A 72,089-nucleotide genomic window follows, 5' to 3' on the forward strand; every position below is an offset into this window, starting at 1 on the left:
GATTCAAATTGAAGGGATAGGTACGATTCTGATCTCCTGTAAAGATGGTAGTCATAAGCTAATTCAAGATGTTTATTATGTGCCAAAATTAAAAAGTAATATTTTGAGTTTGGGCCAACTTCTTGAAAAGGAATATGATATCCACATGAAAAATATGCATCTTTGGCTTAGAGATTCAGGTGGAATTCTAATTGCTAAAGTGCATATGGCAAAGAATAGATTATTTTCTCTAAATCTTAAAACAAATGATGCAAAGTGTTTGAAGGCTAATGTGCAAGATGAATCATGGTGTTGGCACATGCGATTTGGGCACTTAAATTTTTAAGCACTCAAATCAATGAGAGAAAAGAACATGGTGCATGGGATATCATCAATCAACCATCCCAATCAATTGTGCGAAGCTTGTCTTCTTAGAAAATATGCAAGGAGGAGTTTTCCAAAGGAGGCCATGTCAAGATCAACCAAACCGCTCCAGCTTGTTCGCACTGATGTGTGTGGGCCAATCAATCCACCTTCCTTTGATAAAAGTAAATACTTTCTACTCTTCATTGATGATTTTAGCAGAAAGACTTGGGTTTATTTCTTGAACCAAAAATCTGAAGCTTTTGCTGCTTTTAAAAATTTCAAAATACTTGTAGAAAAAGAAAGTGGCAATGAAATAAAAGCTTTAAGGTCCGATAGAGGAGGCGAATTTACTTCAAAAGAATTTAATGACTTTTGTCAATCTTATGAAATTTGTCGCCCTCTAATGGTACCTTATTCACCACAACAAAATAGAGTTGTAGAGAGAAAGAATCAAACGATTCTTAATATGGCTAGATGTATGTTAAAAGCTAAAAATATGCCCAAGGAATTTTGGACAGAAGCTGTATCTTGTGCAGTTTATTTGAACAACAGGTCTCCAACAAAGAATGTTAGAGATTAAACCCCTCAAGAAGCATGGGGTGGAAGAAAGCCAAGTGTCAAGCACTTGAGAATCTTTGGGAGCATAGCCTATGCTCATGTGCCACATCAAGGGAGAGCGAAGTTTGACAATCGAAGTGTCAAGTATGTGTTTGTTGGCTATGATACAAGTTCAAAAGGCTACAAGTTATACAACCCAAGCAGCGGTAAGGTGGTGGTAAGTCGCGATGTTGAATTTGATAAAGAATTGGCATGGAACTGGGAAACTCAAGAAGAAAATTCATATGATTTTCTTCCATACATTGGTGATGAAGAAGAACCAGAGACCGTGGAACCTGTGTAAGATACAACTCCACCTCCTTCTCGAACCAATGTTGCATCTCCCTCTTCTCAAGAAAGTTCAAATGAACAGCTGCAAAGGACAAGGAGTATTCAAGAGCTCTATGAGGACACAAAAGAAGTTACTAATTTTGATTCTTTATATTGTCTCTTTGCTGACAGTGAACCAATGAACTTTGATGAAGCTGTTACAGATAAAAGGTGGAGACAAGCCATGGAGGAGGAGATCAAGTCAATAGAGAAGAACAACACTTGGGAGTTAACAACTCTTCCCAAGGGTCATCGAGCAATTGGAGTTAAATGGGTATACAAGACAAAGAAGAATGCTGATGGAGATGCGGAGAAATACAAAGCACGACTTGTGGCTAAGGGCTACAAGCAAAGGCAAGGCATTGACTATGAAGAAGTCTATGCACCTATTTCCTGCATGGAGACGATTTGTTTGCTCATCGCTTTGGCGGCGCAAATGAAGTGGAAGATCCATCAACTAAATGTCAAGTCAGCGTTTTTGAATGGCTATCTTGAAGAACAAGTCTATGCTGAACAACCATTGGGCTTTGTGGTCAGAAACCATGAAGATAAAGTGTTGCGGTTGAAGAAAGCTTTATATGGATTAAAGCAAGCCCCACGAGCATGGAATAGTTGCATCGACAAGTATTTTCAAGACAATGGGTTTACTCGTTGTCTCCACGAATATACTCTTTACCTTAAAGTTCATACTAATGGAAATATCTTATTTGTTTGTCTTTATGTTGATGATCTTATTTTCATGGGTAATAACCCAAGTTTGTTTGATGCTTTAAGAAAGATATGTCCCGTGAGTTCGAGATGACAGACGTAGGGCTCATGTCATACTACCTGGGCCTAGAAGTGAAGCAGGTAGAGGATGGAATTTTCATCTCTCAAGAAACCTATACAAAAGAGATATTGAAGAAGTTTAATATGTTCGATTGCAACCCCGTGAACACACCGATGGAGAGTGGGACAAAATTATCCAAGTTTGATGAAGGAGAAAATATGGATCCCACATTTTTCAAAAGTCTTGTGGGAAGTTTGAGGTACCTGACTTGTACGAGGCCAGATATACTCTTTGCAGTTGGAGTAGTAAGCCGTATCATGGAATCTCCTACCTCCACCCATTTGAAAGTCACTAGAAGAATTCTTCGTTACCTAAAAGGTACGATTAACTTTGGGCTATTTTATTCTTATTCTAGTGATTTCAACCTTATGGGATTTTGTGATAGTGATTATGCGGGAGATATTGATGATAGAAAAAGCACAATTGGTTTTGTGTTTTTCTTTGGTGATTATGTTATTTCTTGGAGTTCAAAGAAACAATCCATAGTTACTCTCTCGACTTGTGAAGCCGAATATATAGTAGCAACATCATGTACCTGTCATGTTATTTGGCTAAGAAGATTAATGAAGGAGCTCAATTTGCCACAAATTGAAGCTACAGAGATTTGTATTGATAACAAATCTACACAGGCACTCGCCAAGAATCCGGTATATCATGATCGAAGCAAGCATATAGATACAAGATATCACTTCATCAGAGTATACATTGCCAAAAAGGAAGTCAAGCTCAAATATGTGAAGTCTCATGATCATGCTGTAGATATCTTTACAAAGCCTCTTAAGTTTGAGGATTTTCAGAGATTGAGATCAAGTCTTGGAATGAAAAAGAAAAATCAAAATTAAGGGAGAGAATTTGTGGGGCTCATATTGAAGAAAACAAAAAGAAAAGAAGAAAACTGGGATTGGAGGTGCCTAACTTTGTTGATAACTTTGTTGAAGAAAAATGGGATGGGAGGTGCCTAACTTTGTTAAACAATTATAGGACTAAATCAACAACCCATCTTCTTTGTAGTAGTTGGACGACATCTCTTACTATAAATAGAGGCCTCCATTCTTCATTTCAATCACACCAAAAATAAGAGAGAAGCAATAGAAGTTAGAGAGAGTAATCCACACATTGTAGTCTGTGAGATAAATAGTGAGTGTGAGTAATATTGTAGTGAAGTATTTTTAAATAAAGAGTGTTATTTCTTTCAAACTTGTAGTAGTCTCTTGACACTACTAAGTTGTAATATTAAAGTGATTATATTGCTCCGCTCGGGTATTGTATTTTACATCATTAAAAGAGTTGGTGTCATTGTTACTCTCTTGTATTATTATTATTTCCCGTTGATATTATTCCTGGGCGAGATTATTATTTTTTTCCAACATTATCGGCTTGTTACGCCTGGCTGATTTGTAAACTGCTCAGAAGTTAATGTCGAATCCCAAATATTTTAAAATATGTTTAATTTAGGATTAGCTTCTCCGGATACTGAAGACTCTCCAAATGATTTTCTACGAACTGACGTTGTCTGGTCCTAATTGAATCGTTGCAGGAGGTGTTTTCAGATTGACCTTATGAATTTTTAACTAAAGTTGTGCTGTCTGACTCGCTGTTGACTCGGAAACACTTACCATGTGTCGACTATCATGTTTTCTACGTGATATGACTGTATGTTTTCCAAAACAAGTATAAAGAATATATTATTAGTAAACTTTAACAAACTATAACACATGGGAGTGGTTTCCCAGATGGAAGACTTGGGATCGATTCTCCTCACCAGCAACCTCCTCAATTAGAGCTTGTCGCATCGAGCTTGCCTAGTGCAGTTTACATCTCCTGTGTAATTTGCGAGCTATTGCACAATGAGCAGGTTATCCAGCGTGCATCCGAAGGATAGCGACTGCGGGTTTTTCTCGAAATTTTCCAAAAATAAAAGAAAAATAACAAACTATAATACATTGTTAGATCCAAGTTTTGATGATGAATAATAACATCACTCTAATTGAAGGTACACTCAAGAAGCAAAAGAAGGAAAGACAATAATCAAGGAAGATCAAGATCTCTAAGAATCTGCCAAACTAAGCAAAAGAAGGTGCCACAATTCATGTGCGTCAAGGACGGAAAGACCAAAATCAGGGAAGATCAAGATCGCTAAAAATCTGCTTGAACTATCAATCAAGCAACTGAAGATCCGCTTGAAGATTCGCTCGTTGAAGTGAAGATCCACTTGAAGATTCGCTCGTTGAAGTGAAATGCGTCAATAAAGGAAAGTTGTAAATTCCCTTTATTGAAGGATCAATTTACGGAAGCTCCACACTTATTCTTGGAATGAATCATCATTAAAGATTCATTCCGAGGATCAATTCCTTTGGGTTCGCAATATCTCAAGATCTGCCTCAATCATGAATCAAAGAAGATACCTCCAGTTATTTTTATAGTCAGAAAACCAAGAGAAGAGATATACTTTGATCGAACCAACCTCAAGCTCTTTGTTCTACTCTAAACAAGCATTGTAGTCCAGGTTAGATTTACTATGTAACTAGTGGAGAAAAGAAAGAGAGAACAATATTGGTGAAGCATTGTGTCAAAAACATAGAGAGTTTACTTAAGTTCTGAGAAATAGTTGGTGTGTGCTTGATAACATCAACTCACTTGTACGGAAAATTTCAAGGAGCTTTGAAAAGAGAACCCTACCCAAGAGGACTGGATTAGGATTCACATTGAATCCGAACCAATATAAAAATATTCGGTGTCATTTACTTTCTGCATTTTACATTCTGTCTTTACTATTTATTATGCATCAACTTCTAGTCGACTAATTGGTATACTAGTCAACTGCTTAGTCATAAAAAAAATGATAATTCACCCTCCTTTTGTACTTTTTATTAGTATCACATCAGGTCTCACACTTTCATTTTGCTTAACAGCTAGTGAGAAAAGATCATGTCAAATCAAGTAATTATCGAAGCACTATTTCAAGAAGGGACATCACAGGCGAAACCTCCATATTTCAATGGACAACATTTCTCTCATTGGAAGGTTCGCATGGAAATCTATGCAAAAACCTATGACGTTAAAGTGTGGCATATAATAAAAGAGATAGACTATCCAATTCCAGCAGCAAAGTCTTACAAGAAAATAGATGGATGAACTACTGATCCAGTGGATATAGATGACTACTCTGATGAGCAAATGACAGTAATACAAGTTAATGCCAAAGCACGCAATCTTCTATACAATACTATGAGCGTAGAAGAATATGAATAGATATCAAGCTGTGATACAACTCAAGAAATGTGGGTTAAGCTGGAACTTACTTATGAAAGGATAAGCAAAGTCAAGGAAACAAGGATAAATCTGCTGATCCATGACTATGAACTCCTTCAGATGAAAGAAGGTGAATCCATTGAGGAAATTTTACCCGATTCAGTAAAATCATTGGAGATTTGAAAAGCTTTTGGAAGACCATACTCAAGTGTCGAAAAGTTCGAAAAATCCTAAGAAGTCTGCCTATTGCTTGGCAAACAAAAGTATTGTACTTGAGTCTCAAGATCTAGACAAGTTGTCCTATGATGAACTACATGGAGATCTCATTTCTTTTGAGAAAATGATCCACGTCCAATCCGCACTCAATAGTGTGTGAAAATGGTCATTGCAATTATAATACCCAACTAGTGTCGGGGTCGAATTCCTCAAGAAGTTTATGAAGGGTGTTAAGGTAGATACTTGAAGAGAGTATGTGAAACAACTAAATTACGCTTCCAAACAAAGAGTGATTGTTTTCCATAGTAACACTAAGAAATTTAAACTAATTGAAAGTAACTAGAAAGAGAATAATTATTTTTGGTGTTTTTAATCTATTGGGGAAAATCCTAGGGATGTAACCTTCATCTAGGTGCAAACCTAATGGGTAAACTAAGTTAATGCTTATTTTGCGGATCGAGGTATATTATAACTCTCAATTCTCAAATACCCACTCAATACCTCTCGGTTATAGAGTGGTTATGCCCAAATTGGCTTTCTCAAGTCCAATTGGCTAGCAATCCAAACATTTGATATGAGTCCATGTCGGGTTTTCCCTATCTCTACTTCAAACCCTTTAATCAAACTAGTCAAAACCTACTAGCTCAATTCCTTGTTAGCCAAATTTTCCTAGACAAAGTTCATTTTTCTCAAGCAAGAACTAAGTCAAATATGCATAAATCAGTGTTTGCAACCAATAATTCTAGAAATAATACATAAATAAGGCTAAATAATAAATACCCAATCATAAATAAGAATTAAAATTAATAACCCATAAGATTTACACACTAGGGTTGGATTACAACCCTAGATAAAATCTAGCTACTCATGCTAGAAAGCAAAGAAAACAAAGTAGAAAAAGTAATTAAAGTCATAAACTACAATTAATTGATAAAACTAATGAGTTTACTCCAATAATTATCACTACTTTCCAAAAGGGTAAAATATAACTGCTACAGCTGCTAAGAATAAAACATTTGCCCTAAAAAAGTATTTTTCGTCTATTTATAATGCCCAGAAATTTGTTGACAAAAATTCCCTTCGGGAGGTTCTGCGGCTTACAATTCCATGTGCGGTCCGCACTATTCTTCTTCTCATGAGGTTGGAGGAATTCTGCAGCCGCACAATTCCATCTGCAGTTGCACTTTAGCTTCTGCGACCGCATTTTTTGACTGCGGACCGCAATTTGACTAGGCTTCACACTTGGTCTTTTGCACTTTTTCTGAACTTTTCAAATCTTGTCAGTGCGACCAGCTTTTGCAGGCGCACAATTTGGTGTGCGGACTGTGTTTCTTCAAACTTATCTAAGGCTTCAGGTTTCCTTCTGCGGCCGCAGATGTATTTCTACGGTCCGCACTTTCTTATGCGGTCCGCACTTTCTTCTGCGGCCGCAGAATTACTTCTGTGAATTGGACTTTTGCCTTCTTGCCTTTTTGAGATGGAATACTCCTTTTTGAGTTAGATTTTTTCGTTAAGCTCCAATCCTCCAACATGCTGCAATTTAATCAATTTCATTAGTTTTGGAAATAAAAATCAATACTTTCGGACTAAAACTAAAGCAATAAGGTACTAATAAGTGGTTAAAATACACACTTATCAACTCTCCCAAACTTAAGTCATTGCTTGTCCTCAAGCAAAAAGATTAGTTCCCACCTCCTCAAAGTGAAAGGTCATTTTAAAGAGTCAATTGTAAGCCATTCATACTCAGTTGGGACCAACAATTACCCACAATACTCATGTATTTTCAACAAGGTGACAAAACATATGTTACATGCATATAAATCTAGTGTGACATTTGAGCTTCAACAATTTACTTGACTCATCAAGGACTCTTGCTCTATCATGTAAATCATGGTGTACTCCAAACTTTTCCTCCTCTACCTTCCATTTGCCATGCTGACTTCAAGAATTAACACTTAATTTCTAGAGCGATAAAAGATTCACTCTTCTCTCACAAAGTAATGTCACAAGTAAGGCTTCAAGTACCATAGGCTTCCCCCTAATGTAGATCTTCATTAATGTAAGTTCACTCGGTTCAAAATCAAGTAGGACTTCTTTCGGGTTGTAATGAAGGCTTTTGAATTGGGGTAGGATACCATATGGGATAAGTGATTTCACCCTTCCTTAAGCACTCTATATTTTTCATTTCTTGGCTCATATTTACCAACCTTTACCAACCTTTAGAGGCATTTCTTTTTCTTGGGGGCTAGAGAGACTTGCCATCACTCTTTATTGTTCATTTCATTCATTTTCTCCCTTGATGCTCATACTAGAGATAGTTGCCTCTTTTTGGTTTCATCAATCACCCTTTTTATTCTTTTTTTGGCATTTTATTTTTGTTCTTTTCTTTTATTGCCTTCTCTTTTCATAGAGATCATTTCTTTTTTTTTTTTGTGCCTTGATACCTCTTTTAGATTCCTCAACTTTTCTCCCAAACTTATGCCTTAAGACACTTATTTCATAAGAGTGTTAAGGAATAAAACATATAAAGGCTTGTAGCATGGTTACCAACATAGAAAGGCTAAAGGCTCAAAGGGGTTGACTAGGGATAACAAACATAAAGTGGCAATAGAAAGCTCAAACGGACCAAAGAAAGCCTACAATCATCTTTCAAACCAAGCAAACCTAGAATTTCACCTTGAAACACATTCGGGGCAAATTCTAGACTCTCCATTTAAGTACTTGGACTAGCAACAAAAATCAGCTCACCTCTCATGTAGCTAGACCGTAAAAGAGGATAGATTCTAAATCCTACAATGATCACAATCAAGTTAAATATCACTATGGTCCAATCAACCACTCAATGATTATCAAAGTCAACTCAAGAACCTCAAAGTCACTAACTAGAGCTATTTTGTTCCAAAACCTTATTTCAAACCATAAGCTTGCGGTTAAGTGTGTTGGTGCCAAATGAAGCATGAATAACTCTTTTTAGAGAATGACTTGATTAGGGCATTTATTCATTACTACTTACTACTATTATTATCTAAACACAAAACAGACTCATTCTCTTAAGAAAGTTGTCACACCATCTATCCTCGGGAAGAGTCACTTGGTTCACATAAAAGACCATCTTTAGAAAGAATCGTGGCATTAAAAAAACCAAAGGTTTATTATCTACATTACTAAGAGAAACATAAAACTAGTATAATAAAAAGAAACTACTAATAAACCAAATCAAAGCAAACAAATAAAGAAGCTAATGAAAGTAACTACTACTAAAAATAGATAAAATAAAAATAAAATAGAATCATCCAATTATTACATTCCAAAGTATCCAAATGTATCAAATATGTCAAATAAGCTCCACCCCTCCCCCGAATAAAAATAAGCATTGTCCCCAATGCTTAACAAAAATAAGAGCAAAAGTTGAGAAGGCGAAGAAACTCCCTAAGTGTCCTCTGTCATCATCGTGTCTCCAGCAGCATCAGCCCATGTTGGCTCAGCCAACTGAATATCATCATCAAGTCTGGGAGTGGATGGAGAAGTGAACATTGCACACACTATGTCAGTAGTGTCCGCGGCAAGGCATGGCTCCGCAGACTGGCTACCGGGAGCATCCTGGGTAGATGGATCTGGGTCGGGCTGGGATGTGTCAACCAGCATGTCAAATGGCAAATATCCGGTTGTAGCTAGCCGGGTCACCTCAATCCGAAGCTTATAAACTGACTTCTTACTGCCCTAAGACTTCCTCATCTTCTTCACCTACTTGGTCAACCCCTCGATCACATCACCATGTTATACTAATGTATCCATAATCACCTTATGGTTTTCCATGATTTTGCTCAGCTTCAAATCAATGTCAGAGGGATCCCGGGGTGCATATGTAGATGATTGCCCTGCAATGGCACTGGAGATCTCAGACAACTTTGAAATAACTACATGTATCTAGTGATTCGCCAATGTCTGGGAGACTCGTAGAGCAGATAGTGGACTTGTAGGCATGGGCACCGGCCTCGGAGCTTGAGTAGGAATTTCCATAGGAGCTATGGAAGGAGCTGTAGATGGCAGTGAAGATGGTGGCTCGGGCATAACAGCTGTTGCATTGGTAGAAGGCTCTGCTGATATGGATGGAATATCAAATGGACCAGAAACTACCACTACCAAATAGACTGGCCAGTAGTAGTAGAAGGCTGAGCACCCCTCTTCGGGTTCCTCGGATCCTGCAGCTTGTACCACTCAAACGGCCCTATCGGCTTGACCTTAATGTCAAATGGCCTGGGCTCTACCTTAGCATCTGTCAGATACTCAGTAATGGTGCTAGGGTAAGGGTAAGGAGTGTTACTCTACTGTGCCACCAGGGAAATGTTGGCTGACATCAGGTCACCCACATTGATCGGGTACTCGGCCATGATAGATGCCACCAAAACAGCTCGAGGAATAGGTAGATTGTTCTCATTCTAGCACGGGTCAAGCCTGCTGTAAACAAATGTTTGCCACCCCTTGGCCTCGAAACTCAGTGTGCTCCGAAAAATAGGTACCCCAGCAGCAATCCAAGAAGAAGTGCATCCCGGTGCTAAAATCTCTGCAAGACACGACCTGGCCTCTTCTTTCAGAGCCAACTTCTCTAAGTACTCTCTCGGCTCCACATCCTCAAATCCCAAGTACGCGTTCAGAGTGTGTTGATCAAATTTCACCTTAAAGTTGCACACTTTGGTGACCTTTGTCCCTTTGAGAATATGCACAATATTTGCAAACAACTCTCGGACAAGGTGCTCCTTGACATCCATCAGCTTCTCCGTAAATAGATTCTTCTCATACCTCTTTGTAAACTGCTTTAGAACTGCGGAATTGTACTTGTCAAGATCTTTCAATAAAAACGGCCGCTCATGAGTCAAAGATCTCAACGGCCACCACATCCAGAAATCAGAGAATGCTTGGCGACTCACAGATCTATCTTCCCAAGCCTCCTTTTTTCTTTTTTCTTGCTGCACCTGCCTGTGTACCTATTCCCACTCTCCCATCATGAAGGGCATCATCAAAATCAGACCCTATAGCAGCTGCCTCACACTACTAGCTAGCACTTTCCGAACCATAGGAAGTGCTGTGGTGTAACGACCTGACTGGTCATTTTGAGAATTAACATTCTTTTAGGTGGCTTAGAATCTCAAGTAGCTTCGTATTGTGTATCATGACTTGTGTGTGTGGCCGAGTTCGATTTTATTATGATTCGGGATCGATTTGGTAGAATGATTCTTATTTTAGAAGCTTAAGTGGCAAGAGTTAACCAGAGTTTGACTTTTATATAGACGACTACGGAATGATATTTTGATGATTCCAATAGCTTCGTATGATATTTTTGGACTTAGGCGTATGTCCGGATTTGGATTTGGAGGTCCGTAGGTTAATTTGATATATTTTGGCGAAAGTTGGAAAGTCGAAGGTTTGGAAGGTTGAGAGATTTGACCGGGAGTTGACTTTATTGATACCGGGTACACATTTTGATTTTGGAAGTTGGTATAGCTCCGCTTTTTCATTTGGAACTTGCATGCAAAATTTGACGTCATTCCGAGTTGATTTGATATGATTCGGCGCGAGTTGCAGAAGTTAAAAGTTCATAAGCTCATTAAGTTCGATTTGAGGTGCGATTCATAGTTTTGATATTGTTTGATATTATTTGAGGCCTCGAGCACGTTCATGTTATGTTTTGGGACTTATTGGTATATTCAGACGGGGTCCCGAGGGGCTTGGGTGAGTTTCAGATAGGTTTGGGTTGTATTGCGCTCGTTTTTGATGTTTCGACATCGTTTCTTCAAGAATAAATGGTACCACATTAAGAAAATGAGATCCAATTTCTATTTTGATTGAAGAATTAGATCTGTATCATAATTATGGAGCCATAGCAAAAAGAATCGTCGAATTTGGACATCGTATGAGGAAGTTATGCTCATTTTAGTGTCTGAGAAGAGAGCTGGTGCTGGTGCTTCGCAGATGCGAAGTTGGGTCCACATCTATGACCCGCAGGTGCGAAAAATGGTCCGCAAACGCGAAAGTAATAGATGGAAATGCGCAGGTGCGGCTTGTTGGGCGCAAAAACGGAAATGCCTGTGTATAAAAAAATCAGACCGTGTTCTTTTGGTATTTTGAGCATATCTTGAGTTCTAGAGCTCCGATTGAGGTGATTTTCGCGTCCTTCTCGTATTTCCATGGGGTCAGTATCTAGTATTAATATTTGTAGTTTAACATAATGCTAGTAGTGCATTTGTGAATTAATCCACATTTCAATTGGAGAATTGGGGGTTTTTATCAAAAACTTTTCTAAAGAGAATAATTGGGGTTTGAACATCGATTCAGAGTCAGAATTGGATGAAATTAGTATGGTTGGACTCGTAATTGAATGCGTGTTCGAATTTTGTAAATTCTTTCTGGTTCCGAGGTGCGAGCCCAGGGTTGACTTTTAGTTTTCATTAAAGATCGAAGTTTCATTATCCAGAATTGTTTCCTATAGTTTTTATTTATGATATTAAATTATTTTGGCTAGATTTGAGCCGTTCGGAGATTGTTTCACACGAGAAGGCCATTTTAGAGTATCGATTTAGCTTCTTTGAGGTAAGTATCTTTCCTAACTTTGTATGGGGGAACTACCCCTTAGGATTCGAGTCTTTTGTGCTATTTGTGTCATGTGAAAGCCGTGTACGCGAGGTGACGAGTATGTACTCGAGCTTATATGTGGAAATTGACCGGTTTAGACTCTTAGGATTCTTTTATGTATTCATTTGTAATTGTTAGCACATGTTGTATCCTATATTCGTTATGTCTATTATCATATGCTTTATTTGAAGTTGTCGTTACATGTCACATTCTTTACTTATCGAGTTTGCTCTTATATGCTTTATATGAAGTTGTCATCACTTTTATCATTATGTGATTTCTTTTATTGTGGAGTTATTCTTAGTTGAAGTTGTTGTACATGATATCCCTTTTGTTGCCGGGTTATTCTCATGCATTTAGACGTAGTACTAGTTTGTGCCATCTCTTTCATTGTTAGCCTAATTCATACACTAGGAGCCAAAGTTTGCCATTTCATGGAAATACTTTCACTATTGAGTTTATCCTTGAACAATTAATTGGAATTGAGGTTATCGAAAGTCATTAATCGATTTTAATTGAAGTTGTGTAAAAACGGGGTGTCGTTCCCTATTAAGTTACTTTTTCATTCCTATTGTTGTTATTGAGATTTTATACACATTGTGTTTGAGTCGTGGGCTATTTGTTGTGGAAATATTGATATTATTGGATCTTTGGAAAGGTTGTGGCCTATGGGCACTTGTGTTACGAGTTGATACGTCGTGTTGTTGTGATGTTAGCATTTGTGAACTGTTGTGTGGTTTTGGTTGTTGGTATGCGGAGTATAAAGGTGGCATTTCACCATTGTTGTTACGCGGAGTATAAGGGTGGAATTTCACCATTGTTTATATGCAGAGTATAAGGGTGGCATTTCACCGTTATTGTTATGCGAAGCATAAGGGTGGCAATTCACCGTTGTTGAATGTACGGAGTGATAAGGGTGGCTATTGTGTTATTGTCCAGGCAGAGTGATAAGGGTGGCTATTACACAGAGTGATATGGGTGGCTATCAGAGTGATAATGGTGGCAAATGTTATTGTTAGGGCAGAGTGATAAGGGTGACTATTACACGGAGTGATAGGAGTGGCTATAGGAGAGATAAGGGTGGCAATGTCAGGGATGAAGTGTAATGGTTTAGAGACATTGTGTTGGTAATTTTCATGTGATGGTGTGCTTTTCCTTGTGTTTGTCATACACCATACGTGACTTGCTTTGTTGTTTCAATAGGCTACTTGATGTCTTTGATATTACTTGTTGATGTCACGACCCAAATTGGAGGGCCGCGACATGCACCCAGTGTCTTACTAAACTGAGTACCAACTTAACGTATCTTTCTTATTACACCATCATGGTTAAATGGGCCAGGAGGGTCGTCATTAGATAGCAGAATAAAATATAAGAGAATACTAGACATAAGATAACCCAACATGATGTAGAAACTTATACATGTGACATACGGGCCTATAAGGCCGATATAATCTTTTGTATACTCAAAACATAGGCCGAAAAGGACATACAAGTATCCATATACATGACAAATGTTTACATGTCTCAAAGAGTACATAAACATCATAAAGGTTAGGACAGGGCCCTACCAGACTAATCAATACATGTCCAAAGTATACTGACCAAATAGGCAACTCCGGAGCAAATAGAGTGCACCAACACCTTCCGCTGAGCTGATAGCCTACTAGGCGGACGGTCAACCTGTCTATCTGGACCTATGGGCATGAAACATAGCATCCCCGGGCAGAAGGGATTTCAATACGAATATAGTATCGAGTATGAAAGGCAGTATATAAAATACATGAAAGAAACATGGAGTAATGAACTCAACCTGTAAGTTTGAATAGTTCCGTGAATCATGAAACATTTATAGTGTCATGCATATTCATATCAATGTCATATCATGCACAGGTATATGCGTACATAACATCGTCATGCCTCTGAGGGCATCCCATCATATCATCTCAGCCTCTGTGGGCGGAATCATCAACGTATACCAACTGATCAGGTGGTGGTGCGTATATAACGCCTTAACCTTTTCCTATACCCACATACATATAATATACGCGTTTATAACATCATCTAGTCATGGGTCAATGTATATGTATAAATAAATGCAATGCATAATGAAGCAAGTCAATAAGATCTCTCAGAATGTCATAAGCTCAATATGCCTTCAGATAAACTTTTTCAACTTACGTATTTTTCTGAGATCCATGAACAGATGATAGAATAATAGGACACATGGGGAATAAAGAACATAGGCGCCCCGTGTACTTCTATGATTAGAGGTATTTATGAAAGTTGTGGGTTTGCAAGTTTCATTTGTATCATATGGACCATTCCAAAAGGAAAGAAGGGATAGCCTTAACATACCTTATCACAATCTGTCCAATAACCACGTTGAACTCTCCACATTGCACCTTAATCTACAACAATGATAATAATACTATCATTACGTTACAGAAGATTCAACTATCGCATAACGAACGCAAAGCTTATTTTGTAATAAAACGGACAACATCTCCCCTATAATCTTTACTTTCCCCCAATTCGACATAACACCACCAACAACAACAAGAACACAATAATAAGGGTGGCATTTCACCGTTGTTATTATGTGGAGTATAAGGGTGGCATTTCACCGTTGTTGTTATGCGGAGCATAAGGGTGGCAATTCACCGTTGTTGAATGTACTGAGTGATAAGGGTGAATATTGTGTTATTGTCCGGGCGGAGTGATAATGGTGGCTATTACACGGAGTGATACGGGTGGCTATCATAGTGATAATGGTGGCAAATGTTATTGTTAGGGCAGAGTGATAAGGGTGGCTATTACACGGAGTGATACGAGTGGCTATAGGAGAGATAAGGGTGGCAATGTCTGGGATAAAGTGTGACGGTTTGGAGACATTGTGTTGGTAATTTTCGTGTGATGGTATGCTTTTCCTTGTGTTTGTCATACACCTTACGTGACTTGCTTTGTTGTTTCGATGAGCAACTCGATGTCTTTGATATTACTTGTTGATGTCATGACCCAAATTGGAGGGTCGCGACATGCACCCAGTGTCTTACTCAACTGAGTACCAACTTAACATATCTTTCTTATTACACCATCATGGGTAAATGGGCCAGGAGGGTCGTCATGAGATAACCAGAATAAAACATAAGAGAATACTAGACATAGGATGACTGAACATGATATAGAAACTTATACATGTGACATACGGGCCTATAAGGCCGACATGAACTTTTGTATGCTCAAAACATAGGCCGACAAGGACATACAAGTATCCATATACATGACATCTGTCTACAAGTTTCAAAGAGTACATAAATATCATAAAGGTCAGGACAGGGCCCCACCATACTAATCAATACATGTCCAAAGTATACTGACCAAATAGGCAACTCTGGAGCAAATGGAGTGCACCAATACCTTCCGCTGAGTTGATAGCCTACTAGGTGGACAATCAACCTGTCTATCGGGACCTATGGGCATGAAACGCAGCATCCCCGGGAAGAAGGGATTTCAATACGAATAAAGTACCGAGTATGAAAGGCAGTATATAAAATACATGAAAGAGACATGGAGTAAAGGACTCAACCTATAAGTCTGAATAGTTCTGTGAATAATGAAACATTTATAGTATCATGCATATTCATATGAATGTAATATCATGCACAAGTATATGCGTACATAACATCGTCATGCATTTGAGGGAATCCCATAATATCATCTCAGCCTCTGTGGGCGGAATCATCAACGTATACCAACAGATCAGGTGGTGGTGTGTATATCACGCCGTAACCTTTCCCTATACCCCACATACATATAGTATACGTATTTATAACATCATCTAGTTATGGGTCAATGTATATGTATAAATGAATGCAATGCATAATGAAGCAAGTCAATAAGATCTCTCAGAATGTCATAAGATCAATATGCCTTCAGATAAACTTCTTTAACTTATGTATTTTTCTGAGATCGAGGAACAGATGATAGAATAATAGGACACATGGGAAATAAAGAACATAGGCGCCCCGTGTACTTCTATGATTAGAGGTATTTATGAAAGTTGTGCATTTGCAAGTTTCGTTTGTATCATATGGACCATTCCAAAAGGAAAGAAGGGATAGCCTTAACATACCTTATCACAATCTGTCCAATAACCACGTTGAACTCTCCACGTTGCACCTTAATCTACAACAATGATAATAAAACTATCATTACGTTACAGAAGATTCAACTATCGCATAACGAATGCCAAGCGTATTTTGTAATAAAACGGATAACATCTCCCCTATAATCTTTACTTTCCCCCAATTCGACATAACACCACCAACAACAACAAGAACACAATAATAAGGGTGGCATTTCACCGTTGTTGTTATGCGGAGTATAAGGGTGGCATTTCACTGTTGTTGTTATGCAGAGCATAAGGGTGGCAATTCACCGTTGTTGAATGTACGGAGTGATAAGGGTGGATATTGTGTTATTGTCCGTGCGGAGTGATAATGATGGCTATTACACGGAGTGATACGGGTGGCTATCATAGTGATAATGGTGGAAAATGTTATTGTTAGGGCAGAGTGATAAGGGTGGCTATTTCACGGAGTGATACGAGTGGCTATAGGAGAGATAAGGGTGGCAATGTCAGGGATGAAGTGTGACGGTTTGGAGACATTGTGTTGGTAATTTTCGTGTGATGGTGTGCTTTTCCTTGTGTTTGTCATACACCTTACGTGACTTGCCTTGTTGTTTCGATGAGCTACTCGATGTCTTTGATATTACTTGTTGATGTCATGACCCGAATTGGAGGGTCGTGACATACACCCAGTGTCTTACTCAACTGAGTACCAACTTAACGTATCTTTCTTATTACACCATCATGGGTAAATGGTCCAGGAGGGTCGTCATGAGATAACCAGAATAAAACATAAGAGAATACAAGACAATGGATGACCCAACATGATATAGAAACTTATACATGTGACATACGGGCCTATAAGGCCGACATGATCTTTTGTATACTCAAAACATAGGCCGACAAGGACATACAAGTATCCATATACATGACATATGTCTACAAATCTCAAAGAGTACATAAACATCATAAAGGTCAGGACAGGGCCCCACCATACTAATCAATATATGTCCAAAGTATACTGACCAAATAGGCAACTCCGGAGCAAATGGAGTGCACCAACACCTTCCACTGAGCTGATAGCCTACTAGGCGGACGGTCAACCTGTCTATCTGGACCTATGGGCATGAAACGTAGCATCCCCAGGCAGAAGGGATTTCAATACGAATATAGTATCGAGTATGAAAGGCAGTATATAAAATACATGAAAGAAACATGGAGTAATGAACTCAACCTGTAAGTCTGAATAGTTCCGTGAATCATGAAACATTTATAGTGTCATGCATATTCATATAAATGTAATATCATGCACATGTATATGCGTACATAACATCGTCATGCCTCTGAGGGCATCCCATAATATCATCTCAGCCTCTGTGGGTAGAATCATCAACGTATACCAACGGATCAGGTGGTGGTGTGTATATAACGCAGTAACCTTTCCCTATACCCCACATACATATAGTATACGCGCTTATAACATCATCTTGTTATGGGTCAATGCATATGTATAAATGAATGCAATGCATAATGAAGCAAGTCAATAAGATCTCTCAGAATGTCATAAGATCAATATGCCTTCAGATAAAAATTTTCAGCTTACGTATTTTTCTGAGATCCATGAACAGATGATAGAATAATAGGACACATGGGGAATAAAGAGCATAGGCGCCCCGTGTACATCTATGATTAGAGGTATTTATGAAAGTTGTGCATTTGCAGGTTTCGTTTGTATCATATGGACCATTCCAAAAGGAAAGAAGGGATAGCCTTAACATACCTTATAACAATCTGTCCAATAACCACGTTGAACTCTCTACGTTGCACCTTAATCTACAACAATGATAATAATACTATCATTACGTTACAGAAGGTTCAACTATCGCATAACGAATGCCAAGATTATTTTGTAATAAAACGGACAACATCTCCCCTATAATCTTTACTTTCCCCCAATTCGACATAACACCAATAACAACGACAACAAAAATACAATAATAAGGGTGTCATTTCACCGTTGTTGTTATGCGGAGTATAAGGGTGGTATTTCACCGTTGTTGTTTTGCGGAGCATAAGGGTGGAAATTCACCGTTGTTGAATGTTTGGAGTGATAAGGGTGGCTATTACACGGAGTGATACGGGTGACTATCATAGTGATAATGGTGGCAAATGTTATTGTTAGGGCAGAGTGATAAGGGTGGCTATTACACGGAGTGATACGAGTGGCTATAGGACAGATAAGGGTGGCAATGTCAGGGATGAAGTGTGACGGTTTAGAGACATTGTGTTGGTAATTTTCGTATGATGGTGTGATTTTCCTTGTGTTTGTCATACACCTTACGTGACTTGCTTTGTTGTTTCGATGAGCTACTCGATGTTTTTGATATTACTTGTTGATGTCATGACCCAAATTGGAGGGTCGCGACATGCACCCAGTGTCTTACTCAACTGAGTACCAACTTAACGTATCTTTCTTATTACACCATCATGGGTAAATGGGCCAGGAGGGTCGTCATGAGATAACCAGAATAAAACATAAGAGAATACTAGACATAGGATGACCCAACATGATATAGAAACTTATACATGTGACATATGGGCCTATAAGGACGACATGATCTTTTGTATACTCAAAACATAGGCCGACAAAGACATACAAGTATCCATATACATGACATCTGTCTACAAGTCTCAAAGAGTACATAAACAACATAAAGGTCAGGACAGGGCCCCACCATACTAATCAATACATGTCCAAAGTATACTGACCAAATAGACAACTCTGGAGCTAATGGAGTACATCAACACCTTCCGCTGAGATGATAGCCTACTAGGCGGACGGTCAACCTATGTATCGGGACCTATGGGCATGAAACGCAGCATCCCCGGGCAGAAGGGATGTCAATACGAATAAAGTACCGAGTATGAAAGGCAGTATATAAAATACATGAAAGAAATATGGAGTAAAGGACTCAACCTGTAAGTCTAAATAGTTCCGTGAATCATGAAAGATTTATAGTGCCATGCATATTCATATGAATGTAATATCATGCATATGTATTTGGGTACATAACATCGTCATGCTTCTGAGGGCATCCCAGAATATCATCTCAGCCTCTGTGGGCGGAATCATCAACGTATACCAACTGATCAGGTGGTGGTGTGTATATAACGCCGTAACCTTTCCCTATACCCCAAATACAAATAGTATACGCGTTTATAGCATCATCTAGTTATGGGTCAATGTATATGTATAAATGAATGCAATGCATAATGAAGCAAGTCAATAAGATCTCTCATAATGTCATAAGATCAATATGCCTTCAGATAAACTTTTTCAACTTTCGTATTTTTCTGAGATCCATGAACAGATGATATAATAATAGGACACATGGGGAATAAAGAACATAGGTGCCCCGTATACTTCTATGATTAGAGGTATTTATGAAAGTTGTGCGTTTGCAAGTTTCGTTTGTATCATATGGACCATTCCAAAAGGAAAGAAGGGATAGCCTTAACATACCTTATCACAATCTGTCCAATAACCACGTTGAACTCTCCACATTGCACCTTAATCTACAATAATGATAATAATACTATCATTACGTTACAGAAGGTTCAACTATCGCATAACGAACGACAAGCTTATTTTGTAATAAAACGGACAACATCTCCCCTATAATCTTTACTTTCCCCCAATTCGACATAACACGAACAACAACAAGAACACAACAATAACAACATGTATGCATAAGTTTCCAACCTTATCTCCATCATAATATATCACAAAATAGCCCACACACCCTAATAACTTCATACACAAAACGTCAACTGTAGTAGTGTCAAACAACCTGAAAATGTAACGATGAATGATCAGATTACCATTCTGCCATTATGTGGTGTTTATCCATACCCTTTATCCTCCAAATCTCCATAGTACAACTGCAAAATAGACAACCCAACAGAAATTCGAAACAACCCACAAAACAGTCCACTACAAGTCGAACAACTCGAACTCATGGCTTTCGATCACCATCCCGTGAGTTCTTACAATTAGGGAAAAAATTTATCAACCTTCATTGAGATTTAATAAGCTTAAATACAGCAAGTAGGTGTTTTCTTAACCATGAAGTACTTTCCAGAACTCAAACTACAAAGAAAAAGAGAGGCGATACAATGATACTTATGTCGTATGGATCGTTCTAATGTTATCGCTTCTTGATTTCGTGAAAGGAATAAAACCAAAGGCCACTGCATTTCCCCCCTGTAGGTCTCTTCCTCACACCATGACTTATGGTCGGAATTGTTCCAATCTCGTAACTATTTCTACCTTTTATCATGCAGTCTGTACGACTTCGTCCTTGTATGTGCACCTATGCGACTCTTCTCTCCTTTTCCCTCCAGTTTTTAGCTAATATCTAGGCCTCACTTTGTGAACATTTACAGAATTAGGTCAAGATGTCCCTTTGGGCATCTATAGGTGTACTAAAGTTCTTTGTTTTGTACTTTGTCGAACTTACGACTGTTGCTATATCTTGTTTCATAGCTTTGGTTATCTATGCTTATGGATTTACTATATCTAGGTAGGTTATACTATACCATAACACTTACTTCGGTTTATTATTACTGGGGTCTGTTACCCAACTCCAGGTTACTCTCTCACTACTTATCCTATATGTTTAAATCTAAGTCTTTTAATGCTTCCTTATTATTGTTCATCTAAAGAATGACAATCTCCTTTCATATATTGGAACTTTTATCCATCTGTTGTTGATTCACATTAATGTTGATCTATAATCTACCACTAATAACTTGAAACCTCTTATGTAATACATTGTCACTAGGGCTCACGTCGCATCGGGGAACATTTGAAGTGATTTTTTTTGATCCACCTAGGGACGATACTACTCTTCAATAACCGTATTTCATAGCATCCCAACGTGTTTTATCTTATGGGGGGGGGGGGGGTATTCTAATCCCTTATAATTCATTAAATCCTTTTTTTTAAAAATCATTACTCAATAAAAGGCGTAAATGTCATCCTCTTGTCTATCACCATTATACCCTTATTCTACTACCAGGGCAACATTCCATCACTTCTAATTGCTTTTAGTTTTAGACTCTTCTGAGTTCATTCAGGCTGTACCGAGCTTTCTATAACTTATGAAAAGTATCAGCTTTCTTGTTTTGATGGGTTTAATCCCGATGACTTACCTATTCTCGTCACCTTCTCACTCACCTTTTCTTATCCTTACTCCTATCTACCTAAAACCTTGTCACTCCACCATACTTTAGCTTGCGACCTACACATATCTATTTATACTACTCGCAACCTTTCTTTAATAACTAGCAACATAGATTGCCTTTTGTGTCTTCTCAGTTGTCTTTAGATTTAAGCAATTACATTTCCTGGTCGTTCTGCCACTTGCTGCATGTATACTTGGCTTATCTTAGTGCCCACGAATACTGAAATTCCATGTACCTCGTATGATCACAAATATCACTTTTTACTTCCCGTTCATTAGTCACGATAGGTGCCACTTTCTTATGGAGTGCATGCAATATTGTAGTGAGATAGTTGTTGCAAGATCATTTCTTCTTTAGGTCACTATGCTTAGGTTGAAGCCTTCTTCTTTATTTCCTTAGCTAGTCTTTTGTAATAGTACTTAGGGGAGACCCTATGACTCTTGTAAAGCTGCGAGCTTATTATATCATATACCCGACGAAGTTTTTTATGTTCTTGCTCGTCTATAATTATCCCTTGTTACTTACCTCCGCACATTTGTGCTCGTAAAGTTGCTTCTGAACTGAATTTTTTTGACCATCTTATCAGTGGCACTCTCTTTTATTTCCGTAACACTTATACGGTGCCTTTAACTACCCCAACTCCAATCTAAACATTTTTCTAGATTATGATATCATATCTGCGAGACTGACTTCCCTATGTTGGGGTTCACTATGTTTATCTTGCACGATCAGTTGATTTATCTGTATCCTCTTATCTAGAACTAACTAGACTCTTCCTGAATCAACTACTAACTACTCGTTGGTCCATTCTCATATTTATATTCTGCGTAATCTCTCTTGGATTATTTCCTTTGTCTTAACTTACCTCTCGCATTGTCTCCTTATGTAGCAAGTGTTCACTCACACTTATTTATCAATAGCATCCTAGATGGGGACCCTTACTGCCTCTACCCGGTATCGTGCTTGTATAATGTTATGGAGTCGTAACATATCTGTAGAATCTAAATAAATGCAATCTCATTCCTTATGCATTTTTACTGCATTCTTGCTTTACTATTCCATAGTTACCTGAACCATATAACTCCTACTTAATACCATATCACAGCATCTTCCCCCTTTAGGGGAGTACTAAGATTTAGTGCTACGACGATCTAACCATAGATGTTTTACCTCTTCATATTTGGCGTCTTTTCACATCATCAATGACCCTTACTGGCCTTATTGTAACTGTAATTTTAAAGCTCAAAAGGATTTTCAAATTGAAAGTGAGAGCAACCCTTATGTACCAAGGATAACTGAATTTCTTATGCATAAGGGTGACACCTAGTGTAACTGGCACACTTAGTCCCTTTACCTTAAGTCATCTCACAGTGCTCGCTTTAGGGAAGCGTGTTCCTGACTAACCTTAAAAGGTTATTCTTCTATTGTCCATTTTATTATTGTCATAACGCGATCTATGAAATTATCATGATGCCGAATACTATCAAATCATTCTGTCCATAATTCATATTCAGTTTATCTTGTTCACCAGCCCATACTGATTTCTATTACTCTGGGGTTTAACGTTTCCTTCTAGTAATCACGTTGGAGTCACCAACTTATTTCTCAAAATGAGGATTTGACTTTGTGGCTTATACTCTTTTATTGTTTCAAGGCATGTCTCCTCTTGTCTTCCCTTCACTTGACTATAGATTCTGTTATCCTGTCATATTTTGATTTACCGTTATCACTCATTTATCACATCTTACTCATAATGCTCCATTTACTCTTTTCTTATTCTCTTGCTAATATTTCTGTCTACCACTTTATTCTGAAAACTTCAACAAAACATTCTTTCGCTTTTAGCTCCCCTTGCTCCATCCACTGGCTCTTCAGGTCGCCTAACATTCTCTCTTGACTAGGGATGTGAGCCATACTAAGGTTAATATTTATCCCTTCCAAGATTCCAGTGCCTATCTTCTGAATTTTATGAACATGCTAGTATTCATATCTAATTGTACTATTCTAGAGTGCACCATCTGGGTGTCTTACAAGGAGAACTATTACCATGTTTGCAATATCCTTTGAAAATGTCAGCTAACGCTAACAATCCATCCACTATTTTGGGTTACTCTAGCCCCAACTGGATCCTTATATACCGTCCTTCTCTTAATCTATATCTGTTAGCTCCCATAGGGCATAACTGAGATGGGTGTGGCCAATTGTACATACCTCTATTATTGTTGAAGGTAACTCAAAATTCTTATATTTCTCTACCTGAATTGTAAATAATGATAATCTTTATTAACTGGGTACCTCGTTCTTCACCTTGCTTCTTTTACTTGTTGAAACTTGTATCTACCTTCTCATTCTGTCGTTGCTTTTTACCATATGGGTGGATAGATATTCATGCCTTATGGCTCCTTATAAAGAAGCTTATACGTCTTAGTACACATATGATCTGCTTAAGACCTTACATTTACTCATCATAAGCATGATGAAAAATCGAGTTCCTCCGACTCAACTCTTCCACAACCACACTCAATCTCTTACTAACTGTCTTTCTTGATGTATGTATCATTGTATTACGAATAAAATAGAATTTAGGATTTTCAATTCTTTCAATTGAGATCTACCACATGATCTAGAGAAAGAAGAAAGAGTAACAGTCCTAAATACCTTATAGCTTCCTGCTTGTAAGTGTGGTGCACAACACGCCCATAAACAAGACTCTACTAGACACGGCTTGTAAACTCCCTAGGATAGAACTGCTCTGATACAACTTTTGTCACGACCAAATAGGAGGGCCGCGACAGGCACCTGGTGTCTTACTCAATCGAGTACCAATGAACATATCTTTCTTATTACACCATCATGGGTAAACGGGCCAGAAGGTTCGTCATGGGATAACCAGAACAAAACATAAGAGAATACTAGACATAGGACGACCCAACATGATATAGAAACTTATACATGTGATATACGGGCCTATAAGGCCAACATGATCATTTGTACTCTCAAAACATAGGCCGACAAGGCCATACAAGTACCCATATACATGACATCTGTCTACCAGACTTTAAGAGTACATAAACATCATAAAGGTCGGGACAGGACCCCGCCAAACTAATAAATATATGTCCAAAGCATACTGACCAAATAGGCAACTCCGGAGCAAATGGAGTGCACCAACACCTTCTGTTGAGCTGATAGCCTACTAGGAGGATGGTCAACCTATCTATCGGGACCTGCGGGCATGAAACGCAGTGTCCCCAGGAAAAAGGGACGTCAATAAGTATAAAGTACCGAGTATGAAAGGCAGTATATAAGAGACATGAAAGAAACATGGAGTAAAAGACACAACCTGTAAGTCTGAATAGCTCCGTGAATCATGAAACATTTATAGTGTCATGCATATGCATATGAATGTCATATCATGCATAGGTATATGCGTACATAACATCGTCAAACCTCTGAGGGCATCGCATCATATCATCTCAACCTCTGTGGGCGGAATCATCAATGTATACCAACTGATCAGGTGGTGGTGCGTATACAATTACGCAACCTTTTCCCATACCCTATATACATATAATATATGTGTATATAACGCCATCTAATCATGGGTCAATGTACATGTATAAATGAATGCAATGCATATTGAAGTAAGTCAATAAGATCTCTCAGAATATCATAAGATCAATATGCCTTCGGATAAACTTTATCAACTTACGTATTTTTTTGAGGCCCATGAACAGAATATATATAATAGGACACATGGAGAATCAAGAATATAGGCACCCCATGTACCTTTATGAATAGAGGCATTTATGAAAGTTGTGCGTTTGCTCGTTTTGTTTGTATCATATGGACCATGCTAAAAGGAAAGAAGGGATAGCCTTAACATACCTTATCACAATCTGTCCAATAACCACGTGGAACTCACTGAGTTTCACCTTAATCTACAACAATGATAATAATACTATCATTACGTTACGGAAGGTTCAACTATTGCATAACGAACGACAAGCTTATTTTCTAATAAAACGAACAACATCTCCCATATAATCTTTACTTTCACCCAATTCGACATAACACCAATAACAACAAGAACACAACAATAACAACATGTATGCATCATTTTACAACCTTATCTCCATCACAATATACCACAAAATAGCCCACACATCCTAATCACTTCATACACGAAATGACAACCGTGGTAGTGTCAAACAACCTGAAAATGTAATGATGAACAACTAGCCCACCATTCCGCCATTATGAGATGTTTCTCCACACCTTTTCTCCTTCAATGCTCCATAATACAGCAGCAAAATAGAAAACCCAAAAGAAACACGAAACAACCCACAAAACAGTCCACTACAAGTCGAATAACTCGAACTCACGGCTTCCGATCACCGTCCCACGAGTTCTTACAATTAGGAAACGAATTTATCAACCTTCCTTGAGATTTAAAAAGATTAAATACATCAAGTAGGTATTTTATTAACCGTGAATTACCTTCCAAAACTCAAACTACAAAGAAAAAGAGAGGCGGTATAATGATACTTACGTCGTAGGGATCGTTCTAATGTTATCACTTCTTGATTTCGTGAAAGGAATGTTGATCTTGCTTAAAATTTCTTGGAATAGTACTTGGATAGCTTGAGAGTGTTTTGGTGTAAGTATTATCTGTAGATTGACGACATATAAGGGTAAAAGACCACGTATAAGCCCACCGCCTCAATTCTCCAAGCAGGTGGGTAAGCTGCCTGCTTGGTAGCTTGAGCGTTGCAACTCCAAATGCTTGTATCTATCTACTCCGACATTGTATTGACAAATAATTTACAGAATTGGAAACTAGACACATGGGGCTTTAATTCCATATAAATATCTCCCTGTAAATATTAATAGATTGGGAGAAAACTGCCTCGCAATCCGGCCTATAAACCTGCCAGTTTCTCCGAAGTGCGCCGACGTGACTTGGCGACCCTATTTTAAAAATTCATATTTCTCTACTCCGATGTAGTAAGAATAAATGGTTTGGACAATTGGAAACTAGGTTCTAAGACCTTCATTTATTGTATGTTATATGTCCCAAAATGACATCATAAAGCTTACGAATTTAGTTTCTCAAAACGGCTCGTTACAAGGCAAATCTTAACTCAATTTTTCTGTAAGTTAAATCCGATTTTTCCCTAACTTTATATTTTATATACAAACATCATATATAGTCATATTATGACTTTACACTCATTTAAATCATAATTAACAAGTCTCATTCATCTTAACGTATTAAGATTTCGATAAACCTTCCTTAGCCTTGTAGAAGGATTTCATCCTTTTTGAGCTTACATTAGATAATCTTATAATGACTGTGACCTTAAAGGCTTAGAAACATCCTTTCAACCTTAAAGTAGGGGGAATAACATCCTTTCACCCTTAGAAACATTCGTCACCGAATGTTAACTCTTAAAGGCTTGCGAAAATGGAGCATAACATTATTAAATCACTTTATATACTTTCAAAGAGGATCTCATTTCCGAGCTTACATCAATTGACTTATGTCGTACTTTCACGTACCAAAACATGGAGTCTAACATCATTCCCCCCTTTGGAACATTCACCCTCGAATGTTGACTGATGCACTTATCATTGTCATAACCTATAGCTCTTACGAATACCTTAATACTCTCCTTGCCATCTAAGCAACTATTCTGTGAATAAATCCAAAGGCCAGGGCATTCCCTCCTTTAGGCCTCTTCCTCACACCACGACTTGTGATCGGAATTCTTCCAATCTCGTAACTATTTCTACCTTTTATCATGCAGTCTGTACGACTTCATCCTTGTATGTGCGCCTATGCGACTCTTATCTTCTTTTCCCTCCAGCTTTTAGCCAATCTCTAGACTTCACTTTGTGAACATATATAGAATTAGGTCAAGCTGTCCCTTTGGGCATCTATAGGTGTACTGAAGTTCTTCGTTTGATAGTTTGTCGAACTTACGACTATTGCTATATCTTGTTTCATAGCTTTGGTTATCTATACTTATGGCTTTACTACATCTAGGTAGGTTATACTATACTATAACACTTACTTTGGTTTATTATTACCGGGGCCTGCTATCCAACTCCAGGTTACTCTCTCAATACTTATCCTATGTGTTTAAATCTAAGTCTTTTAATGCTTCCTTATTCTTGTTCATCTAAAGAATGACATCCTTATCTCCTTTCATACATTGGAACTTTTATCCATCTATTGTTGATTCACCTTAATGTTGATCTATAATTTACCACTGATAACTTGAAACCTCTTATGTAATACATTGTCATGATTCAACGCAGTTATGACTCATGTAAGTGAGTGAGAACAACATAGAAGCAGTGGGGTCAGAATTGGTTAAACATACTGCAGAATTGGGGAAAATGCGGTCCGCACAATTTGAAGTGCGGTCTGCAAAGTGGAAGTGCGGATCGCATAATTCCAAGTGCGGACGCACTTCTGCATAGATGTTCAAAGGCCTCAGATGCCTCTTTTCTGATAGAAAGTGCGGAGGTTATGTGCGGCCGCTGAATTCATCTACAACCCGCACAATCTGAAGTATGGTCTGCACTTTAGAGACTTAGAGGCCAAGCCTCTGATACACAGTGCAGACCATAATGTGACCTCTCTAGAAATTCTGTGGTCTGCACAATTAAAGTGCGGTCACAGAAATTCCATCCACTTACTAGTTGCCTTATATAGTAAACTGTGGACCGCACAAATCTAAGTGCGGCCGCATATTTCAAAAACAGACGAGCAAGGCTTAAACATTACCTAGGTTTTGCAAAAACATGTTCAAATCTACTTGGCAACATGGTATACACATAGAAATCAGTTAACCCAACCCATTCTAACATGTTTTAACAATTACCCATTACAAAATTACCCCACATGAATACAATGATGGAATATAATAACAGATGGCCTAAAAAGAAGTCAATGAGGAAATATAAATTCAAAAATTAAAATGAAACAAAATCAACATGAAATGAAGCATACCAGATGATGTAAATGTGCAAAGATCTAGTGAGTGCAAATGGGTGTGAGTGTTTGAAAATGCTAGATCCTCAGGTAGACTCTCAGAGCAACTGTACTTTCTCAAAAGTGTGAAAATTATAAAATAAGGCCTAAATCTCTATTTATACTCAGAGGATTTGAGAAGGTAAAGAGTCGAGTGCGGATGCACAATTTGAAGTGCGGGTCGCACTCTTCCTTTTGGACTTCAGTGGTCTGCTACTCATGTGTGGTCCGCACAATTTCAAGTACGGCCACACAATCCTCCCTGAGGTCACACATTTGCCCCACACTGACAGAGAAAAAGTCTAGAGACCTTGTCATTTGACATCTAAATTATCTCCAGGAAGTGCGGTCCACAGATGAAATCTGCAGCCACACAAGGTCTTCTGCAGTAGATATATGTTTTCTGCGACCGCACAAAGGAAAAGTGTGGTCGCCATGTTTTGCTTCAATTACACAACCATGTCCACCATTATTTCATCTAACACTCAACCCTGTAACATACTTCAAATCAAGTTAAAAACAATAAAGAACCTCTAATTACAAAAAGAAAAAGGAAAAGAACTTGGGTTGCCTCCCAAGAAGCGCCTTATTTAATGTCGTGGCATGACATAGCATCCTCAAGTGAAGTAAATAACTGGCACCACGTGGCTCTCTCCAACTTTTCCCAAGTAGTTCTTCACCCGGTGACCATTGACTCGAAATATTTCATTGTTCTTGTTCTACAAATCTAATGCACCGAAGGGTGTCACACCAACAATTTCAAACGGACCACTACACTTGGACTTAAGCTTCCCTGGAAACATACTCAACCTTGATTTAAGCAACAATACAAGATCACCGGCCTTGAACTCTTTGTTCCAGATATATTTGTCATGAAGATATTTCATATTTTCTTAGTACAAGGACGAACTCTCATATGCATGGTACCGGAACTCATCCAATTCATTCAAGTGTGCAACCTGCAAGTTAAAGGCTATATCCTAATCAAGTTTCAATTTCTTCAAGGCCCACATTGCCTTGTGCTCTAGTTCCACCGAAAGATGATAAGCTTTACCGAACACTAACCGGTATGGAAACATTCTGATAGGTGTTTTATAAGCTGTCCTATAAGCCCATAACGCATTATCAAGCTTCATGGACCAATCCGTCCAATTTGCATTCATCATTTTAGACAAGATACTCTTTATCTCCCGGTTGGAGACTACCACTTGACCACTAGCTTGAGGATGATAGGGAGTCGTGACTTTGTGAATAACACCATACTTGCTAAGTAAAGTGTCAAAAGCCTTGTTGCAAAAATGTGACCCCCTATCGCTTATGATTGCAAGTGGAGTACCAAACCTTGTAAAAATATTCTTCTTTAAGAAAGCCACTACACTTCTAGCCTCATTGTTGGGTAAGGTGACGGCCTCAGCCCAGTTGGACAGATAATCCACTGCGATCAAAATGTACGTGTTTTCACAAAAACTCACAAAAGGGCCTATATAGTCAATGCCCCAAACATATTAATATCAATCTTTAAGATGGTTGTGAGAGGCATCTGAATTTCCTTTGAAATTCCACCGGCCCATTGACATTCATCATATCTTTTCACTAAGTCATTTGCATCTTTGTAAAGAGTAGGCCAATAGAAACCACAACTTAGAACTTTGGCCTCTGTTCTTGCTCCAATATGATGACCACCATATGGCAAGAATGACAAGCTCCAAGAATATCACCTTACTCTTCTTCTGGTACACACCTTCTAATAACCCCATCCGTACAAGTCCAGAAAAGGTATGGCTCATCCCAATAGTAATCTTGACAATCTCTTTTGAGCTTCATTCTTTGGTTTGAAGAGAACTCATCCGGAATGATACCACTCACAAGAAAATTTTCCAAGTCCACAAACCACGGTAACTTTTTCATTGATAGTGCCAAAAGTTGCTCATGGGGGGAAGAGTCATTGATTTCAAGGCCATCATGTGGCCTCCCCTCCTCCTCCAAACGAGACAAGTGGTCCGCCACTTGGTTTTCACTACCTTTCTTGTCTTGATTGTCAATATCAAATTCTTGCAATAAGAGCACCTATCTCATCAACCGAGCTTTAGATTCCTTTTTTCTCATAAGATAGAGAAGCCCCTCATGATTCGTGTGGATAATAACTTTGGCACCCATCAAGTATAGGCGGAACTTCTCAATTGCAAACACTATTATAGCAAGGAGCTCTTTCTTTGTAACGGTATAACTGAGTTGGGCACTATTCATGGTCTTACTAGCATAGTATATCAAATAAAAAACCTTGTTGATACGTTGCCCCAAAATATCCCCAACCGCTACATCACTTGCATCACACATGAGCTCGAATGGAAACTCCAATTTAGAGGGGTAATGATAGGAGTAGTTGTTAACTTGAGCTTCAATTGTTCAAAAGCTATCATACAATCATCATTAAAATGAAACTTGTCATCCTTCACAAGGAGCTTATACCATGGGTTCACCACTTTAGAGAAATTTTTAATAAAGCGCCGGTAGAAACCCTCATGACCTAAGAAACTCCACACACCCTTCACCGAGTTTAGGGGTGGAATCTTAGAAATAACTTCAATCTTAGCCTTGTCCACTTCAATACCATTCTTTGAGATCTTATATCCAAGGACAATGCTTTCCTCAATCATGAAATGACATTTCTCCCAATTGAGTACCAAATTGGTCTCTTGACATCTAGCTAACACTTTGTCCAAATTTTCAAGACAATCATCAAAAGAATCACCAACCACCAAGAAGTCATCCATGAAGACTTCAAGGTAGTCCTCCACCATGTTCGTGAAAATAGCCATCATACACCGTTGAAAAGTCGTTGGTGTATTGCACAAACTAAAAGGCATACTCTTGAAAGCAAAAGTACCATAAGGACATGTAAAGGTTATTTTCTCTTGATCTTTCAAAGCAATAAGAATTTGGTTGTAGCCCGAGTACCCATCAAGATAACAATAGAAAGCACGGCCAGCGAATCTATCGAGCATTTGGTCCATAAAAGGAAGTGAAAAATGATCCTTCCTTGTGACTTTGTTGAGCTTACGATAATCCATACAAACTCTCCAACCGGTTACTGTTCTTGTAGGAATCAACTAATTCTTCTCATTGGTAACAACCTTCATGCCCTCTTTTTCTGGGACACATTGAACTGGGGAGGTCCATAAACTATCAGAGATGGGGTAAACAACCTCGGCATCCAAAAACTTGATAATCTCCTTCTTGACCACTTCTTGTATAGCCTCATTGAGTCTTCTTTGATGTTCGATGGATGGTTTGCAAACATGAAATACCACTTTTTCATTACCACCCGGAAGGTGAGTTCTCCGGATTTCACATCACAAAGAGCCTTACTCGTAGCAAGAAAAGGTCTCTCAAGAATAATAAGCACTTCATAATAAACCTCACAATCTAGAATAACAAAGTCCGCCAGAAGAATGAACTTATCAACCCAGAGCAAAACATACTCAATCACTCCTAGTGGCCTCTTCTTGGTATGATCGGCCATTTGCAACCTAATAGATGTGGGTCTTAGTTTCCCAATTCTCAAAGTTTTAAACACTGAGTAGGGAATTAAATTGATACTCGTCCCAAGATCACAAAGAGCTTTAGCAAAAGCAGCACTCCTAATAGTACAAGCAATCGTGAAAGCACCGGGATCCCCAAACTTAGGAGCCATGGAATGAATATTTGCACTCACTTGATGGGTGACTTTGATAATTTCTAAATTCATCGACCTCTTCTTGGTCACATGATCTTTCATAAACTTGGCATAACCGGGTATTTGTTTCAAAGCTTCTACCAATGGCACATGAATAAAGAGACTTTTCATCATTTGAATGAACTTCTTGAATTGGTTCTCACCATTTTGCTTGTCAAGTCTTTTAGGATAGAGAGGTGGAATCTTAGGCAATGGTGCCTTAGCAGTTTGCACTACCGGATCCGGTATGTCAATGATGTGCTCCATAGACGGGTTCACCTCCTCTTGGGTCTCCTCCACACTATCATCAATGTCAATACGAACCTCATCACTTGCTTGGACATTCTTTTTTGGGAGTTTCTCTTATTGTATCACTTGGTCATCATCCACAAGTCTCCTTTCATATGAGGTGGGTGCATTTCCGCCTCTTCCACTTCTTATGATAACCGCCATAGCATGCCCCGTGTTATTACCACCCTTGGAGTTTCCCACCGTATCACTTAGTAGTGCACCCTTAGGATGAGTATTAAGATCTTGAGAGATTTTCCCCATTTGAAATTCAAGATTACGGATTGATGTGGTATGTGAGGCAAGTTGGGCATTCGAATCGACATTTTTCTCCATCATTTGCTTGGACATGTTCTCAATATGGCTCATCTCATTGTTTGAAGAACTTGAACCATAGGAAGGATAAGGAGGTGGGTTGCTAGGTTGTTGGTACATTGGGGGCCTTTAAAAACCCGATCCTCGATTTCCTTGATTGTTATTATTTCCCAACCACCTTGATTGTTACCTCCCTAATCCCTTGTTTGTTTCCACTTCAATTTCATTGGTTATTGTTGTTGTGCCAATTGCCTTGATTGTTAGAACTCTAATTACCTTGGTTATTTTGTAGTCGCCATTGTTGTTGATTGGAGCCTTGGAAATTGTTCCTTTTCCCTTGGTAATTTTTCACAAAATGTACCTCTTCCTCTTACTCATGACAAGAATCATCTTGATCAAAACTACCATCATCTTGTGCGTAAATCTTCACTCGGGTTTGAAATTGTGGACCCTTTGTCCTCTTCTTGTTGACTAACACATTTACCCCTTCCATAGCATGAATTTGCTTAGGAGCTTGAACTTGATTAAGTCGGGCCTTGGCAATTTGAGTCATAGTTGTTATCAATTCGGCAATGGCTTGCCCATGGTCTTGCAACTCTTTATGGAGGTGAATTATGTTAAGATCTCCTAGTGGAACATTTGCTCAGGATTGCAAAGCCGAAGACGTTTCCTCCATCTCATCAAGAATCCCACATCCCTCCGCATAAGGTGTTGTCATAAAGTTGCCTCCGGCCAATTGATTGACCAGACATTGGTTCGTAATATTAATACCACGATAAAATGTTTGTTGGGTCATGTTGTCGGTCATATCATTGTTCAGGCACTCTTTTACCATTGTCCGATACCGCTCTCAAATTTCATGCAAAGGTTCATTGGGCTCTTGCTTGAAAACTAATATTTCATCCCTAAGAGTAGCCATGTGCCTGGGAGAGAAAAACTTAGCAATAAACTTTTCTGCTAACTCATCCCAAGTATGGATAGAGTGGTTAGGCAAGCGTTCCAACCTATCTAAAGGTTTACCCCATAGAGAGAAGGGAAAAAGCATTAGACTCAAAGCATCCTTAGAAACTTTTGTTTGTTTGCTCCCCCAACACGTGTCCATAAATCCCTTCAAATGTTTATAAGCATTTTGATTCGGCGCCCCAGTGAAAAAGCCTCGTTGCTCTAGAAAAGTGAGCATCACATTGGTAATTTGAAAGTTTTCCGCCCTTATGCGAGGGGGAACTATTGCACTTGCATAACCTTCATTGGGCAAAATTCGGTGTTGCGCCGCTTGAGGTTGTGGTGGTGTAGGTGAGGGAGGTATGGGCACGTTGTCTTGTTGACCACATCCTCGGCGATTTGGTTGTGGCACTTGATGTACGTTATCTAGTTGTTCCTCCTCGCCGTCCACCTCGCCCAATGGAACATTTTCGAGATCATTGCTCGCCATTTTGTACCTACAATTACTTCAACAAAATAGTAACACGGAAAAAAAATAATATATTTAAAGAACACACTCAGATATATAGCTAACACCGTAAAAACTCCTCGGCAACAGCGCAAGCAATTGATACACATCCAATCTGCACTCAATAGTGAGTTGAAACGGTCGTTGCAATTATAATACCCAACTAGAGTCGGGGTCAAATTCCTCAGGGACTTTACGAAGGGTGTTAAGATAGATACTTGAAGAGAGTACGTGAAACCACTAAATTATGCTTCCAAACAAAGAGTGATTGTTTTCCAAAGTAACACTAAGAGATTTAAACAAATTGAATGTAACTAGAAAGAGAAAATTATTTTTGGTATATTTAATCACTTGCGGAAAAGCCTAGGGATGTGACCTTCACCTAGGTGCAAACCTAATGGGTAAACTAAGTTATTTCTTATTTTACAGATCGGGGTATATTATAACTCTCAATTCTCAAGTACTCACTCAACACCTCTCGGTTATTGAGTGGTTATGCCCAAATTGAATTTCTCAAGTCCAATTGGGTAGCAATCTAAATAATTGATATGAGTCCAAGTCAGGTTTTTGCTATCTCTAGTTCCAAACCTTTAATCAAAATAGCAAAAACCTTAACTAGCTCAATTTCTTGTTAGCCAAATTTTCCTAGACTCAGTTCCTCTTTCTCAAGCAAGAACTAAGTCAAATAGGCATAAATCAATGTTTGCAACCATTAATTCTTGAAATAATGAATAAACAAGGCTAAATATTAAATACCCAATAATAAACAAGTATTAAAATTAATAACCCATAAGATTTACACACTAGGGCTGGGTCACAACCCTAGATAAAATCTAGCTACTCATGCTAGAAAGCAAAATTAAAAAAAAGCACAATAGAAGAAGTAATTAAAGCCATAAACTACAATTAATTATTAAAACTAATGAGTTTCCTCCAATAATTGTCATTACTTTCCCAAAAGGATAAAATATAATCGCTACAGCTGCTAAGAATACAAAATTCGCCCTAAAAAGTATTTCTCATCTATTTATAGTGCCGAGAAATTCGCTGACAAAATTTCCTTTGGGAGGTAATGGGGCCACACAATTCCATGTACGGTCCACACTTTTCTTCTTCTCATGGGGTTGGATGAATTTTGCAGCCGCCCAATTCTATCTGTGGTTGCACTTGTTCTTCTGCGGCCGCACTTTTTGATTGCGGACCGCATTTTGACGAGGCTTCACACTTGGTCTTTTTGTACCTTCTCTGAACATTTCAAATCTAGTCAGTGAGACCAACTTTTGCGGTCTCACAATTTGGTGTGCGGACCACGCTTCTTCAAATTCCTCTGATGCTTCAAGTTTCCTTCTGTGGCCGCATATGTAGTTTTGCGCGCCACACTTCTTTTTTGTGGCGCAAAATTACTTTTGAAGACCGCACATTTGCCTACAGTTCTCTTTCTTGCCTTTTTGAGCTGGAATACTTCTTTTTAAGTTGAATTTCTTCGTAAATCTCCAATCCTCCAACATGCCTACAATTTATATAATTTTATTAGTTTTGGGAACAAAAATCAATATTTCAGACTAAAACTAAAGCAAGAAGGTACTAATAAGTGGTTAAAGTTCACATTTATCAGAAACACATCTTAAAAAAATGAAGACAGGAAGAAAAGAAGAAAACAATCGCTTTCAAAACCTAGAAGACCAAATGATTTTAATACCCGAGGGGATAGTGGAAGATGTGTTAGTTCGGGTGGATAAGTTCGTATTTCCTATAGATTTTATAGTGGCGAATATGGAGGAAAACAAAGTGGTCCCCCTCATCCTAGAAAGACCATTCTTAGCGACAGGCAAAGCGATATTAGATATACATGAGAGAAAACTCATGCTTAGAGTGGGTTAGGAGACTGTGACTTTCAAGATGGATGTAGAAAACGGGGTGCAAAAAGGAAAACCAGCAGCAAGTGTTGAGTGGAAAGTGAAGGGCTCGAAAGAGAAGGCTGCAGTGAGAGAGAAAGATAAGTGTGGGGTGTACCCCAAAATGGCTGAGAAGAAGTTGTCTGTGTGGATGTGTGCATTAGTTCGGGCGCGAGGAATGGAGCCCGACTTCGACTAGATATTCAGGGAAGTTCCTTTACCTTATGCTTTTTAATTGTGTGTCATGGGGACATGCCACAACTTAAAGTGTGGGGTGGGGGATATTTGTATGTATGTATATTAGTTTTCTTTTTGTTAGTTGTAGATAGTAGAGATAGGAAAAGCGTTTGAAAAAATAAAAGAGAATGTTTTTAAAATTTTCTATTTTTCCCGACGATGGATATCATCGACAGGTTTCTTGAAGCATTAAAGTCGAAAGAAAAAAGAGAAAAAGACTTTCATTTATAGGTAGTGTAATAATTTTCCCTTGGGTTTTTTTTGTGTCGTGATTCTTTTTCAAGGGTTTTGTTTGAACCGGGTGTAGTTAGTTTTTATATGTTTTTTAGAAGTAGGAAACCTTGTGATGTGATTTGAATTGAATGCAATATCTCTTAACTTTATTATACCTTGAGAATAGTAAGTTCTTTAGTTGTGATGCTTAGACTCAGTTTTTGACTCTTGTATATGTACCTTAAATTGTATGATCTTAACTTTGCTTAACTGGTTTCACTAGAGTGTCTTGATAGTCCGATCCTAAGTGAGTTATGTGCCATGTGTTTGTGAGGTTTTGTGTTGTTCTATACATTACATTTGATATCTAAAACTTGCACTGTGTGTTTGCAAAGCGAAATAGTAGTTTTATTCAATCGTGGAAGTGATATATGCATTTTTTTGTTGAGCAAGATATATGGTTTTACCCACCTAACTGTTGTGTATCTTAGCTAACCCCTTTGAGCATGTAATCCTGTTTCTTTGGCAATCACATTACGGGCCTTATCCATTTGTTTGAATTGACCATCTATTTGAAACTTGTACCTCTCGTGAGTACTTAAAATTTTTATGAACTTTGTAAAAGTTGAAGTGTGGGGTGTTGGTTTGGATTTTGAGTGGAACTATTGAACTAAGGAGAAAGGTGCATTGTTTTGAAAAAGTAAGAGCCACTTGAATTGAAAAAGAAAGGAAAAACAAATTAGTGTACAATTGTGAAAAATATTCCTTAATAGTGGTAACTTGATATAATTGTGCTTAAAGAAGTAGGGAGTTAATGTATATTGATGTTAAGGTGGAGTTATGGTTTGACATAAGTGTGGGGTTTTGAATGGTTAAGTGTATGTATTATAGTTATTAGGGAGGTGTAGTCACTCTTATATCCAAATGTATCCTACCCATCCCACAACCTACATTATAACCAATTGAAGTCCTACTTGATCCTTGACGGGCAAGCTTATGGTACGTCTTTTATGGCATATGAATGTTGTTTCTTAGAGTGAGTGAATTATTTCTATTTTGAGTCCTAATTATTTTTAAATTTTATTGTGTGCGGAACTACTCTCTATTGTTGTATGATGGCACTTGATTCAAAAAGAAAGGGTAATATCGTTGACCTCTATGTTAGAGTAAGTGAGTAGGTTGTGAAAAATGAGTGGTGCTTTTTAGTCAAATCTTGATGCGAGGATATTACGGTATTGTGCTTAATCTGTTTTAAATACTCTTGGTGTGATGGGTTATGAGTGTTGTTGAATAAGGACGTGTCTATGTGAAGTGTAGTTTGATTGCTTGAGGACGAGCAATGGTTTAAGTGTGGTGTGTTAATGGTAGGCTATAATATCGTATTTTAGTCGCTTATTGCACTCTAATTTACTGTACTTTAAGTGTGTGTGAGCTTTAATTGCCAATGTTTATCACTTATTGTGTGTTTTATGCCTTGTAGGAGTGATTCTGAGTGATGTAGATGTTATGGAGCTAATTTGAGCTATTTGGAGCTTTGAAATCTGAGTAAAAGCCCAAACGATTAACACGGGATCGTGTTCGGGGGACGAGAACCACGTCTGGACTTCAAAAATCAAGAAACAAGGAGCACTCTGAGAATATTGCACTGTTGCGTAGCATGGGGCGGCGTGTTGTGCACCACAGTGGTGTATTTGGGAAGCCTATTGAATTGTGATGCTCTCTGGATTTCCCCACAAAAGCCCTGCATGGAGCGTCACCCCATGCTGTGCGCCTGTGTATGTTTTACAGAGCCAATGTCTTATCTCGGCGAGGAGAAGGTGATTTCGTCTAGGCCCAACCCTACTTGGTATAAATACATGGATAAACGTTATTTCCTAGACTTTTGACATACTTTGGACTAAGGAGGCCAAGGAGGAGATGGAAGAACACAAGCACAAGGATTTCATCATTCCTTCATTACTCAAGACCCGAGTTTAGATTATGTTTTTCTATACTTTAATTTTATTTGTGATGAATTAGTCCATATTTATGGAGTAGTTCCATTTGGGGTTTGATGGATTTGGTGTATTCATAATTATTTGTGGATTATAACTCTAGTTTTATGTATTGAATCATTTTTGGATGAATTAATTATTGCGTTTATAGTCACTTGTTCATGTAATCGAGAGGCATAACTTGTGATGTCTTTGCATTATATTATTGGTTGAGATCAGAGATTCTTCTAAGTAATCGAAAGAGGCTAGTCGAATCATTGATTAACCTAGTTAGGAGAATAATCGAAAGAAGTTTTCCTAAAGATCAATCATTACGTATTCTTGCATATCTCTGAAGATCCGCTCGTTGAAGTGAAGATCCGCTCGTTGAAGTAAAGTGCGCCAATAAAAAAAAGCTGTCAATTCCCTTTATTGAAGGATCAATTTACGGAAGCAGATGCCTCGAGTTGTATTTATAGTCAGAAAACCAAAAGAAGAGATATACTTTGATCGAACCAACCTCAGGCTCTTTATTCTACTCTAAGCAAGCATTGTAGTCTGAGTTATATTTACTGTGTAACTAGTAGAGAGAAGAAAGAGAGAGAAATATTGGTGAGACATTGTATAAAAAAACATAGAGAGTTTACTTAAGTTCTCAGAAGCAACTCACTTGTACGGAAAATTTCAAGGAGTTTTGAAGAGAGAACACTCCTGCAACCCAAGGGAAATGCACTAGAATTCACATTGAATCCTAATCAATAAAAAAATATTCGGTATCATTTACTTTCTGCATTTTACATTCTGTCTTTATTATTTTCTTCGCATCAACTTTTAGTCGACTAATTGGTGAACCAGTCAATAAAATTTACCATTCACCTCGTACTTTCACACATTACGTACACATTTTTTAAATTATCAAACTATATAGATAATATAAATAATTACTCCTACTGGTTACTCCTTTTATATTATACACAATCAATGCACGATATACAATCAAAATTAATTGTAAAGATTTGGGGTAGTCAAAAATTCCGGCCGCAAGTACAGTCTGACACGTAAGGGTGATCCATTAATTTGGATAGGCTTGAAAAGTTGATAGTCAAATGGAACCAAAAAATAGACACTTCCAGGCAATTTCATTTTCGATTCATTGATCATTGATCATGTTTCTAGGGTGTGTTTGGTAGGAAAGGAAATTATTTTTTTTATATATAAAAAAAAAATTTCTTTTTATGATATAGAAAAAGTATATTTTTTCGGTCCAACAAAATAATATAGTAAAAAATATTTTCTTTTTATTTCAACAAAATGAGTATTTTCTTTTTATGATTTTTTTTTCATGATGTAGAAAAGTATTTTCTTTCATTTCAACAAAATTAGTATTTTTTTTCATGATGTAAAAAAAAAAATTATTTTATTTCATTTCAACAAAATGAGTACTTTCTTTTTCAACCAGAAAAAAATATTTTCGTTTTAGTTATAGAGCACAAACTTCAATATCATTTTTTGCGTGAAAAAGTAAAGCAGCACATTAGTTTTTTTGGGTTTGTGTGAATTTTATAAAAATAATTAAATTATTAAAGAAAATAAAGTCCTGAAAATGTTGGGTACTTGGGGTGGGGGTGGGGGGAGGGGAGAGCATAAAAAACATGGGAATTTGGGGAAAGAGGGTGAGGAGAGTAGCATAAAGGGTTATTTTCGTAAAAAGTATTTTCTATTCTACCAACCAAACAAAAAAAAAGTGATAAAACCACTCATTTTCCAAAAATATATTATACAAAATATTTTCGTTCGTACAAAATACACCTGAGTCTCCCATAATTACTAAAAAAAAAAGTGCTAACCCAAGGTTTGTGTTAAAAGAGAATCATGTTACTGACGCATGTAATCGTAAGATACATATATGAGATTCTAGCCTGGTGTTGGTGGATGACTAAAGAAAGCATGTGTGTTTAAAACGTAAGGGCCTCTAAGTACAGGATCAGCTTCGAAACTTTTTCAAATAATTAAGCTAGCGTTTGGCCATAAATTTTCAAATTTGATTTGAAAAATCTGATTTGGATGAAATTTGGTTTGAAGATAAAAATGTGTTTGGACATCAGTTTTCAAAACATATTTTACTTTTTAAAAAAAAAAAAACATGAAACATGACTTATACCCACAAGTTCTTAAAACTATCACAAATACACAACAATACCTTTATCAATAACATTCATTATCATTATCACAAACCATAGTCCTGAACATAAATAAATTTGGTACAAAATTAACATTTTCATAATGAACTACATAATACACTATCAGATGACCGAGAATACGAAGCAGCATTGTTACAAAATAATAAATGATGGGCTATTTTATAAAATACAAAAGCTGGGAAAATTTTTAAAATTTTTAAAAATGTAATATTACTATTTTGGGTCAAAACCAGCTCTTGAAATTTGGGATTTTGCCAAAATATGGACAAAATTTATGAACAAATATGTATTTGCCAAAATATTAACAAAATTTATGAACAAACATGTATTTGCCAAAAATAATTTGAAAAAGAATTGACAAAATCTATGGCCGAACGGGTCGTAAGGCTATGTGAAAATAACGAGATATATACCAAATAGTATCTTTTTTTTTCTTCTTGTTTTTAGGTTAAAACTTTTCATATTTGAAGATTTTGTGACATAACCAAATAGGAATTTATTAGAGGGAAAAGATTTATTGGCGTGTAAGTCCCCTCTTTCAAAAGAGTTGTATCTCATGAATTAAAATCTAAAAATAAATAAAATAACTCGATAAACTAGAGACGATTATTATTATTATTATTATTATTATTATTATTATTAAATCATTGACATAGTCGTCGTCTCTCTTTAATAGTGGGACTTACAAATTGAGGTATACATAACAGCTAAATTTGGGTCCGAGAGTGGTATGTTCTAAGACTTGGATATCATTAAAAAAATAAGCTAACAAAAGAAGCCTTTCTTCGTGGCAACAAGATGGACTAAGCATAAGATATTTCTTTAAGTATATATAATTCAAAATCATTTTGGAGAATGAAGTTAAAAGCTTTATAGGTATATATAAAAAAGATGGTAGACACCTCCACAAAATTAGTCAAAAGGAATAAATGCCCATGGAAATCCAACGATCTTAGATCTAAGTTTGTATAGGGCAAAATTGGTTATATTAAATGATCGAATGGTAGAGCGACACGTGAAATCGAAGACAGGCAGAAGGTAAATCGAGTAACAATTAGTACCGGGAATAGCAGCGGTAGCTGGCATCAGATAGATCTCGAAGGTAGCACAATCAACGTGAGCGGGTCGAATGTTTGTCACCAGATGACATTTAATGAAAAATATTCCCTAGTATTAAATGGGCAGCCGTTTCAGAGAATATTTGTATTCATGGCCTGCCGTTACATATTCATCAATTGCCCCATTATTGTCATTTAAGAGGGGTTTAATCCTAGGATTTTGTTTCCCTAGGTGTAGCTATAAATAGTAGTATCAACATACATTGTAAGGACTCAAATTCTTAAACTTATGCTACATTCTATTCTCAAGCTAAATAAAATAACTTTACTTGTTGTTTCATATTGTTCTTATTAATGCTCTCGGAGGCATTACACCCGGTACCAGGCTTGTCATTTCCTTCGATTTTAATCGCTAAGTCTTATTTTTAATCTCATTTATTTATCATTTTTGGATCAAATCAGTTTGCATGTCTACAAACCAAGTAACAAATTTAACTGTACTGTTTTACGGGTAAACAGTTTGGCGCCCACCGTGGGGCTTAGACAGTTGAGTAATTGAGTTGATCCTTGCGCTTATTACTAACTCGTTTGATTCTTTGTTTCTTAGCAATTAAAATCAAAAATGGCAACTAATGATGTCAACATCGCACACAACGTTGAGGCACATGAAAATCTGCCTCAGCACGAGAATTCAATCAGTGACACCTGCAACGAGGGGGACGAAGCAACCCCGGTCCGTGGAGGACAGTACCCCTGATATGTATGGGAACCATCTCCTGATGACGCGGAAGATGAACACGTTGTGGAAACAATAAGGATCTTGAGAAAGCAACAAAAAGCCATCATGGGCCACCTCTAAAGACAGGACCGGGTCATGACGAAATTTAAGCAAGCATTGCCAGGCGCTTCCAACAATGCAAACGGAAGAGGACCGATTCCTCCCAATGTTCCTGTAAATCAAACGGCTCAAAGAGTTGATAACAACACCCTAAAGGGTAAGGTCGGTTTCGACGGTGCGGGGGGGGGGGGGGAGGGGGGACCGACAACAGATCCGGTAACGACAACGGTAATGATCCCTTCAAAATCGAACTCATGAGATTCATGAGGTAGATGAACGAGCGGATGGATCAGAACACGAAGGAGTTCCATGCGGAATGGACCATATTTCGGGCGCATCACCAGTTTTGAAGGGCCCCGACTCGAAGAAGTACACCTAGTTGCCGTTTAAGCCAAGCGCAGGACCGAAGTTAATTCCAAAAGGGTTCAAGATGCCGGATATACCAAAAATATTATGGGACTTCGGATCCTCAGGAGCACATCACAACTTATACAACGTCGGTGAAAGGGAACGATTTGGCTCAACATGATATCGAGTCGGTCCTGTTGAAAAGGTTTAGAGAAACCCTCACGGAGGGGTGCCTTGACGTTGTATTCACTCTTACCCGATCATTCAATAGATTCTTTTGAAATGCTCACGGATTCGTTCATTAAGGCCCATGCGGGGGCCAGAAAGGTCCAGGCCAGGAAGGCGGACATATTCAGAATCGCACAAAGAGAGTTTGAATTGCTACGGGAGTTCGTGATTAGATTCCAGAAAGAAAGGATGTTACTGTCGGACATACCAGACGACTGGGCAGCGGAGGAATTCACAAAGGGCTTGAATCCGAGGAGCTCAGATGCCTCCCGAAAGCTGAAGGAAAGCTTGCTCGAATACCAAGATATTACATGGGCGGATGATCATAGCCGCTATGAGTCAAAGATAAGGATAGAAGATGATCAGCTCGAGCTCCCGACATCAACCAAAGGGCGGGATAGAGACAAGAACTATGATAAATTCAAAGGTGATTTTGATGAAGACCAGCAATCTTCTAAATGTTGTTTCTTGCCTTACGAGAGAGATGAGGGATGCGGCAGCAAAGGGTTCTAGTCCTCGGATAGGTTTGCTCCTGATAAAAGAAGTAACCGTGGCCGGAACAACAGATCATTACAAGAAAAAGAGGTACCGGGGACCCAAAATTCTACATATCCTAGGTTGTCAGATTACAATTTTAACATCAACGTTGTGGAGTTGGTTTCGGCGATGCGGAATATCAAAAAAGCATGATTCCCGAAACTAATTAGATCCGATCCCAGCCAGAGGGATCCTAGCCTATGGTGCGAGTATCATGGGACTCACGGCCATAGAACCGGGGACTGACAGTATCTATGCGAGAAGGTGGCAACATTGTTAAAAAATGGCCATCTCAAGGAGTTCCTGAGTGACCGAGCCAAGAACAATTATGGCCGCAGCCGGAACAATGCAGAACCCTTGAAGATAGGAGAAGACTCTCCTCGGTTGACTATCAACATGATTTTTTGGGGGGAATGAAATCAATGGGGTAACCTTCTTGGCGGCCAAGAAGACAAAGGTATCGGTGACCCACAACAAGAGACTCCGGGAGGTCGCCGAAGACGACATCACCTTCACAGAGGAAGACACCGGCAGACTTCTTCTGCCACATAACGACGCCCTGGTAATCTCTCTTAATGTCCTAGATTTCAAGATTAAGTGTGATTTGGTTGACCCAGGAAGTTCAGCCAACATCATTCAATAGACAGTGCTAGAACAAGCCAAATTAACCGAAAGTATCATTCCGACAATAAAGTTCCTCGCCGGGTTCAACCTGGAAAGTGTGACAACGCGAGGAGAGATACTGCTGCCCACGAACACTGAAGGGGTAACCAAGACCACCTTATGTGAAGTAGTGGACGTCAACATGGGATACAACGTAATTCTCGGTAGGCCATGGATACATGAAATGGAAGTCGTACTATCAACATATCACCAACTGCTGAAATTCCCGACCACAGAGGGAATCAAGAAGATAAGAGGAGATCAACTGACAGCAAGAGAAATGAACGCAGTGTAGATATGCAATAGTAAAGGGAATGAAACCAACAAATAGCAATTATAGGAACCGACGCCTGCTCCTGTGCCGAGTGAAGATGATAAAGGCGAGGATTCGTCGAAATCCCACCAGGTACCGAGATACTTTCAGGTACCGAAAGAGACAGACGCAACCAAATCCCCGACAGAAGAACTCGAGCAAGTGGCTTTGTTCGAAGAATTCTTGGAGAGAAAGTTTCATTTGGGAACATGACTCAATCCTGAATTCATGTCAGGATTTATTAATTTCTTTAAAACTAATGTTAATTGTTTTGCATGGACGCACTTGGATATGACAGGTATCCCACTAGAGGTGGCCATCCACAAGCTATGCTTGGACCCGAGCTTCCCTCCGGTAAGGCAAAAGAAGCACCCAATAGCCGATGTCAGAAACAGGTTTGTTGAATAAGAGGTAACTCGACTACTTGACATCGGTTCAATCCGGGAGATAAATTATCCGGAATGGTTAGCTAATGTAGTTGTGGTTCCAAAAAAAGAATAACAAATTTTGAATGTGTGTAGATTTTAAAGACTTGAGTAAGACATGCCCTAAAGACTCGTTCCCATTGCCAAACATCGATCAAATGATTGATGCGACGGCCGGGCACGAGTTAATGAGTTTCCTCGATGCCTATTCCGGGTACAACCAAATCTAGATGAACTAGGGGGATTAGGGAAAAACTTCGTTCATAATGAACTTTGGCACATATTGTTATAATGTGATGCCCTTCAGGCTTAAAAACACCGGAGCCACTTATCAGAGGCTCATGAACAAGATGTTCGAAAAGCAAATAGGTAAAATAATGGAAGTGTACATAGATGATATGTTGGTAAAGTCTTTGAATGCAGGTGGTCATTTAAAGCACCTCCAAAAGACCTTTGATGTCTTGAAAAAGCATAACATGAAGCTCAACCCAGAAAAATATGCGTTCGGGGTTGGCTCCGGTAAGCTCTTGGGTTTCTTGGTCTCACAGAGAAGAATCGAGGTAAATATTGATAAAATCAAAGCCATCAAATACATCTCGGACTGGCTTACAAGCATAAAATAAGTACAAAGGCTAACCAGAAGATTGGCCGCATTAAGCAGGTTCATCTCTCGATCCTCGAAAAGATGTCATCACTTCTTCTCACTTCTGAAGAAGAAGAACAACTTCACATAGACTCCGGAATGTCAGCAGGCCTTGAAGACCTAAAATGTTATCTATCAAGCCCCCTGCTACTATCAAAACTGGGGGAAGGTGAACAATTGCTAATATACCCAGCGGTCTAGGAAGTAGCGGTAAGTGCCGTTCTAGTCCGGGAGGATGAAGGTACGCAATTTCCTATCTATTATGTTAGTAAAATTTTGTCAGGAGTGGAGACTCGTTATCCGCACCTCAAAAAGTTTGCCTTAGCTCTCGTAGTCGTCTCTCGAAAGCTTAGGCCCTATTTTCAGTGCCACCTAATAGCCGTTGCGATAACCTTTCCTTTGCGGAATATTCTTCACAAGACTGAATTGTCAGACCGACTAGACAAATGGGAAGTTGAAATTGGTGATTTCGATATTGAATACAAGCCTAGGACTACGATCAAATCACAAGTCTTGGCCGACTTTGTGGTCGATTTCAGTCCTGAGTTATTACCCTTGGCCGCTAAAGAAGCAGTGATGGTGACGGAAACGACGTCAGAAGTTTGGACCTTGTTCACGGATGGAGCTTCTACTGTGAAAGGGTCCGGGCTCGGGTTTATCCTAATCACGCCCTCGGGGGATACCTGAGGCAGGACATTAAAACTGTTTCGTTAACTAACAATGAAGCCGAGTTTGAGGCTTTGGTTACAAGACTCGAACTGGCACAGTGACTTGGCTCCGAGGTCATAGAGATAAAATGTGATTCCCAACTGGTACTAAACAAAGTATACGGGATTTTCGACGCAAAAGAGGAATGCATGCAACAATCTGTGATTAAAGTTCAAACTTTGCTTGCACGATTCAGGGAGTGGTCGATCAGACACATCCCGAGGGAAGAGAATGTAGAAGCATATGCATTGGCCAATTTTGGGTCGTCTACGGAGATGTAAGGGTCCTACTATGGTACTGTCATTCAACTTATGCATTCGGTACTGGATGTGGACGGCTATTGCGAAGTAAATACAACCAGCCTAGTCTGGGACTAGAGAAATGAGTTTATCGACTATCTTCAGCATGGTAAGTTGCCCGAAGACCTGTAGGCATCCCGGCCACTACGCACCAAAGCGTCTCGATACTGCCTCATGGGTGGATAGCTATATAGGAGATTATACCAAAGCCTGTTGGCTCGATGTCTAGGAGCCTCAGAAGCAGATTACGTGATGAGAGAAGTCCATGAAGGAATTTGCAGAAACCATTCAGGTGCAGAATCGTTGGTACTAAAGCTAGTTAGAGCAGGATATTACTAGCCTCATATGGAACAGGACGCAAAGACGTTCGTACAAAAAATGTGATAACTACCAATGCTATGTACAATTGGTACACCAGCCGGCCGAACTCTTGCATTCGGTACTATCCCCGCGGCCATTCATGAAATAGGGGATGGATATAGTTGGTCCACTGCCACCGGATCCCAGATAAGGTAAGATTTCTTTTAATTTTAACCGATTATTTTACTAAATAGGTTGAAGCAGGTCCTTACCAAAAGATCGATGAGAGCAAAGTGATCGACTTCTTATGGGAACACATAATTTGCTGGTTTGGAATACCGAAGGAGAGTGCATGCGATAACGGACCACAGTTCATATGCTCCAAAGTCAGAAAATTCCTCGAAGATCTAAAAATCAAAAGAATTACCTCTTCACCATACCATCGGAGCGCTAATGGACAGGTGGCGTCAACCAATAAGGTAATTATCCAAAACCTCATAAAGAGGTTAGAAGCAGTAAAAGGCAATTGGCCCGAAGAATTACCAAGCGTGCTATGGGCATACCAGACGATGGCAAAATCAAGCACGGGATAGACACCTTTCTCTATCGTATATATCGTGGAAGCTCTGATTCTGGTGGAAGTAGGGGAACCAACCTTACATTTTTCCAAGCAAATGAAGAAATGAATAGTGAGGTGTTGCTGGTAAACTGGTTCCGCTTGATGAACGCAGGGACTTGGCACACGTAAGGATGGTGGATCAGAAGCAGAGGATGGAAAGAAACTATAATCGGAGAGCCAATCTTCGTTACTTCAAAGTAGTAGACTTGGTTTTGAGGAAAGTAACTCAAAACACTCAGGAAATCAATATTGGGAAGCTGGGTCCGACGTAGGAATTTCCCTACGGGGTTTCAGATGTCACCAGAAAAAGGTTCTTACGAGCTGAAAAATCAAGATGGAGTTAAATTGCCCAGCAATTGGAACGTGACTCGCCTCAAAAGCTATTACTGGTGATGGATCCCGTCAACACTAAAAGTATGTGCTGCACTCTTTTTCCTTTCGACCAGTTTTTGTCCCAATTGGGTTTTTCTGGAAAGATTTTTAACGAGGCGGCAACGGAAATCATACTATGAAGAGAGCGTCATCGACAAAATTAAGACCTTTAAATGACAAGGCATTAAAATAATAAACCACTACGGGATCATTAAATAGTCTTAGGCTCGATGTCAAGTTCGTAATTTGAAGTAAAGCTTGCCATCGAACCAAAGGCTATTCAACCGTTCATAAATGTTTTACCCAGCAGAGCAAGACTTTCAGTGTTCCAATTCGCATGCTTCGCATTCTAGCACTGGGGGGGGGGGGGGAGGGGGATAGTATGAGATATGACAACAAGATTGCCACAAAAACCGGGACTACAAGACCCTAGAACAATAATGCCTCATCAGGATCGGGGTCTGAACGACCATCCTATAGAAACAAGTTGTACAAGTTAGCCACATGTATTGGCAGTTTTCTTTTTTTTAGCAAATGAATACTTATATACTTTTGAAGATAGAAGAAATAAAAAAAGTTATTTTATTTTTATCTTGTTTCTTGTCCAAATGATGCATTGATTTTATCATTTGAAAGTTAACTAAAACCTTTAAGTGTTTGTACCGAAATGAACAGGAGACGTCCTCTTTAAGAGCAACGTAAATATAAAAGGGACCTCTCTTATGAAACCCTACTAGTAAAGGGTTGAGGAAGAGTTTATGCCTAGAATAAAAAGCTATCGAACAAAAATACACCCGAAGCCTTATCTAATTCGACGCAAAAAGAATAAACTTTGTGCAATACTTAAGCAAAAGTATTCTTTATTTATCAAAATGCCAAACAACATAAGTACAAAGATACAAAACAAGAAAACAAAAGAAAAGTGGAAATATCTAAACATTATCGCCGCCGAAACTAAGGGGAGAGAGGCATCTACAACCCCTCCCCCCCATGGAAGTAGCCAGATCAGACGCCGGTTCAGGTCCTGGGCCTTCATCTTCATTCTCTTCAGCTTCATCCTAGATTCTCGAAGAGTCAGTTGCGGTAGGTTGAGCAGGGAGGCATTCTCGAGCACTTAACTCTAGTGCTCGGGCCTTGGCGATGCAATCATCAATATCAACGATTACTGCTTTTGCTTCTTCTAAGGTTTTTCTCTTCATATGATACATTGCATATGTCTTTTCGAATACGAGAGAATCCCCTTGGAACTGGAGCTTTGATTTAAGCCTGCAAACCTCGGCCTGAAGACCATCTCTCTCGGGCCTTAAGGTGCTAAGACTCGAATCAAGATCACAGATTGTGGATATGTGAATCCAGTATTGCTCCATAATCTTCTTAAATCTCTCTTCCATCCTAACCCTCTTCTCCTCGGCAGCAGCAGTATCTTCGGCTTTGGATCTCAAGATTGCCTCCAAATTATTCACCCGTTCAACGGAGGCAGCCTAGCGCTCGGTAGCAGCGAACAAACCATCTTGAACCTCAGCCCACTTAGCCTTAGCTTCTTGAAACTATACATTTAGCTTAGTGGCTTCTTGGCTAAGAGCCATCACTTCCTGCTCGCTTAGTTGCAACCTGTCCTCAAGCTCATTCGCCTTAGCAGCTTTTGCCTCCAACCCTAGGAGGCGAGCATCAAGTTTGTCCCTCTTGGCTAGAAGCTAATCCCGTTCGGACATAAGTCCTTCTTTATCAAGGATCAACCTCTACAGGCCTTTGGAAGCAAGGAAGTTTGCCTGCAAAAAAGTATATTGAAATTAGAAACCTCGTCACAACAGATAAGTAAAAAACAAGCAATAAGAGAGCGAATATAATACCGCTTCCGCATTATGCATGGCATTATTCAACATGCACTCCTCTGGAAAGGACTGTATTTTCTTCTTATCCTTCTCTGAAGCCGGCGGCTTCAGGTAGTTGGCAAGTTCCACCGGCCTGGAAAGTAGATGGCACCCCTTCAAAATCGAGAGAGTGACACTCCTTCTCCCTCGGGGATCTAGAGAAGGGGGGTGAATAATTGTGTACCAAATTCGCGTGGTCGGGACACTACGAAGGAGAAGCACCCTCCTCTCGGGTATTTGTGGCCGGTGGAGGAGATGCACTGAGTGCTAGTGGTGAAGGTACAATTGATGTAAAGGGGCGCGAAGTTATTGGAGTTGAAGGTTGAGAAGAAGCTTCAATGGGAGCAGCACTGATTATTGGTTGCTCATCAACCGAAGGTAGAAGAGGCCCGGGGTCCGAGCTCCTTGGACCAGAAATAGCAACGGAGACAGGAAAACGGGAGTTAGCATTATCTACCCGATCCATCTCGCCCCACGGTGCTTGGACCTCTTCATCGGTCGGCTCTGAAAGCTCTCCCGATTGAGCATTCGGTTGAGCTGATGAAGATCGTTGTTTCCGTTGAAAGGAAGCCTTTTCATCACTAACTTCCACGTCATCATCAATGACCATATTGGAAAACACCAGCTCAGTTGTGGCTGTTTTTATCTTCTTATTTTTATCCCCAGTCGAGAAAGAACGTCGCTTTTTTGGTTGCTTATTCTCTAGCTGGGGACTCCAAGAGGAAGAGCCTCCACCGGAGGTCGATCTAAGGGCACCACTTCGAGTGAAAGCACTTTGCAGCAATCTCGCAGCCTTCATAGGATCAGCCAAAATATCCACTTCAGGGCATGTAACAGAGCCCTGTGGAAGTCCTAAATCAAGAAAAATATGTAGTTAGAAAAATTATTCATGTTCATATAGAGGAAGAAGAAAGAAGAACACAATTTACCGTGGTTCTTGGGCTTCCACCCGTATTTAGGAGCCATCTCCTTCCACCGACGGGTTTCTGGCATTGTAATATCCAGAATTTTCTGAACCCATTGGTCCAGGCCTTGAACCCTTGGTGGTGTCCACCTAGCTAGTTGCTGAAACAACGGAAATAAAGAGGTCAACAATGACGGGAAGCAGTCTTTTTACGAAGGAAAGATATTAATAAATTATAAACTTACGTGCGCGATTCCATGATTCAGGAAATGAGTTATGGCTGGGGTGATATCCCTAGTAGAAATGATGACAAACCGCTCCATCCATCCACGGTCATTGTCATCATCCACGCTGGTAAGTAGGGCGTGATGGCCACATTTACTAAAATTTATTACTCCCCCACGGAAGATTTTGGGTGAGTAGAGACTCATCATGTGTGCCAGGGTTAAGGTTTCCTCTATCTCCGTGCACAACTGGCATAAATAAGCCACCGTTTGCCATACAGAAGGGCCTACATATGCCAAACAGACCTGCACCGATGGCATAACTCCAAGATCACGGGATCAAGTCCTCCGCTCAAAGAAAACGGGCCCAAGGTGAAGGGGTACGTATAAACATATGTAAAACCTTCCTTGGTGAAGGTAACCCACTATATCAGTCAGGAGCAATGATGTTAAGGTCTGGGCATTTAGAGTCCTCTTTCACAGTAGGAATACTAGAAGGGCGAATAGAGGAATGATACCTACTAACAGCCTAAGTCCGTGGATACATGGAGGGAAACTTCTCTTGGAAGTCATTTACAGTGCTCAAGTGTTTGGGTATGATGGTGCTGACCGTGGGAGGATCAGCATCGACATCAACCTCTTTATCTTTACCTCTCTTCCGGCCTCCACCAAAGAGAAGACCAGAATTCTCAAAAGACTCAGTAAAAAAAGCCATAATAGTAAGAAGGTGATGGAGTTTTTTAAAGAAAATCGGAAAGAGATGAAAGTAGAAGGTTAAGTGCAAAGAAGATAATGAAATTATGAAAATTTTGGAAGTGAAAGAGGTATGATGAGTATAAGTAAATTTATAGACGGCAAAAATTGTGGTCATGATTACCTCGAGAACCGGCAAAAATATTGCTAAATCGTAGGGCAACACGTGTTCGGGGTATTAAATGCGAGGAGACGTGCGTCCTATCAAGCGTCAGAGACTGTTCAGAAGGTTTCAGAAGATTTCCCGCCAAGAAAGGAATCTTCACCAACTTCTCAATGACACAAAGATGTGCCACTGGAAAGCAGAGGGACGATCTGTATAGAATAAAATTAGTTATATTAAATGATCGAATGGTAGAGCGACACGTGGAATCGGAGACAAGCTGGAGGTAAATAGAGTAATAACCAGTACCTAGAACTGCAGCGACAGCTGGCATCGGATAGATCCCGAAGGAAGCACAATCAACATGAACGAGTCGAATGTTTGTCACCATATGAAATTTAATGAATAATATTCCCTATTATTAAATGGGCTGCCGTTGTAGAGAATATTTGCATTCATGACCTGCCATTACATATTTATCAATGGCCCCATTATTGTCATTTAAGATGGGCTTAATCCTAGGATCTTGTTTCCTTAGGTGTAGCTATAAATAGTAGTTTCAATAGCCAATGTAAGGATACGAAACTCCTCGCAAAACTTATGCTACATTCTATTCTCAAACTAAATAAAATAACTTTACTTGCTGTTTCGTATTGTTCTTATTTCTGTTTTCGGAGGCATTGCTCCCGGAACCAGGCTTGTCATTTCCTTCGATTTTAATCGCTAAGTCTTATTTTTAATCTAGTTTATTTATCATTTTTGGATCAAATCGGTCCGTTTGTCCATAAACCATATAATAAATTCAATTGTATCGTTTTACGGGTAAACAATGTTATAACTAGATCAATTTGTATAAACCTTGTTCCTATTATTCAAAAAATTAAACAGTTATTTACTTACGTTCTTCAGATATATTTTAAATTTCACTGATCCAACTACTTTAAATTTATTTATGTTAAAAAAATTCATTAAGTGGGGCAAGACACTCTCACATGAAAATTTTGATACTCAATGTCTTTGAATTCGAGATGTGTATTTAAGAAAATTTAATCCTTTACCATCCTACATATGACAATTAAACAACTCTAGTCAACTCTGTTTCTATTTCACTTGGGGATCAAAGTATTTTAATTGGAGAACTCGGATACGTCATTGACTAACGTGCACAGAAGACAGTCCCGATGTGCATACCAACCATATGTCAATTAATATTAATCGAACATGTGACTTTGTAGGTCACACCGTACTTATTCTACAGTACAACATGTGTCCATGTGATTTGGTACTTACGCCTTTTTTCCCGTTTCGTTTTCTTTTTTCTTTTACTATAAATAAATATTTAGTAGTTTTCACACCACTCCAAAATAAGTGCAGTTTAAGATTTTGACAATTCATTGTGAAATCGCTTAATATCATTAATTATAAGGATTATTTAACTAAATTATCCCTCTTTAATTTAGTAAATGTAAATAAGGAAGACTTTAGGTTCAGTTCAATAGTGTGAGAGGTGATTTTTAAAGTTAAAAACTCTCAAAAAAGAATTAGCTTATACACAGTTAATATGTTGTAGTAAATTAGTTCTATCTAAGTTTTTTAATTTCTACTCGACTTAACTTATTATAAACGGTTACTATAACAACTTATATAGTGACTTGACACCCAATGATAGATTCAGAATTTATATATTGAAAGTTCGAAGTATATATATTTCTAGATATATTTATAATTGGTTTTTAGGCCTATAAAAGTACTTTTCCGAGAAAAATATTCTATGGAAACACCTTACTCTGTTGTTGGAGAAAGTAAGCACTTATGGATGTGTGGAGATATTATGTACAATACTTGTACAGTTAAGAAGTTTATGGAGTTCTGCTGATGAGATATTACGTATTAAGATATTTGTAACAATTAAGTAGTTTATTGAGTTCCTCTAAGAATATCATGTGAAAAGACTATCTTCCCATCTTTTTATGAAATATTCAAATTTTAGCATAGCGTAGGGTTGGGACTGAAAGCGCAAAGATGATCCTTGTCAAAAAGATGGCTCTTGAGGGAAGAAAAATCATGTAACTCTCTTATGTTGTCCAAACTATTTCAAGGCCAAGTTGCCATATAAAGATGTAGCACTCTTATTGTTGTTGGCCCACAGTTGTTTGACTGCACCCCTGCACAGAGGACACCACCAGTGTTTTAAAAGGTAAGAGTGTGAAGCAGAGCATTTTACTTAAGGTAGGACGAGGTTTAATAGTCCCGAGACATAGACGTAAGCCCCTCGAATCTTTATAATTTTTAATTTATAAATTAATAAAATATAATGATAACCACAAAAATTTATAAAGTACATTAAAACTTTAAGACAATTACAAATAATATAAAAACTCAAAAAAATAAATATAGCTAACATTTCTTATAAATATAAATAATGCAATAGTATTAAAGTTACTATAATAAAAATCAATTATATTGCCTTATCTTTCAGACGATTAATAGATCACACAATATTTTAACAAAGGCAGAATAGTTCGGTACCTCCCTGAACTTAGAACATTTTGTTTAGTTCCCCCTTAAAATTTACGTGGTCTTTAATACTTCCCTTAACTTGGCAATTTCATAGCCTCGACCCCCTTGGACGCAGACAATCCATGGGAGTGTGACACACGCGCTAACACATAGATTTTTTTGATCCCTGTGGCATTTTTTACAATAAAAAATATATTTTTACTTTTTTAAGTCCACCAACTATTTAAATTATTTTTTTCGTGCCAAAATTTGTATAAATATTTTTTGAAACAATAATATTTTGACTATAATTTTTATTTGGCTAAAGATAATAATATTTTAATCAAGTTACTTTTACATATTTGGTCGGGACAAGAACAAATAAACAGTTAGAACATAGTATCGTTGCATCTAAAAATAAAACACTACGTTGTTGGAACTTTATATATTGGCTAAATAAAGTTTTTGCTAAAAATAGAAATTTCCGACCAAATATTTGCGAACTTCATTATTTAGGCTAAATCTTCTTTTTATTTGGGTTGTAACATGGATCACAACTCAATTACTCTAGCACGTAGAGATTTCATGGATAAAAATAAGATTAGGTAACTACATAGTACCCCAGGAATAATCGAGTCACAATTCACACGGTACACGCCCACAAGCCCATCACCTAGCATGTGCGTCACCTCAACACCAAATACATAACACGCATATTCAGGAGTTCATACCCCCAGCACCAAGTTTAGAAGTGTTACTTACCTTGAACAAGCCGAATGCAATACCGAGCAGGCCCAACAATACTCTAAAAATGCCATCCCGCGCGTACCGACCTCCGAACGGCTCGAAACTAGCCAAAAACAACTCAAGAGCATCACATAATGCATAAGGAAACAATTCCAAATGATAAAGGTGGAATCTTAAATCAAAGGCCCAAAGTCAACCAAAACGTCAAACCCGAACGACAAATAACCTCGGAGGCCCCTATACTTGTCCAGTTTTGTCATGCCTGTATTCATACTTACAAGTTTGCCAACCAAACCTCTGTATCCTTAAAAATTGAGCATTTTAAACCTCGCTCATCCTATGTGGCATTTTTTACTGAAGTGCGTGTGCTATACTCGTTTAAGGAGCGTGAGGCCTATTTAAAAGGTACCAAGAGCGATTTTTTGGCTGTCATCTTCTTCCCGATTGTTCATCCTCCATTGTTGAACAAAAGTGAGCTTTTCTTCTTTGCTTTTCTCTCTCTCCAATATTTTCTATCCAATTCTTTTTTTTTCTCTCTCTCTCTCTTCTACATTTTCTATCCAATTCTTTCTCCCCTCCTCTATCTTCTTTGTTTTCTTCTTCTCTCGAATCTGAAACTTTATCATGAATTTAAAATACTTTGGCCAATAATTTAGATCTCTTTTACAATTTAGTTATATGCCCTTTTTGTAGAAGGGAAACATATCAAATTATCAAAATACCAACAAACCAAAAAAAAGGTCAACCGAAAAATGCTCAAAAATCACCACACCTCAAAATTAACCCATAAAGGATTTTGAAGCATAAATTATACATCTTTTACAAATTAATCCTTTAAAAAGATTAGAGCTTTTTGAGAAAATTTAACCCCCAATTTCAAAAATCAAACAAGGCAAGACTTATTTTCTCTCTCCCTCTCCCCTCTCCCCTCTCTATGCGATACAATGGAGTAGTATTGGCTGCCATGGACGTGCAACCCTCTCCCCAGCTTCAAGATGTGGGAGAGACAACCAAAAACTATATTTCTAACCCAACATATGCTACTCAACTAATTCCAAACCAAACATTCCAAAAATTATAAAAAACGAATCTGAAAACTATTGATTTTACTCATGGAGTTCCTACTATCAAGTTTACTATGGAAGAAATTGATCAATACACAAAGGAAGAAGGTCTTCATCAAGCTTTACTGCTCAAATTCTCGTATGGACAGCCTGAAATTCTAGAATTATGCAAGTTGCTGCCTAAACTTTTTGGGACGACAAATCGATGTTTGATCGGATTAATGGCTCATCGACATATTTTGGTGAGGTTTGACAAATATGAAGATTTTGTTTTAGCCACATCTAAATCTGTGTATTATTTGAAGTGCAACAGTGAAGAGTTTCAAATTAGAGTTTTTCCATGGTCGTTTTTGTTTAATCCTAAAGAAGAGACATCTAGAGCTTTTGTTTGGATTTCTTTACCGAATCTGCCGCCTAATCTCTTTGCTAGGCAGTCGCTCTTATCTATAGCTTCTGTAGCTGGTAAACCAATTGCAGTTGATAGAGCAACAATGGTGAATTCAAGACCTAGCACTGCTAGGGTAAAGGTTAAATTGGATTTGCGTGATAAGCTGCCTACCAACGTGAGATTACAATTTGTGAATGAGAAAACTGGTGAAGATATTGAGCACTTGCAGGAAATAGTTTATAATGATCTTCCATTATATTGTGAGGTTTGGAAACATCAAGGCCATGGGGAGAATGCATGTCGACGACTTAAGGCTAAGAATGATTTTGATCCACACCAACAGTTGATGAACGATGGGGGGACAGTAGAACAATATCAAGGTGATGCCATGGAGCTTCTGAATACTAAGCGAGCTGCTAGTAAAATCATTGAAGCAGTTAATAGTGGAATGCAAAAGCAGGGGACTGGTAGGATCGAAGAGAGGTGGAACAACTTGCTAAAGAAGTTGATGTTGGTGTTCCAAAAGCCACAACTGATCGTGAGGAGAAGGACCTTGGTGGCTCTAAAAGTTTAGAGATCATGCCAAGCATTACTCCAGATGAGACTCTTGATGATCAACAATAGCTGTTGAAGGTGCAGGATGAGGGAATTAAAGAAGTTGTTACTGCTACAGTATTAGTCAAGGTTTTGACTCCTAAAGAACCTCAGAATGGCTCTACAACAGGTGTTCTTAATTATAGGTCGACTAGGATTAGAGATGATACTGGTGTGGATATACATCCTACTGTTAGAAGTGTGACGGGGACTGCTGTTGATGTGCAGACTAGCCGAGCTGCTGTTGTTAGTCATGGTACCGGTTTGTTTCGAGCTACTAATGGTAATGAACAATAAGAGGTTACACTGGTTGATCAAGGAGGTAGGAGTGGTAAGGCTGATGCTATAGAAATTGGGCAACAGAGTAGGGAGCAACAGAAACCTATTTCTAAACTACCTCGTGACATTCCAGTTGCTACTGCTTTAGCGAGGATTTACTACATTATTGATTCTGCTATACAAAATCATAATCTGGCACTGATCACTACTGGGGTTGTTAGTGATCGAGGTTTAGTGAATTCACATGATAGAATAATTACTGCTAAAAAAACACCAGCAGGTTCTAAACCTACAATTGTGAAGACTATTTTTTTTGTTTTGGAGGGGGAAAAGCAGGCTGCTAAGGGACCTGGTATTGATCGTGTTCAAGTTAGGATTTCTGATAATTTCCCTTCAGTTACTAGGCACATTAATACAAGGCAACAATTACCAGGTGAGAAGGAGAAGGGAACTGGGACTTTAAAATCTGCTACTGCTGGTGCTACTGATGGAAAAGAAAAAATACAGGACACGACTGGAATTCTTGGCAAGGCTGTTGATACATTAGGAGCAGAGTCTCAATATGGGCAACAATCACATACTAAGGTTTGGTCAGTAGTGCATCGATCATCTAGCAAGAAGGTGGCTTCAGATCATAAAAAACTAAAAATTGCAACAGAAATGTTTAGGTGTTCTAACTCTTTTGATGCTTTGCTCAATGCACATGAACATGCTAAGAAATATTCTACGAATATATTGCAACTGGTGGAGGGTGAAATAGGTTTAAAAGATCGACAAACCAACTCTCTAGACAGTGTAAAAGAGCAGCAAAATGCAAAGAATGTTGATCTTTGGTTACGTACCTCAAAGGACATTGTTCCTACAGATGATCTTGATTCAACAATTCTGAATGATGATATTCTGGCCAACCAATTAGTTGCATGCTCCAGTGTGCAAAAGCAAGACGAAATTAAGTCAAAATGCCGCAGTGTATGTTCCGTCTGGACAACTACAACTTCAGACAATCGCAGTAGTAGACTTGAAGAGTTTTAAACAGTCAGGTGAGATTTCAAACAAGGCTTTGATTTCAGACCATGACCGGGCACTTTTGGATGCTTTGGACAGTCCAAAACCTCATAAATGTGCATATTCAGCTGGCTCAAAAATGACTTCACAGGTGCTGAAAGTTTCAGTGGTAAAGAGACATGAACTAGATAGTGTACAGTCAGGTAAGAACCTCACCAAAAAAGCTGAATTTAAAGCTTTTGCAACGAAGCATAATGACATGAAGAGGCATGAACCATTATGGATGTTTGTACAAGAACTAGCTAATCAACAACTAGAGGAAAACTTATGTGTTGCCATTTTCGACGAAGGTGAGCTTGAATATTGTCCAGATGAGGCGGCTAAAAGTGGAGATTTATCTCCTACGCATAGAGGAAAAAATAAGGTGAATCAAGGAATAGCACTCAGGCAACACCCAATGAGAGCTGCAAAGCAAAAAGGGGTTGCCCCTTCCACATCTACAAGGTCCAATCGATCAGAGAAGAAATGAAGAATTTTGAAGATTTATTGAAGATAGTTGAAGAGGAATTTAAGGAACTTCAAATTAAAGAACTCACAAGTGTGATAAATGAGGGGCAAGACTCTAATTTCTACATTGTTTTATGCTATCATTTTCAAAGCATAATCACATGTAATATCGTCATAGAGTGTGTTATATACTCTATGACGATCATAGAGTATTTAGTTCTTTCTAGTTCCTATTTTTTAGATGCCTGCTAGAAGATGAGGCTTTTTATGCCTCAATAGGAATTGTAAGGTAAGGTCTTTGCCCCCTTATATGTACTCTTCCTTTGTGATTTTTTTGTTTAATTATTAATAAAATAACTACTAGGCAAGCTTAGTAGTATAATTTGCACAAAAAAAAAAAAAAACAAGGCAAGACTTGTTAAAACTTACTTTAGCATTTTGTCGAACACCTAGTGTCTGCAACTCTGCAGATTTTGATTTTTGAATTGTTGTGACGATTTGTTCATTGTAGTTGTTGTTTGATCATTTGGCATCAATCACTTGGTCGGTTGGAGTCAATTGGCATTGGTCTTATTCAATTTGGACACATGTAGCTCCATGATCGACCAACTGGTGTTCACTGGCCATATTCAGTTGGTTGGACGAGACTATTCCGGCATTGAAATTGTCTGAAACTTGGTGGGTCGATGGTATTTGAAGTGGAGAACAATCTCCACTACTTGGAATCACTTGATTTGAACCAGAATCGATTTGATAAATATCGGTTTTGCCCAGGCGATTTTTCGCTGTAGTACTCGATCCACCATTGTTGAAATCTGTAGCAGCTTGGGAAGAAATGAGAGGGGCGCCTAGGTGGGGTTTATGCGCAATGGTGAGACGCATCTTTTGGGAATGGTCCGGTGGCTTTTCACCACCGGACGATGACACAGTAGCCATTCCGCCGTTGCTGTGTCACTGTTCACAGCAGTCGCACCATTTGAGGGAGAGGATTAGGGGATTAATGTTTGAATTTTATTTTTATTTTTGATTTTAATTATTTTTAATCTATCATGTGACATGGAATCTACACATTGTTATTTTTTGATGTGGCAGCCAACGTGGAGGAGATTGTGTTACAGCACTGACACCCTCCTGTCATAAGCATTTATTATATACGGTTTGAAGGAGAGTAAGTATTCACTTGGCAAATTATTGAGTTTGGGGACCGGCATGACAAAGTGTAACAAGTATAGGTGTCATTTAGGCCATTCTGCCAATCCGAACCCGCACCTCAAAACCCGATAAAATTCACAAAATCCGACAACCCATTCAATTACGAGTCCAACCATACTAGTTTCACTCAAATTTGACTCTGAATCGATGTTCAAAACTCAAAAATTCACTCTATGAAATTTTAGACAAAACCCCCCAATTTCTCCTTTAGATTCATCAAATTAAAGACCAAAAATGAAGATGGAATCTTGGAATATAATCAAAATCGAGTCAAAAATACTTATCCCAATCCATGTGGTAAAAATCCTCTAAACAATCGCCAAATCCGTGTTCCCTAGCTCCAAAAATATTGAAATGAGCTTATAAAAAAAAACTACCCAATAAAAACACTAATGTGGTCGCTAAAAGTTCAAATCTGGTCGCTAAAGGTGCGCACCAGAACTTACTTGCACCAACAATTTGTTTTTTACTAAAAAGACTCTAACTCTCTCATACGAACTCGGAATTCGACGATTCTTGCTCCTATGAGTCACAAATAATAATACGAACCTAATCAATTAGTTGAAACTCAATTTGGAGCTCATTTGCTCAATGCGATACAAATTTTGCTCGTTAAATAATTAACTCATGCTTCGCTATAAAAAGCCAATCACGACTTAATAAAATTAGACCAAATATTCCAGATCATTCCTATAAATTATTATCAAACTCCCGAAAGTCTCGAAATCGAATTCCGATCTCTAGAACTAAAAATGGACTTTTGGATCATTATATGTTTATTCTCAAAACAAATGCGAAAACACCAAACACGTTAAAAACCCATCCGAGCCCCTCGGGACCCCATCCAAATATACCAACAAGTCCCATAACATAACACGGGCCTACTCGAGGTCTCAAATCACGCATAACAATATCGAAATAACGAATCGCACCTCAATTAAAACTTAATGAACTTTAAATTTTCAACTTTCAAATCTCGTGCCGAAAAGCAAATCAACGAAATGAACCCAAAATTTGCACACAAGTCTCAAATGACATAATGAAGCTATTTCAATTCCCGGAACCACAATCCAAACCTGATTTCATTAAAGTCAACTCCCGGTCAAACTTATAAACTTTCGAAACCTTCAAATCCGGGCAAACGCCCGAGTCCAAAATCACCATTCGGACATAACGAAACCATCAAAACTCCGTTCCGTGGTCAAATACACAAAACTCAAACTTGGTCAACTCTTCCAACTTAAAGCTTCAAATATGAAATTCATTCTCCCAAATCACATCCGAATCACCTAAAAAATTAAGATCGACAATTTACACAAATCATAATACATCACACGGAGCTACTCATACCCTCAAACCACCGAGCGAAGTGTAAATGCTCAAAACCATCGATTGGGTCGTTACATTCTCCCCCACTTAAACATACGTTCGTCCTCGAACGTGCCAAGAGTTGTTCCTAAGCCGTCAAACTGTCGTATAACCTTACCATGCACATACTCGGGGGTGATGCCAGGTCACCCTTATCCATATAAGCCTAATGACACAACCTAACTGAAGACTCTTAATTCAACCTTAGCCCATAAATCTTAGAATCCAACTTCCAACATCTGGAGCTTCCTATAAGACCTGAATCTCGCATCTACACACTGTATAAGTCTGAACAAGCTGCATCAAGGCATAACCATAACCCAAGACACAATCACATGATATACCACATAACTCAAATACTCATAGCAATAACTTTCGACCGCAATAGCTGCTCGATAACCAACCCGACACCGGTAACAAACCTCATATCAACTAAAATCTTCTTCTGAACCTTTGTACACTGCCAATGATAAAAGAAACACGTAGAAACTCTTAACCACTCATCAGATCAACAAGTCATGGAGCTCTCTCTCGTCCGAAAGGAACCAAAGCCAAGTCCTAAGCTTATTTCAGATGTTACACCCCATATTTTCGTACGTGAAAGTACGCCATAAATAAATTGATGAAAGCTCGAAAATGAGATATTACATCCCATATTTTCGTACGTTAAAGTTTTGTCATAAGTTAATCGATATAAGTTCGGGTATAAGATTAATTTGAAATTATAAACATTATGCTATTTCAAACAAGTGACGAGTAAATTCATGAAGGTGAGAGGGTAAGCAAATCGAAAAAAATGAATTTCGTCAAAATTTGACATTTTGGATAAAATACGGCCCGAGCTAAAATACCCGGTATTTATGGACTAGTAGCATACAAGGTACCACATGGCCATGATAGTAAGGTGTATAAAGTGTATGAAAAGTGAATAGTATTTTAAGTAAATTAAGATAATTCTTAATTATGTGGATAATCGGATAATTATTTATTTTAGTGGGAGATTAACACTTAATTAAGATAATTGGTGGTTTATTGTTGTGAATGGATAACCACCCACGTGGCAGCAAACAACCTTAACATCTATGACTCTTAAGTCATTAGAAAATGTGGCAAACTAAAGGATTATGTGGTTAAGCCACCACATAAAGTGGGGCCCACACAAATCCAAATATAAGACCCTTCTAAATTAGAGATGAGAGATTTTGCACTCTTAAGAACGTGAGATCACATATACATTTAAAAAAGGAAAGCCATTGTAAGTCTTAAGAATACGAGAGTCACATATCCATTCTTAGGAACGTGAGGGTCATATATCAAATCGTGAGATTTTACAATTATAAGGGAGTACGATGCAATCTTTCTCAAGAACATCATACGGATTTTCCCCTACTTCGATACGCTATTACGTGTTATCGCAATCAATGGGTGTTAAAGGGATTGTCAAGAGAACCGGTTCAGGTATGTTAAGGCTAACCCTTCTTTCTTTTTGGCATGATCTATATGACACGAACGAAATGAGCAAATGCACAACTTTCATAAATGACTCTATTCATAGAAATACTAGGGGTGTCTATATTCTTGATTCCCCATATGAGTTAATGAAGCATTATGAGTAAGATGTGATACATGGATATCAGCGGTAGATCAAAAAGATGACAGTATTACAGAGTCTATAGTCAAGTAAAGAAAAAGACGAGAGGTGACAGGCCTTGAGACAACAAAAGAGTATAGGCCATAAAGTCATATCCTCATTTCGAAAAATAAGTTCGTGACTCTAACGCGACTACCAGAAGGAAAAGTTAGACCCCAGAGTAACAAAAATCAGTATTGACTGGTGAACAAGATAAACTAAACATGAATTAGGAACTGAGTGATTTGATAATAGTCTGCATCATGAGAATTTCAGAGATTATGTTCCGACGATAATAGAATGGATGACAGTAATCTTTAAAGGTCATTCAGGAAGATGCTTCCCTAACGCAAGCAATGTAAGCAAAGTCAAGCTTAAGGGAATGTGTGTGCCAGTTACACTAGGTGTCTTCCTCGTGAGTAAGGAATTTTGTTAACCCTCGTACAGAAGGATTACCGCAAGGCGATTAAGGGTCATCGATGATGTGAAAAGACGCCAAAGATGAAGAGATAAAACATTTATAGGTAGCTCGTCGTAACACTAAATCTTAGTACTCTACTAAAGGGGGGGATTATGGAGTGATGTGGCATTAAGTCAGAATTAAGTGGTTCTAGTAACTATGGAATTGTAAAGGAAGAATGCGATAAAAATGAGAAAGGGATGAGATTACACTTATGCAAAGCATACAGATATGCTATGATTTTAGAACATTATGCAAACACGATGTCAAGGAGAGGAAGTAAAGGTTCCGACCCGGGATGTTATAGATAAATAAGGGGCCAGTGCAAGAGGTAAGTTAAGACAAAGAAAATAACCCAAGAAAGATTACGCAGAATATTGATATGAGAATGGGCCAACGAGTAGTTAGTAGTTGATTCAGGAAGAGCCTAGTTATGTCTAGACAAGAGGTTGCAGACAAATCAGCAGATCGTGCAAGATAAATATAGTAGAACCCAATATAGTAAATTCAGCCTCGCAGTTATGACATTGCAATACTTAAGAAATATTCAAATAAGGAGTCGGGGTAGTTAAAGGTACCATATAAGTTGCACGAAAATTCCAGCATGCGTGGGAACTAAGATAAGCTAAGTATGCACGTAACAAGGGGGCAGAAAGACCAGGGAAATTAATATCTTACGTTTAAAGAAAGCTGAGAAGGAACAAAAAGAATTATTCGATCAATGATCCAGAGTTAGTTATGTTATGAACGCACTTAAGAGTTTGGAGTATTATCCATACACCATATATGTTGACAATCATACAGCCGTAGAAGACTCCAGTATAAGTTAAAAGAAAGAATTGAGTCCAGGTCATAGACTAAGGATTGAATTGTTAGAAGATTGTATCCTGGATATTCCATAGCATCCATGAAAGGCTAAAGTAATACGATGAGCTGCAGATCGGAAGATAGCTTAAGCGTAAAGGCTGATCAGAAGGAGGAGGAAACTAAAGAGTTACATCAACGAAGTAAATCAGGAATCTGATTATTGGACCCAAAACAATTATAGACCTCGTGATTGAGAATATTGCAGGATTACTCTTAGATATCAGAGGTACGAGAGAGATAGTATAGTAGCCATATTCTATAACAGCTCTACGATAAAGCCAGTTAGAAAAGTACCCATCTCATAAAAAGTCAGCATGAAGCTCCCACCGGATTGTGTATGCACCAGAGATGCAAGTATTATAATAGAGCTTCAAGTCGTGGATATGAATCATACCTATGTGGAAGAGAGGTTATGAAAGAGATAGAAGATATGATGTGAGACTTTAAGATAAGTAAGGTAAAGGTAGACATCGTACGAGATACTCAAATGCAGAAGGTTGTGAAAAGTCCTTACTTCGGATAGAAGGTTAGAAGTGTGGGGGTTCAATATCCAGGAATGATAGCAGCATCGTCAGTGGCATGTCTTCCAGCCTATGGTTTCTAGGTATCAAGAAGCCTAATTAAGAGAGTAAAGAAGAGTTAGAGACGATGTGATGTCTCGATTGATGTTCCAGAATAACATAAGGAAATCTATCGTGCAAGCAAGTTGAAGGAAGGTTGCGAGCAATATAAATGGATACGCATAGGTCGCAAGCTAAACTATAGTAAAGCGACATGGTTTTATGACAAGAATAAGGATAAGAAAGGGCGAGTGAGAAGGTGATGAGAAATGGATAAGTCCTCAGGATTAAGCCCATGAAAACAAGAGAGCTAATGGTTTCTCTAAGTTAAGAAAGCGCAGTATAGTCTAAACAAACTCAAAGAAGTCTAAGACTAATAGCATTTAGGAGAGGTAGAATGCTCCCCTGGTAGTAGAATGAGGGTATAATTGCGATAAATAAAGGATGACGTTTGGGCCTTCGATTGAGTAATGATTTGATGAATTGTATAGGATTAAAATACCCACATAAAGAGAATCACATTGGGATGTTATGAAATACGATTATGGAGGTATAGTATCGTATCGCCCCCAGGTGGATAAGGAAAGTCACTTCAAATATTCCTCGATGCAACGTAAGCCCTAGTGGCAAGGTACTACGTAAGAAGTTTCAAGTTATCAGTGGTATATTGTAGATCAATATTAAGGCGAATCAATAATGAATGGACAAAAGTCACAAAGTATAAGATGAGATTAGGTCGTCATTCTTAAGATGAACAGTAATGAGGAAGCATTAAAGGACTTAAATTTATACATATGGGATAAGCAACAAGAGTAAGATGGAATTTGGTATCAGACCTCAGCAACGATAAATCGAAGTAAGAGTTATGGTATAGTATGACCTACCTAGATGCAGTAAAATTATGCGGATAGATAACCAGCTATATGAAACAAGGCGTAGCAATATTCATAAGTTCTACAAAGTACCGAGCAAAGAACTTCAGTATACCTATAGATGCCCAGAGGGACATCTTGTCAAGATCTGTATATGTTTACAAAGTAAGGCCTAGATATTGGCTAAAAGCTGGAGGAAAAAGGAGAGAAGAATCGCATATGCGCACTTACAAAATCAGAGTCGTACATGCTACATGATAAAATGTAGCAACAGTTACAAGATTGGAAGAATTCCGACCATGAGTCGTGGTGTGAGAAAGAGGCCTAAATGGGGGGAATTCCCTGGCCTTTGGGATTCATTCACAGAACAGTTGCCTAGATGGCAAGAGGAGTACTAAAGTATTTGCAAGAGATATGGGTTATAGGAATGATAAGTGCATCAGTCAATATTTGAGGACGAATGTTCTAAAGGGGGGAATGATGTTACACCCCATATTTTCGTATGTGAAAGTACGCCATAAATAAATTGATGAAAGCTCAAAAATGAGATGTTACATCCCGCATTTTCGTACGTTAAAGTTTTGTCGTAATTTAATCGGCGTAAGTTCGGGTATAAGATTATTTTAAAATTATAAGCATTATGCTATTTCAAACAAGTGATGAGTAAATTCGTGAAGCTGAGAGGGTAAACAAATCGAAGAAAATGAATTTCGTCGAAGTTTGACATTTTGGATAAAATACGACCCGGGCTAAAATACCCGATATTTATGCACTAGTACCATACAAGGTACCACATGGCCATGATAGTAAGGTGTATAAAGTGTATTAGAACTGAATAGTATTTTAAGTAAATTGAGATAATTCTTAATTATGTAGATAATCAGGTAATTATTAATTTTAGTGAGAGATTAACACTTAATTAAGATAATTGGTGGTTTATTGTTGAGAATGGATAACCACCCACGTGGCAACAAACAACCTTAACATCTATGACTCTTAAGTCATTAGAAAAGGTGGCAAACTAAAGGATTATGTGGTTAAGCCACCACATGAAGTGGGCCCCACACAAATCCAAATATAAGACCCTTTTAAATTAGAGATGAGAGATTTGGCATTCTTAAGAACATGAGATCACATATACATTTAACAAAGGAAAGACATTGTAAGTCTTAAGAATGTGAGACTCACATATCCATTCTTAGGAACGTGACGGGCATATAACAAAACGTGAGATTTTGCAATTATAAGGGAGTACGGTGCAATCTTTCTCAAGAATATCATACGGATTTTCCCGTACTTCGATCCGCCGTTACGTGTTATCGCAATCAACGGGTGTTAAAGGGATTTTCAAGAGAATCAGTTCAGGTATGTTGCTATCCCTTCTTTATTTTTGGCATGATCTATACGACACGAACGAAACGAGAAAATGCACAACTTTCATAAATAACTCTATTCATAGAAATACTAGGGGGGTCTATATTCTTGATTCCCTATGTGAATTATTATTATATCTTCTGTTCATGGGTCTCAGAAAAATACGTATTTGATAAAGTTCATCCGACAAGCATATTTTTTTAATGACATTCCGAGAAATCTTATTAACGCACTTCTTATGCATTTCATGCATTTATACATGTACATTGACCCATGACCAGATAGTGTTATATACGCGTATATATGTATATTATATGTATATGGAATATGAAAAAATATTACGGCATTATATATGCACCACCACCTGATCAACTGGTATACGTTGATGATTTGTCCACAGTGGCAAAAATGATATGATGGGATGCCCTCAGAGGCTTGATGATGATATGAACGCATATACCTATGCATGGTATGACATTTATATGCATATGCATGACATTGTAAATTTTAATGATTCACAGAGTTGTTCAGAATTACATATTTAGTCTCTTACTCCATATTTCTCTCATGACTATTATTTACTGATTTTCATTTCGTACATACTCGGTACATTATTTGTACTAACGTCCCTTTTGTCAGGGGACGCTGTGTTTCATGCCCGTAGGTCCTGATAGACAGGCCGAGAGTCCTCCAAGTAGGCTATCATCTCAGTGGAAGATGTTGGTGTGCTCCATTTGCTCCGGAGTTGCTTGTTTGGTAAGTATGATATAGACGTGTATTGTTTGGTATGGTGGGGCTCTGTCCCGACCTTTATGATAATTATGTATCCTTAGAGGCTTGTAGACAAATGTCATGTACGTAAAAGAATGTATGGCCTTGTCGGCCTATGTTCAGTGTACGAATGGTTATTTTGGTCTTATAAGCTCGTATGTCTTATGGATAAGTTTGTATTACATATTGTATTCTACTTATCTCACGACAGCCTCTCCGATTCAGTTATCTATGATAGTATGATACGAAAAGATACGTTATGTTGGTACTCGGTTGTATAAGGTACAGGGTGCCCATCGCGGCCCATCGGTTTGGGTCGTGACATCAGATATTATTCTTCCAAACATACCGTAATCAAATCCGATAGTATCCATTCTAGGTCCAATGACCTTACCTTATCAAGCACAACTATTCCATTGACATGCCACACCAATACAACCTGAAGTCATTGTGCAATCCGTGCACCAATAAGCAACAATTCAAATGTACTCAAACATGGAAAATGACTCAAACGAGAGAACCGTCCCGCAAGTTCAACAAGTACCACCACAACCGCAATGCTATGAGCCCATCGTACATAGTAGAACCAAAACACACGAATCTAATACAAAGGATCATATCCCAACATAACTTCGCTGCAATGCGCGACCCTATGCAAACACCGGTCCAGATGCAACACCTCAAGCCACCATGCTCAAAATCAACAACTACATGCAATTCAACATCAAATACACGAAGCGTATGACAATAACCATGGAGAAGAAAATACCACAATATACCACAGCACGGAGAGAACATAACCAAGGTGCAATCAACCATTCAACACCCAAATAACCAACTCACTCAAATTTCGCTACAAGGCCCAAACAGAACCGTATCGGGGGTGCATATAACCAACAAATCACCACCCCTCGTAGTATAGAGGAGTAACACATAGAACAAGCCAGATACAAATGAGATCAATTCTAACCGAATGGCACAACCCTCAACAATAGCAGTACGGAGTCAACCAATCTGACCCGGTGTAGAATACACATCCTCATTAGGCCTACCAATGAGCCCCAAATCAACCCTGGTTATCCACAAATAGATAATTAACCCTCCCAAAGTCCACAATGACCTAACCATAATACATACTATCACCTGGCTAGCTTTGGCCACATCTCACACAATCCACAACCACGAAACAACCTGCTTTTGAGAACTTTCAGTCTCCAAATCCATAGAACACACGAATCACCATATCGGATCACAACTTCACCGCCCGAATATCTAACACATCTCTCATACACGATCATCCCATGAGGAATACTTCTATAATTCTTCTGTTCCATATAGAAAAACCTGAATATCACCAGTTGATCAACCAGTTGAGTACCGCAATACCAATAAAGCATCCGTAAGTCAAAACACAGTGCACCTTTTGAAATGCGCACCCTTCTCATCTAATACCAAGTAGTAAAAATATTCATCTAGGCATTTGAAATCGTCAATTTTGTCAAAAAACATTCATGACCTTCCCTTCAAAACTGAATCGTGACCTTGCACATGCAATTATTAACCCCACACAACACACCCCATCCACCATACCATCCTATGAAAAGTACGAGAATTTCATAATCACTCTAAGTCACAAACAGAACACATACCCTATCATTCATAAATCTTCCATTTGATCCCATCCAAGAGAAAAAAATCACAATACGTAACATGCTCCTCATGCCGATAGGAAATATCCATCTCAAACTGTGGTAAAAATCATCAAGCACTCTTTGAAACCCATTTGCACATAACTAAGCCATTAGAATTGAATCTCTCTAACTCAACCAAGCCACGCGGGTCGTCAAGCCCAAGAGTATTGCCACAAAACACCCGTAGAAACTCACCACATCATAAGTACCCAAAGAACCGATCATATCCATTGTCGTGCTGATCTAACCTACAACCAAGTTGTTCCATTTCTCCGAGTTCGTTCCAAATTACCCTCAAGTTGATACTTCTCCTTGAGAGAACACCACGATTCTTACCCCAAAGCTCACCATAAGAAATCCTAGCATAAAAAACACACCGCCCTAAGGCCTATAAGCCACTATATCCCGTTTTAGAAAACCAAAGTACCATAATCGAGACACCCGCTCTGAAGAGACCTTATGTGAACCTAAAATTGTTTCCTTTACCTCCCTGTTACTGAAATGTAGAATCCATAATGATATAGAAATACCGCGAGTCTCGACACCATCCAATATAAATCTCAGATCCTAGCCATATACAAATTCGGCAAAGTTCTCAATTGCTACATATAAATCTTGAATCCATTAGAACCTTCTCGAGAGTCACCCACTCTGCTCAAATCTGAATTGCACCGCCCAAACGGGCCAAACGACCTGTGCCCCATTAGTGTGACAACACTCAAATTCCCACTCCGTGCGCACTACATCCTTCATGAATAACAACTCAATCATTCCATGATTCCCATATAACCATAAAGTGTAATACACCCTGCATCCAGAAATTTCCTTGCTTAAGTCATCCTCCAAACCAACCTCTGCAAGTCATAACCGATTCACAAGTATGCCTCAAACCGAAACCAGTACAACACATAACCATGCAATCCACTCATCGTTAACAGATTCCCCCACTTGGCTTAGAGCCAAGGATCAAAACACTTGATAACTTACAATGCCCATACTCTATTACTGCCATAATCCTGCACCGAAATTCAACTCAATCCTTCATAAGCGCATGTAACACAAACCATATAATACCTCAAATCATTTGCAAATCTCGCATTCATCCTCGTGACGTTCCCTATAACAACCGATCCAAACATAAATCCCACAAATATAACCCACTGGTAGAAAAGAAAGCCTCCACATAACATCATATGGATCACACATCTGTAGATTACCCCGCAGGTGATAACCCACCTGCTTAGCCTCAAACTGACATCTCTGTATACCCTTTCACAGCCACAACTACTACGTAATCACCTAATTTTCATAAGTATGAACTCATCAACAAGCCTTGAGAATCTACTTCGCTTCACAAATAACAACGTGAAAGATCCTCTAATACACTCATAACTCGAGACTATACGTCACATCAAGACAGAAATCAAGCACCTAATAGTCCTTTCTACACGTCAAGCAAACTCTTTTCGTCACGTTCAAACCATCTGAACACATCTCGTAGTCACATCATACTCATTATATAGCCATCTGACCACTCATCGAGCCACAAATTCCACTCATAGGGACACTACCGGACTTATAAGTCCAAAAGCACATGCTCACACAACCAAAATCCCCGTGGTCAAGCTACTGCCAAAACCCGGCCTCAAGTCTTCCAACTGGCCCATCATCAGCACACAGAAATCACATCTCACATATCATCCATGGAATCACAAGCCGTATATGAACAACTGGTATCGAGCGCTCAGATACGTATACGAGTGACTGGAAGGAATTCAAAGAGTTACGCTTCAAGCTGAATCAACACTGCACGATAAGGAAAGAAAGATGGAAAGTTTAAACATTGCCCAAATCTGAGTTCCCTAGCTCCAAAAGTGTTGAAATGAACTTATAAAAAAACTGCCTAATAAAAATACTAATGTGGTCGCAAAAAGTCCAAATCTGGTCGCTAAAGGTGTGCACCTGAGCTTGCTTGCACCAATAATTTATTTTTCACTAAAAAAATACTCTAAATCCGTCATACGAACATGGAATTCGACGATTCTTGCTCCTATGAGTCACAAATAACAATACGAACCTAATCGTTCA

The 72,089-nt window shown here is 38.5% G+C and overlaps 1 protein-coding gene and 1 long non-coding RNA gene across 2 annotated transcripts; one reads left to right on the forward strand and one right to left on the reverse strand.

Moving 5' to 3' along the window:
* Nucleotides 1-49,316: 49,316 nt before the first annotated feature.
* Nucleotides 49,317-51,972, reverse strand: LOC138905813 (uncharacterized). Its single transcript, XM_070194330.1, has 6 exons — nucleotides 51,868-51,972; nucleotides 51,059-51,194; nucleotides 50,339-50,981; nucleotides 50,109-50,223; nucleotides 49,812-49,952; nucleotides 49,317-49,739 (listed from the first exon to the last, which is right to left on the reverse strand). The coding sequence occupies exons 1-6, from the start codon at nucleotides 51,970-51,972 to the stop codon at nucleotides 49,317-49,319; spliced, it is 1,563 nt and encodes a 520-aa protein (XP_070050431.1).
* A 15,317-nt stretch (nucleotides 51,973-67,289) lies between these two features.
* LOC138905506 (uncharacterized) lies at nucleotides 67,290-68,461 on the forward strand. Its single transcript, XR_011413556.1, has 2 exons — nucleotides 67,290-67,530; nucleotides 68,179-68,461. It is a non-coding gene; the product is annotated as an uncharacterized lncRNA (long non-coding RNA).
* Nucleotides 68,462-72,089: the final 3,628 nt, after the last annotated feature.

The sequence above is a fragment of the Nicotiana tomentosiformis genome, chromosome 2 (genome assembly GCF_000390325.3).
Source record: "Nicotiana tomentosiformis chromosome 2, ASM39032v3, whole genome shotgun sequence".
Lineage (NCBI taxonomy): Eukaryota > Viridiplantae > Streptophyta > Magnoliopsida > Solanales > Solanaceae > Nicotiana > Nicotiana tomentosiformis.

Coding starts and splice junctions, on each gene's coding strand:
- LOC138905813 (XM_070194330.1), bottom strand. CDS start 51,972: ATGGCTTTTTTTACTGAGTCTTTTGAGAATTCTGGTCTTCTCTTTGGT. Junction 49,953..50,108: donor CCATGCATAATGCGGAAGCG/GTATTATATTCG, acceptor GAACGGGATTAG/CTTCTAGCCAAGAGGGACAA. Junction 49,740..49,811: donor AAGAAGCCACTAAGCTAAAT/GTATAGTTTCAA, acceptor ACCGAGCGCTAG/GCTGCCTCCGTTGAACGGGT.